Here is a 72,089-nt window from a genome sequence, read left to right as displayed (position 1 = left end):
TTGGGGGAGGCTTAAATCAATGTTATATTCATGCCCCAATCATGAGCTCTCAAGAGAAATTATTATTCAAAATTTTTATGCTCGGCTTTCTGGTAACAATCGCACCATGCTTGATACTTCTTGTGCTGGCTCTTTTATGATGAAGACTATTGAATTCAAATGGGATTTATTCGAAAGAATTAAACGCAACTCTGAAGATTGGGACCTCAACAATGGTAAGGAGTCAGGTATGACACCTAGTTTTGATTGTGTTAAATCTTTTATGGATACCGATATTTTTCGTAAATTTAGCACTAAATATGGACTTGACTCTAAGATAGTAACTTCTTTCTGTGAATCTTTTGCTGCTTATGTTGATCTCCCCAAGGAGAAGTGGTTTAAATATCATCCTCCCATAGAAGTAAAAGTAGTTGCACCTATTAAAGTTGAAGAAAAGACTACCACTTATAATGATCCTATTGTTCCTACTTCTTATTAAAGGATCATGCTAAAGCTTCAACTGCGGTTCATAAAAGTAATATTAAAACATATACACCTCCTGAGCAAGTTAAAGTTGAACCTAATATTGCTATTGTTAAAGATCTCTTGTCTGATAATATTGCTATTTCTGTAATGAAACTGCTAGAATTACTAAACCCCGTGAAAAAGATAAACCTAGACCTGTGGTAGGCATGCCTGTTATTTCTGTTAAATAGGAGATCATTGTTATCATGACTTATGTGATATGGGTGCTAGTGCTAGTGCAATACCTTATTCCTTATACAAAGAAGTTATGCATGATATTGCACCTGCTGAGATGGAAGATATTGATGTCACAATTAAAATTGTCAATAGAGATACTATTTCACCAATGGGAATTGTTAGAGATGTTGAAGTCTTGTGTGGGAAAACTAAATATCCTGCTGATTTTCTTGTTCTTGGTTCTCCACAAGATAGCTTTTGTCCCATTATATTTGGTAGACCCTTCTTAAATACTGTTAATGCTGCCATAGATTGCAAAAGAGATGTTGTTACTATCGGTTTAGATGATATGACTCATGAATTTATTTTTTTCTAAATTTAGTAGACAACACCGTGAAGAAGAATTACCTAGTAAGGATGAAATTATTGGTCTTGCTTCTATTGTCGTACCTCCTAGTGATCCTTTAGAACAATATTTGCTAGACCATGAAAATGGCATGTTTATGAATGAAAGAAGGGAATTAGATGAAGTATTCTTTAAACATGAACCTATTCTGAAAAACAATTTACCTGTTGAAATCCTAGGGGATCCTCCTCCACCCAAGGGTGATCCCGTGTTTGAGCTTAAACTGTTACCTGATACTCTTAAGTATGCTTATCTTGATGAGAAAAATATATATCCTGTTATTATTAGTGCTAACCTTTCAGAGCATGAAGAAGAGAGATTATTGAAAACTCTGAAGAAGCACTGCGCTGCTATTGGGTATACTCTTGATGATCTTAAGGGCATTAGTCCTACTCTATGTCAACATAAAATTAATTTGGAAGAAGATGCTAAACCAGTTCGTGATCATCAACACCGGCTGAATCCTAAAATGAAAGAAGTGGTAAGAAAGGAGATTCTAAAGCTCCTTGAGGCAGGTATAATTTATCACCTTGCTGATAGTCAGTGGGTAAGCCCTGTCCATTGTGTCCCTAAGAAGGGAGGTATTACTGTTGTTCCTAATGATAAAGATGAATTGATCCCTCAAAGAATTATTACAGGTTATAGGATGGTAATTGATTTCCGCAAATTAAATATGGCTACTAAAAAAGATCATTACCCCTTACCTTTTATCGATCAAATGCTAGAAAGATTATCCAAACATACACATTTTTGCTTTCTAGATGGTTATTCTGGTTTCTCTCAAATACCTGTATCAGCCAAGGATCAATCAAAGACTACTTTTACTTGCCCTTTTGGTACTTTTGCTTATAGACGTATGCCTTTTGGTTTATGTAATGCACCTACTACCTTTCAAAGATGCATGATGTCTATATTCTCTGACTTTTGTGAAAAGATTTTTGAGGTTTTCATGGACGATTTCTCCGTCTATGGATCTTCTTTTGATGATTGCTTGAGCAACCTTGATCGAGTTTTGCAGAGATGTGAAGAAACTAATCTTGTCTTGAATTGGGAAAAGTGCCACTTTATGGTTAATGAAGGTATTGTCTTGGGGCATAAAGTTTCTGAAAGAGGTATTGAAGTTGATAAAGCCAAGGTTGATGCTATTGAAAAGATGCCATGTCCCAAGGACATCAAAGGTATAAGAAGTTTCCTTGGTCATGCCAGTTTTATTAAGGACTTCTAAAAAATTTCTCGGTCTCTGACTAATTAATTACAAAAAGATATACCATTTGTCTTTCATGATGATTGTGTAGAAGCATTTGAAATACTTAAGAAAGCATTGATCTCTGCACCTATTGTTCAGCCACCTGATTGGAATTTACCCTTTGAAATTATGTGTGATGCTAATGATTATGTTGTAGGTGCTGTTCTAGGACAAAGAGTTGATAAGAAACTATATGTTATTCAATATGCTAGTAAAACTCTAGTCAATGCTCAAAGAAATTATGCTACTACTGAAAAAGAATTCTTAGCAGTTGTATTTGCTTGTGATAAGTTTAGACCTTATATTGTTGATTCTAAAGTAACTATTCACACTGATCATGCTGCTATTAAATATCTTATGGAAAAGAAAGATGCTAAACCTAGACTTATTAGATGGGTTCTCTTGCTACAAGAATTTGATTTGCATATTGTTGATAGAAAAGGAGCTGAGAACCCCATTGCAGACAACTTGTCTAGGTTAGAAAATGTGCTTGATGACCCACTACCTATTGATGATAGCTTTCCTGGTGAGCAATTAAATGTCATAAATGCTTCTCATACTGCTCCATGGTATGCCGATTATGCTAATTACATTGTTGCTAAGTTTATACCACCTAGTTTCACATACCAGCAAAAGAAAAAGTTCTTCTATGATTTGAGGCATTACTTTTGGGATGACCCACATCTTTATAAAGAAGGAGTAGATGGTGTTATTAGACGTTGTGTACCTGAGCATGAACAGGAACAGATCCTACGCAAGTGTCACTCTGAAGCTTATGGAGGACACCATGCTGGAGATAGAACTGCACATAAGGTATTGCAATCTGGTTTTTATTGGCCTACTCTCTTCAAGGATGCCCGTAAGTTTGTCTTATCTTGTGATGAATGTCAAAGAATTGGTAATATTAGTAGACGTCAAGAAATGCCTATGAATTATTCACTTGTTATTGAACCATTTGATGTTTGGGGTTTTGACTATATGGGACCTTTTCCTTCCTCTAATGGTTATACACATATTTTAGTTGTTGTTGATTACGTTACTAAGTGGGTAGAAGCTATTCCAACTAGTAGTGCTGATCATAAAACTTCTATTAAAATGCTTAAAGTAGTTATTTTTCCAAGATTTGGAGTCCCTAGATATTTAATGACTGATGGTGGTTCACATTTTATTCATGGTGCTTTCCGTAAAATGCTTGCTAAATATGATGTTAATCATAGAGTTGCATCTCCTTATCACCCTCGGTCTAGTGGTCAAGTAGAATTGAGTAATAGAGAACTCAAATTAATTTTGCAAAAGACTGTTAATAGGTCTAGAAAGAATTGGTCCACGAAACTTGATGATGCATTATGGGCCTCTAGAACTGCATATAAAAATCCTATGGGTATGTCTCCGTATAAAATGGTCTATGGAAAAGCATGTCACGTACCTCTCGAACTAGAACACAAGGCTTATTGGGCTATTAAAGAACTTAATTATGATTTTAAACTTGCCGGTGAGAAGAGGTTATTTGATATTAGCTCACTTGATGAATGGAGAACCCAAGCCTACGAAAATGCCAAGTTGTTTAAAGAAAAAGTTAAAAGATGGCATGACAAAAGGATACAAAAGCGTGAGTTTAATGTAGGTGACCATGTATTGCTATACAACTCTCGTTTAAGATTTTTTGCAGGAAAACTTCTCTCTAAATGGGAAGGTCCTTACGTTATCGAGGAGGTCTACCATTCCGGTGCCATAAAAATCAACAACTTCAAAGACACAAGGTGGTGAACGGTCAAAGAATCAAACATTATATCTCAGGTAATCCCATAAATGTTGAAACCAATGTTATTGAAACCGTAACCCTGGAGGAATACATAAGGGACACTTTCCGGAATGTTTCAGACTCCGAAAAGGAATAGGTATGTGGTGCGGTAAGTCAACCGACTCCAAATCAGTTTTTAAGGCAATATTTCTCCATTTTGGAATATTTAGAAAAATAGAAAAATAAGCAGCAGTCCGGGAAGGACACGAGGGCTCCACGAGGGTGGAGGGCGCGCCCCCCTACCTCGTGGGCACCTCATGTGCTCTCCGGACTCCGTTTTCGTACACGACACGTATTTTGGTCAGTAAAAATTTATTATATAATTTCCCGAGGGTTTTGACTCCCGTATCACGCAAAAATCTCTTGTCTTTGTTTTGAGCTATCCTGCTGCAGACAGAGCAACATGTCGTCCCAGGATTCGGAAGGAGAAAGCTACGTGGCTGATTACCTTGCAGGTCCTAAGGTCTATGGGGATGTGGAGCATTGCGGTTGGACTACGTAAGAAGAAGAGGACTATGAACCCAAGGGAAAGGAGGATACTAGCTCAGATGAAGATGAAGTCCCACTACCTCAACCTGGGGACATGCATGTGGAGCTAAAAAGTCAAGCCTCCCAGATAGGGTAAAGAAACCTAAGATCGAGTTTATCCATTTTCGCCTCTTGCAGGAGAACAAGCAGGAACTATGCAAAAAGATACTGAGCTTGGAGCAGGAGATCGAGGACCTAAGGGACCAAAATTTTGTCCTCAAGCGCAAATTAAGGAAGAAGCCTACGTCATCAACAAAATCACCACCGTCTCCACCAACAAAGAAGAATTGAGTATCTGGTATGGGCACTCCACTTGGCAACTGCCAAGCTTGGGGGAGTGCCCCAGTATCGTATCACCATCACTTTTATCTTTACCGCTTTTCTTAGTTCGATCCTTTTGGTAATATCTTGATCTAGTAGAATAAAAGTTCTTAGTATGATCTAGTCGTGAGTTTTGCTTTATTATCCTTCTATGTAATCGAGTCTGTGAGCTATATAATAAAGATTAGTGTTCAGTCAAGGGCTTGATTATTTTTCCATGATCATAAAGAAATAAAAGAAAAGAGAAAGAAATAAAAAGAAACAAAGAGATCATGTGACTCTTATGGAGAGTAATGAGCTCACATAGAAAGAGTATGATGAATAAAAGTTGTTGAGGGTTGACAAACACAGTTTTGGTCATCGTTGCAATTAATAGGAAGTAATAAAGAAAGAGAGGTCTTCACATATAAATATACTATCTTGGACATATTTTATGATTGTGAGCACTCATTAAAATATGACATGCTAAAGGGTTGACATTGTACAAGGAAGACAACGTAATGGGTTATGTTTTCTTACATCTGAGATAAATTATATTGTCTTGGATCCTCCAACATGTTGAGCTTGCCTTTCCCCCTCATGCTAGCCAAATTCATTGCACCAAGTAGAGATACTACTTGTGCTTCCAAATACCCTTAAACCAGTTTTGCCATGAGAGTCCACCATACCTACCTACGGGTTGAGTAAGATCCATCAAGTAAGCTGTCATCGGTGCAAGCAATAAAAATTGCTCTCTAAATATGTATGATTGATTGGTGTGGAGGAAATAAGATTTATACGATCGTGTGATATGGAAGTAATAAAAGTGACAGACTGCATAATAAAGGTCCATATCACAAGTGGCAATATAAAGTGACGTTCTTTCGCATTAAGATTTTTTGCATCCAACCATAAAAGCGCATGACAACCTCTACTTCCCTCTGCGAAGGGCCTATCTTTTACTTTTATCTCCTACATTGCATAAGAGTCATGGTGATCTTCACCCTTCCTTTTTACATTTTATCCTTTGGCAAGCACAATATGTTGGAAAGATCCTGGTATATATGGCTAATTGGATGTGAGTTTTCATGAACTATTACTGTTGACATTACCCTTGAGGTAAAACGTTGGGAGGCAAAACTATAAGCCCCTATCTTTCTCTGTGTCCGATTAAAACTCCATACCCATAAGTATTGCGTGAGTGTCAGCAATTGTGAAAAATTATATGATAGTTGAGTATGTGGACTTGCTGAAAAGCTCTCATACATTGACTCTTTCCTATGTTATGATAAATTGCAATTGCTTCAATGACTGAGATTGTAGTTTGTTAGTTTTCAATGAAGTTTACGATTCATACTTGATATTGTGATTGAATTATTACTCTAGCATTAGATATTATATGACAAAGAATTATATGAGTTGCTGTTCTAAGAATGATCATGATGCCCTCATGTTCGTATATTATTTTTATCGACACCTCTATCTCTAAACATGTGGACATATTTTTCGATTTCGGCTTTTCGCTTGAGGACAAGCGAGTTCTAAGCTTGGGGGAGTTGATACGTCTGATGAAGCTATGTACCTAGGGTAGGGTCATGGACCTGTCCTAACTTCCCTACCCAAGGACATCTCTAGAAGAAATCACCTTTCAATCGACTTGGAGGTGTTCCACTCGACAGACTCAAAGACACTCGACCAAGAAGCAATCACTCGACCAAGATCCAACCACTCGACGGCCAGGAGGCCTAAAGTCACTCCGCACGCTAACGGTCGGTCATTAAGTAGCTTTTATGGTCATCATAGCACTTTATTAGGGGCGTTACCAGTAATGGCCGACCTTAATGTATTTGAAACCCTGCATAACTGAGGGCCGGAGGGGTCTGGCGAACTCTATATAAGCCACCCCCTACTTAGTGTAAAGGGTTCGCACCCCTGTAATTCATACACACATAATCCAGTCGACCGCCTCCGGGCTCCGAGACGTAGGGCTATTACTTCCTCCGAGAAGGGCCTGAACTCGTAAACCTCGTGTGCTTACAACTACTCCATAGCTAAGATCTTGCCTCTCCATACCTACCCCCCCTACATTACTGTCAGACTTAGAACCATGACAGTTGGCACCCACTGTGGGGCCGGTGTCTTAGCGATCTGTTGGAGGAGTTGCGATCTTTTCCCATCCAAATCATCATGGTTTCTGGCGGAGTTTTGGTGGAGGGCCGCGAGATCCGTCTCAGCGCGCTCACGTTCATCGCCGACGACTCCGCTTGGCTTCAGGAGGCTCCACTCGACGTAGACGCACTCCCTGTCCGCGGGGCAACACACTTTCGCGCATGCGTTCGCGGCGTCCTCTTGCGGCAACCATCGACCCATTATTAGTCGGCTCCTGTGTTGTCCTCCCTCCCTGTTTCCCGCCGGCGCAAGCTCTCCGTCGGTCGAGACTTCAGCGGTGGGTGAGACACGCGGTGGCACGCCAGTCGGCCACCCCTCAAGCCGCGGTGATCGAGCCCGACGAATCCCTCTACGGCCTGTTCGACCTGTCGACTGGCTCCGCAGAGACCGCATCCGAGTGCGACAGCAGTGATCCGGCGGCGGAGGTTCTGATGGTCGATGGACCGCGCAGTCCTCCCGGTTTTCCCCGCACCAACGGAGGCGCAGGTGGAGGCGAACCGTCGCATCCCCATGAGGAATATCTCCCCGAGCCTCTCACGTCGCTGCAGAGAGAAGAACTTCGTCGCCGGAACATGGATGCACTGCACACTCCTATCGTTGGAGAAACCCCCGAGGCTCGTGCCTTGGAGGACGCGCGCCTGGCAAACTTGGCTGAGCGCACTTGACTGGAGAACCTCCAGCGAGCACTCGACGAGCGTGCGCGGCAACGGGTTCCAAAATCCAGTCGACGTCAGCTCTTTCCGCCCCCACGGGTATATCGAACTCCGATTCAGAATTTAGCAGTGCAGCCCGTATAGCAGAGTCGATCCAGCCTTCCCAATCAGAGGCTGGCAGAGGCTTGCTGCAGATCAGAGCGTTACTCCGGGCAGCAGGAGACCAGAATTCCGCTGTTTCTCAGTCGCGGAACAGGATTCATAGCAGATCCATTGCTGTAGACACAGTCCAGTCGGCTCATAGTCCAAGATCGCCCCTGAGGCGTGAGGGACGTGGGGACCGACGTGATCAGTACAGAAACCGTGAGCAGTATGATCACCGATTCGATCGTGACGATCGACGTCGAGTGCCCACCCCTCCCCCGAGGAGTGGATCGTATGTGCCTCGACAGCAGGATGACAGGTGCCCTCATAGTGTTGGGCGAAGGATTCCAGTCGACCCCAGGGAACCAGGCTTTGATGCGAGATCCATTCTCGTTCAAGATTTGGTCGACAGGAACAGAGCTCACCGAGAAGGTCACGACAGAGATGCACCTACCAGCAGCAGAGTACATGTTTCAGGGCCAGAGTGGTTTAGTAGAGCCATCAGGGCCGCTGTGATTCCTCCCAACTTCAGGTTGGCGACTGGAGTCAGTAAGTTCACTGGTGAGTCCAAGCCCGATACTTGGCTTGAAGACTACCGAGTGGCTGTCCAGATTGGCGGTGGCAATGATGAAGTGGCCATGAAGCACCTGCCTCTCATGTTGGAGGGCTCGGCCAGAGCGTGGCTGAATCAGTTAGCACCCAGCAGCATTTACACTTGGGAAGATCTCGCCCGAATGTTTGTCACTACATTTGAAGGAACATGCAAGCGACCGGCAGGACTAACGAAACTGTGGTCTTGCGTGCAGAAGCCGAATGAAACCTTAAGGGATTACATCCAGAGATGGATCACGTTACATCACACGGTAGAGAATGTGCCTGATCACCAAGCAGTCTGTGCCTTCAAAGAAGGCGTCAAGTACAGAGAACTGAATCTGAAATTCGGTCGAACCGGAGACATGCCTCTGAATCGGATGATGGAGATTGCCACCAAGTACGCTAATGGTGAAGATGAGGATCGACTCCGGAGTGGCAAGCACAAGTCAGTCGCCCAAGAAACCGGAGGAGGAAATTCCAATTGGAAACAGAAGCGGAAAGCCGAGCCAGCTGCTCCTGGGGAAGCCTTGGCTGTAACTCAAGGAAAGTTTAAGGGGAAACCCAAAGGGCCTTGGAACCCCGAGAAAGTTAAAGATCAAGACGGAAATGATGTGTTGGATTTGCCATGTCACATCCACACCAAGAAAGATGAAGAGGGTAAGCTCATTTACCCGAAACATACCACTCGACAGTGTCGGCTCTTGGTCCAGCAGTTCCAGGGCAAACAACCCAAAGATAAGGAAAAGGAGTCGGACAAAGTTGAGGACAAGGAAGACAGTGATGATGGATACCCCCAGGTCAATTCCACCTTGATGATTTTTGCTGATGTTGAAAGCAAAAGTCGACTGAAAGTTATCAACCGTGAGGTGAATATGGTTGCTCCGGCGACACCCAGTTATCTGAAGTGGTCTCAGACTGCCATCACATTCGACCAGTCCGATCATCCAACGCACATTGCCACCCCTGGGAGGCAAGCTTTGGTGGTCGACCCAGTTGTTGAAGGCACTCGACTGACCAAAGTCTTGATGGATGGTGGCAGTGGTTTGAACATACTGTATGCTGAGACGTTGAAAGGGATGGGCATTCCAATGTCCAAACTCAGTACCAGCAAGATGAGTTTCCATGGAGTCATTCCTGGGAAGAAGGCTGAGTCACAAGGCCAAATTGCTCTTGATGTGGTTTTCGGTGATTCCAAGAATCACCGCAAAGAAAAGTTGACGTTTGAAGTTGTGGATTTCCAGAGTGCTTATCACACTATTTTGGGCAGGCCAGCTTACGCACGCTTCATGGCTCGACCATGTTATGTGTATCTCAAATTGAAGATGCCTGGTCCCAAAGGTGTGATCACTATTACGGGCAATCGGAAGAAAGCAGAAGAGTGTTTTCAGAAAGGCTCAAAGATCGCTGATGCTCAGATGGCAGTGGTGGAGCTGTAGGAGTACCAGAAGACTGCAGACTCGAGTGATTTGTTGTGAGCCAAGAAGCCCGCTACAGAATCAGCTTTTCAGTCGTCTGGTGAAACGAAGCTGGTTCACATTCACCCGACCGATCCCAGTGCTGCTCCGACTCATATCTCAACAACACTCGACTCCAAATAGGAAGAAGCGCTCATCCAGTTCCTCCATGAGAACTGGGACATCTTCGCATGGAAGCCTTCTGACATGCCGGGTGTTCCCAGGGGGCTGGCTGAGCACCGCCTACGAGTCGACTCGAAAGTGAAACCCGTCAAAGAACATCCCCGACGGTCCGCCGTCCAGAAGAGAAAGGCTATTGGTGAGGAGGTGGCTCGGCTCATAGCAGCGGAATTCATCCGAGAGATTTACCACTCCGAGTGGCTCGCCAACGTTGTCATGGTCCCCAAGGACAAGTCACTTCGCATGTGCATTGACTTTAAACATATCAATCGGGCCTGCCCGGAAGATCATTTTCCTCTCCCCCGCATCGACCAGATAGTCGACTCGACTGCGGGATGTGAGCGACTGTCTTTTTTAGACGCCTATTCCGGGTACCATCAGATCCGTCTATATGGACCTGATGAGATCAAAACAGCTTTCATCACTCCATTCGGGTGCTTCTGTTACGTTACCATGCCATTCGGCCTCAAGAATGCCGGAGCCACATTCATGAGGATGATTTAGAAGTGTTTGCTCACTCAAATCAGTCGGAATGTGGAAGTATACATGGATGATATTGTGGTCAAGTCACGGAAGGGTTCCGACCTGCTGACTGACCTTGCTGAAACCTTTGCCAACTTCAGAAGGTATGATATCAAGCTTAATCCATCAAAGTGCACATTCGGAGTTTCTGGCAGAAAGTTACTCGGTTTTCTCGTTTCCGAACGGGGAATCGACGCCAATCCAGAAAAAGTTGGTACTATACTCCGGATGAAACGTCCCGTGCGAGTGCACGACGTCCAGAAGCTTACTGGTTGCTTGGCCGCTTTAAGTCGATTCATCTCTCGTCTCGGTGAAAATGCATTGCCACTTTACCGATTGATGAAGAAGTCAGACAAGTTTGAGTGGACTTCTGAAGCTGATGCAGCGTTTGCAGAGCTCAAAGCTCTGCTCTCCACCCAGCCGGTGTTTGCTGCTCCAATCAACAAAGAGCCTTTGCTGCTTTACATCGCAGCCACGGAACAAGTCGTCAGTACGGTACTTACGGTCGAGCGGGAAGAAGAAGGAAAAGCCTTCAAAGTTCAGCGCCCAGTATATTATGTTTCTGAAGTTTTGACCCCGTCGAAGCAAAGATATCCTCATTATCAGAAGCTTGTATATGGTATTTATATGACCACAAAGAAGGTTGCTCACTACTCCTCTGATCATTCCATTACGGTCGTCAGTGATGCTCCATTGTCAGAGATCCTGCACAACAGAGATGCAACCGGTCGAGTGGCAAAATGAGTGATTGAACTCCTTCCTCTAGATATCAAGTTTGAGGCAAAGAAAGCTATCAAGTCCCAAGCAATAGCAGATTTCGTCGCCGAGTGGATTGAACAACAACTGCCGACTCAGGTTCACTCGGAGCATTGGACCATGTTCTTCGACGGTTCCAAAATGCTGAATGGTTCCGGTGCTGGAGTAGTATTGGTCTCCCCCGAGGAGATAAGCTCAGATATGTTCTTCAAATCCACTTTAATTCCTCCAATAACGAAGCAGAATACGAAGCACTTTTATATGGGTTGCGCATGGCCATTTCACTCGGCGTCCGTCGCCTCATGGTCTATGGAGACTCAGATTTGGTGGTTAATCAAGTGATGAAAGAGTGGGACGTCAGAAGTCCGGCCATGACTGGTTATTGCAATGCAGTGAGAAAGCTAGAGAAGAAATTCGAGGGATTAGAACTTCATCACATACCCCGACTGAAAAATCAAGCAGCTGATGATTTGGCGAAAATAGGTTCCAAAAGAGAAGCCATTCCCAGCAATGTGTTTTTGGCACACATCCACACACCATCAGTTCAGGAGGATCCCTTCACTGAAGAAGCCCCGCAGCCAAAAAGTGCCACGGATCCGATTGAAGTTGAAGTTCCAGATGTGGTCGACCTGATCATGGAAGTTTTGGTCATCACTCCCGACTGGACGGTACCGTACATCGCGTACATCCTAAGGAAAGAACTCCCAGAGGACGAAGAAGAGGCTCGACAGATCGTCCGTCGATCCAAGGCCTTTACAGTCATAAAGGGACAGTTGTATAGAGAAAGCGCGACTGGAGTCAGTCAGAAGTGTATAACACCAGAAGAAGGTCAGATAATCCTTGATGATATCCACTCGGGGACCTGTGGTCATCATGCGTCCTCTCGGACCATTGTGGCTAAAGCATACCGAGCGGGATTCTACTGGCCGAGAGCGAATGAAATGGCGAAAGAGATAGTCGACAAATGTGAAGGATATCAGTTTTACTCCAATATGTCGCACAAACCCGCGTCAGCCCTGAAAACCATTCCACTCGTCTGGCCCTTCGCTGTTTGGGGACTGGACATGGTTGGACCACTGAGAACGGGCAGGAGCGGCTTCACTCATGTGCTAGTAGCAGTCGACAAGTTCACCAAATGGATTGAAGCTAAGCCTATCAAGAATCTTGATGCTTGCACTGCTATCAGTTTCATCAGAGAGTTGATATTCAGATATGGAGTTCCGCACAACATCATCACTGACAATGGGTCAAACTTCGATTCTGACAAATTCAGAGCCTTTTGCGCCTCTCAAGGCACAGGAGTCGACTACGCTTCAGTCACTCACCCCAGTCGAATGGACAAGGGGAAAGAGCAAACGGCTTAATTCTCAAAGGACTGAAACCCCGACTGATGCGCGATCTCAAGCACGCAGCAGGTGCATGGGTCGACGAGCTTCCATCAGTTCTTTGGGGATTGAGGACAACCCCGAACCGATCGACTGGAAGAACCCCATTCTTTCTGGTCTACGGAGCCGAAGCAGTTTTGCCGAGTGACCTGCTTCACAACGCACCCCGAGTCGAGCTCTACTCTGAAGATGAAACAGAACAAGCCCGGCAGGACGCAGTCGACCTCCTGGAAGAAGAAAGAGAAATGGCCATGATCCGATCGACCATCTATCAGCAAGACTTGTGTCGATTCCACGCCAGAAATGTGAAGAGTCGAGCCTTCCAAGAAGGAGACTTGGTCCTCCGAGTGGATCAAAAGAAACCACACAAACTCGCTCCTACTTGGGAAGGTCCCTTCATAGTCACCAGAGTCCTCCACAATGGAGCGTACCACCTTTATAATGTCGATCGCCAGATTGATGAGCCACGAACCTGGAATGCGGAGCTGCTCCGCCCCTTTTATACTTGAATTCTCACTCGGATGAGATGTAATAAGAAAAACTTCTGTAGTTTATTTATCAAAGACAAGAGCGTTATAATTTTCCCAGTGATTGTTATTGTTTTTGTTTGCGTGAGAAATCCCCCAGTGGGTGGCTTAGCTGCGAATCCGTTTCGTCTAAGTTTGTAAAAATAATTTCCTACCGAGTGGTGAGCCAGCCTTCCACTCGGGGGCTTAGCTGCGAACCCGTTTCGCCTAAGTGTTTGAAAATCCTACCGAGTGGAGAGCCAGCCTCCCACTCGGGGGCTTAGCTGCAGTCCAGTACTCGCCTAAGTGTTTGAAAATCCTACCGAGTGGAGAGCCAGCCTCCCACTCGGGGGCTTAGCTGCAGTCCAGTACTTGCCTAAGTATTTGAAAATCCTACCGAGTGGGGAGCCAGCCTCCCACTCGGGGGCTTAGCTGCAGTCCAGTACTCGCCTAAGTATTTGAAAATCCTACCGAGTGGTGAGCCATCCTCCCACTCAGGGGCTTAGCTGCAGTCCAGTACTCGCCTAAGTATTTGAAAATCCTACCGAATGGTGAGCCAGCCTCCCACTCGGGGGCTTAGCTGCAGTCCAGTACTCGCCTAAGTATTTGAAAATCCTACCGAGTGGTGAGCCAGCCTCCCACTCGGGGGCTTAGCTACAGTCCAGTACTCGCCTAAGTATTTGAAAATCCTACCGAGTGGTGAGCCAGCCTCCCACTCAGGGGCTTAGCTGCAGTCCAGTACTCGCCTAAGTATTTGAAAATCCTACCGAGTGGTGAGCCAGCCTCCCACTCGGGGGCTTAGCTGCAGTCCAGTACTCGCCTAAGTATTTGAAAATCCTACCGAGTGGGGAGCCAGCCTCCCACTCAGGGGCTTAGCTGCAGTCCAGTACTCGCCTAAGTTTGAAAAATCCTACCGAGTGGAGAGCGACCCTCCCACTCGGGGGCTTAGCTGCAGTCCAGTACTCGCCTAAGTTTGAAAAATCCTACCGAGTGGAGAGCGACCCTCCCACTCGGAGGCTTAGCTGCAGTCCAGTACTCGCCTAAGTATGAATCACATCCCAATCCGCAAGGACGACGAGGTGCAGGTCGACTGCCACCTTCTCCTTCGGAGCTTCGCCACAAATACAACATGCGCTCCATCCCAATCCGCAAGGACGACGAGGTGCAGGTCGACTGCCACCTTCTCCTTGGGAACTTCTCCACAAATACAACATGCGCTCCATCCCAATCCGCAAGGACGACGAGGTGCAGGTCGACTGCCACCTTCTCCTTCGGAGCTTCGCCACAAATACAACGTGCGCTCCATCCCGATCCGCAAGGACGACGAGGTGCAGGTCAACTGCCACCTTCTCCTTTGGAGCTTCGCCACAAATACAACGTGCGCTCCATCCCAATCCGCAAGGACGACGAGGTGCAGGTCGACTGCCACCTTCTCCTTGGGAGCTTCGCCACAAACACAACGTGCGCTCCATCCCGACCCGCAAGGACGACGAGGTGCAGGTCGACTGCTACCTTCTCCTTCGGAGCTGCGCCACAAATACAAAAGTTGTCTCGAGTGAAGAACGAGTTCCACTCAACGGAGAATTCGTGAAGATATTCAACGATAAACTAAGTTCAGATAAATCCTAAAGGTTCCAGACCGTAGATCGAAGTGCTCGGGCATTCAGCCCTAAAATTAACGGTTACAAAAACCACTCGGCATTCCGAGGCAAATTTAAGGTGGGGCATAAAAGTTTGTTCACTCCACAGGAGGAGGACTGGCAGGCTCGACGAACTCGTCCAGGTTGACGCCGTCGGCGATCCGAGTGGCTGCAGCAATAAAAGTCTCCATAAAAGATCGGAAGTCATGCCTCTGGGTGTTGGCGACCTTGATTGCTGCCAGCTTATCTTGTCGCACCTCCTTGCAATGGACACGAACCAAAGACAGAGCCACATCAGCACCACACCGGGCAGAAGATTTCTTCCACTCCTGCACTCGACCAGGGATCTCGTTAAGTCGAGTCATCAGAGACTCGAGATCATTCTGGAGCGTGGCCCCTAGCCAAAGTGCTGTGTCGATCCGTGACGTGGCGACCTTCAGTCAAGCCAAGTAGTCCACAACACCGTCGATGCGGGATTCCAGTCGGAGCAGATTCATGGCGGTTTCATCTTTCACGGGAGAGTTGATGGGGTCCAAACCTGGCTCAATCCGCCCAGTCTCCTCCTCGAAGTTCTGGCAAAACTCTGCATTCACGATCCAAGGATAAGTCAATTTTCGTATGCTGAGTCGACAAAAAAAACATCAGTCGGAACAAAATGTATACCTTCAAGCTTGATGAACAACTTCTTGGCAAGGCTCCTCAGGTAACTCTCCAGATCGTCCCTCCTGCGAGCGATGCTTTCCATCTTCTCGTACAGGTTGACATTGTTTTTCTTCAAGCGCATGCACTCCTTGTTGGCTTCGTTCAGGGCAGATTTCATCTTGGCGTTCTCTTCTTCCAATTGGCCGACTGAAGCCAGTTTCTGTTCAGCCAGAGAGGTTCTGTCGTCAGCTTTGTTTTGAGCAGCAGCCAAATCCTGATCCTTCTTCGCCAGAGCTTCGTTCAGTTTTTCTGCAAAGAAATGGTGCTTGATTCAGAAAGAGCAGAAGGGTACTCAAGCCTAAGACAAACCAGTCGACAAGCTCGTCTTACCATTGGCGTCGTCCTTGGCCTTTTGCAGCTCTATCTTGGCCAATTCCAAGTCAAGGTTTAGCTGGATTTGTTGTTTCTCCAAGTCAGCAAAGCGAGCTTCAAGATCGCAAGATTTCTGCAAACAGGGAGGGGAAGTTATTTTACAGCGAAAAACGACAAAGACAATCAATACTAAGACTATGGTCGACTGCCCGCAGTCCACCATAGTCTCGGGAACTACACCCAGTGGGTGCACTTTGCGTGCCCCCACCGGTTCGGTTTACACTCGACACGTCCAGACCAGATCGAGCGAAAGAATCAAAATACAAAGACTACAGTCGACTGCCAGCAGTCCACCATAGTCTCGGGGACTACACCTAGTGGGTGCACTCAGCGTGCCCCCACTAGTCCAAAAATTCAATCGACGCACCCAGTGGGTGTACAAATGCAAAGTTTTTTGGAAAGAGAGTCTCCAGATAGCATATCCTAACAGAACAAGCGGTGACCAGCTAACCTGAACATTGCTTTGGAGAGCCGAGCTGGTGTCATAGGCGGCCTGACTGGCGTCCCGCACCATCTTCACCTTCTCCATCATAATGCCCGCCTGGCGTATGGCTTCCTTGACAGCATTCACTTCGTCCTCTGGGACATGATGGATCGCAAAAATTGAAGGTGGGTCGGCAGGAGCTTGAGCAGTCGACGAAGAAGGCAGGGCACTCGACAATGGTATGGCGAAGGTAACAGAACCCCGATTGGCATCACCAGCGTCCTGAACGACTGGTTCCGCCATCGGCGTCGACTGTGGCACCTTGCTTGCAGGAGCTTTCCTATTTTTCCTCGTCAAAGGCCTCTCAAGCTCTTCATCATCATCATCGGGGAGGTTAATAATGTTAGGAGCTGTTCAAAGATCAATCGCCAAAATCACATCACCCAATGGTACACATTGCAGTTGAGTCGACAAAATAAAGACAGAATGACAGAAATCATACCCAGATTGGAAGTGACTGCATCCTCCATTACCTCATCCTCATCTCTGTAAGCTGAGGTCCCAGAAGTAGCAGCGCTGCCAGTTCCAAAGTTCATCTGGTTAAATCAAGAAAAAATAAACAGCACGGAGCGTCGAGTGAATACAAAGGGAGACACTCACGCAGAAGCGACGGGGATGTCAATCTTAATCTTCGGCAACGCCTTCCGAGGCTTCTGCTCTGCAACTTTGAGATGCTTTGACACTTTTTCAGTTGGGGTTGGTGAAGATGTCCGAGGACGCTTTGAAGACTGACCAGTCTGAGCAATCGCCTTTTCACGGGCGCTCGGTCGTTCTTGGTCAAGCTTGGATCGCCTCTCCCAGCAAGGAGGCGACTCGACTTCTTCTTCGTCACTTGAGTCGTCGCTTTCTTCGTCCTCTTCTCTGTCAGAATGCCATTCGCCACTATCGCCGCCGCTCGCCTCTCCTTCCAGATCTTGCTCTTGCTCTCCGTTGGGCACTGAGTACATTTCGATAAGGGCCTGAAAGAAAGCAGGAAGAATAAAGTCAGTCGACGCAGTATAGACAGCTGCGCGAGTGAATTTAGATTATAATCAAAAGCTCAGAATCGGACCTTCTCTGGTTCGTGGGACTGGTCGAATGGAGGAACTCTCCTAGCTCCCCTGGGGTTGTCCTTGTTTCCGGTGATGCCCGACAGCTACCCCTCCAGTGTGTCGTCATCGACCTCCTCCGGGTGAATCCGAGTGGTGTTGTCAAGACCCGAATACATCCACATCGGATTGTTTCGAACTTGAAGAGGCTGGATGCGCCGCCGAAGGAAAACCTCCAAGAGATCCATACCAGTGACCCCGCCACGGATAAGCTGGACCACTCGTTCGACCAGCACCCTAACTTGCGCCTTCTCCTCCGGGAGCACCTTCAAAGAGGAGGGTTTCCTCACTCGGTCCATGGTAAAAGGAGGGAGGCCAGTCGACTGCCCTGGCATCGGCTGGTCTTTGCAGTAAAACCAGGTTGACTGCCATTCACGGACCAAGTCGGGAAGAATCATGGCCGGAAAGGAACTTTTCTCTCTCATCTGAACACCAAGACCCCCACACATCTGAATCACTTGTGTTCTCTCATCACTCGGATTGGCCTTTTTCACCGTCTGAGAACGACAGGTGAAAATGTGCTTGAAAAGACCCCAGTGAGGCCGACAACCCAAGAAATTCTCGCACAAAGACACGAAAGCAGCGAGATACACGATTGTGTTGGGAGTGGAGTGATGGAGTTGTGCCCCAAAGAAATTCAGAAATCCCCGAAAGAAAGGGTGAGGAGGCAAGGAAAATCCATGGTCGACGTGGGTAGCAAGGAGAACGCGCTCACTCTCCCGAGGTTGCGGCTCGGATTCCTTCCCCGGAAGCCGCGCCGATCCATGGTTGCGGCTCGTAGTGTTAATTACTCATTGTAGTTGATGCTAGTTGGTTTAATTGGTAGAAGATCATATGTTCAGATCCTATATGCATATTAATACCCCTCTGATTATGAACATGTTTATGCTTTGTGAGTAGTTACTTTTGTTCCTAAGGACATGGGAGAAGTCTTTCTATTAGTAGTCATGTGAATTTGGTATTCGTTCGATATTTTGATGAGATGTATGTTGTCTCTCCTCTAGTGGTGTTATGTGAACGTCGACTACATGACAATTCACCATTATTTGGGCCTAGAGGAAGGCATTGGGAAGTAATAAGTAGATGATGGGTTGCTAGATTGACAGAAGCTTAAACCCTAGTTTATGCGTTGCTTCGTAAGGGGCTGATTTGGATCCATATGTTTCATGCTATGGTTAGGTTTACCTTAATATTTTTGTTGTAGTTGCGGATGCTTGCAATAGAGGTTAATCATAAGTGGGATGCTTGTCCAAGTAAGGACATTACCCAAGCACCGATCCACCCACATACCAAATTATCAAAGTACCGAACGCGAATCATATGAACATGATGAAAACTAGCTTGACGATATTCCCATGTGTCTTCGGGAGCGCTTTAGATCATATAAGAGTTTGTCTAGGCTTGTCCTTTGCTACAAAAAGGATTGGGCCACCTTGCTGCACCTTATTTACTTTTGTTACTTGTTGCTCGTTACAAATTATCCTATCACAAAACTATCTGTTACCACTTATTTCAGTACTTGTAGAGAATACCTTGCTGGAAACCGCTTATCATTTCCTTCTGCTCCTCGTTGGGTTCAACACCCTTACTTATTAAAAGGACTACGATAGATCCCCTGTACTTGTGGGTCATCATCTACCGAAGAGAAGAGAAGGAAGAAACAGTAAATACAAAGCAAACAAGTGCATTACTAAGCATGACATGACGATATGCGATGCTAGTGGTGTTCTAACGCAGTGCTACATGGTACCGGGGAAGGGGGGAAATATCCAGAAAAGTTTTCCTGAAGTTTGCGCATTTTCGGATAAACATACCAAAGGGGGAAAGTTGCATGTTCTCTATTATGGCAGATGAACGGTCTGCGTATTCGGATTCGTCTCGTCTTTCTGAGCAACTTTCATATACAAAACATTTTGATCTGAGTTACGATTATTTTTCTATGAATTTTCAAATATTTAGTGAATTTCTGGAAATTTTTTATTTAGTTTAAACTGAATTGACCAAGTCAATTTGACTAGTCAAAAGGGGAGGTGTGAACCATGTGTCATAAACTTAAATATTTTAATCTAATTTATCTTTTTATCTAATAGTAGGGTCTATATGTCATATACACTACACCTAACCACTAATTAGCCTAACTACTACTACCAGTAGAGTGCCCGTGCGTTGCCACGGGCTCTTGAAATAGTTTGCAAGAGTTACATGTTAAATTTCACACGTACAAACAATATAACACAAACACAATTATTGAATAATTGAAGTCCATTTTTGGAATGTAAATTAATAACAAAAAGAAGGATTAACGACATGTCCATGTAACAAACTGAGCCATGTTCGATCTTAACATCTATTACAAAACTGTCAATATCTAGATGATGTGCTTAAAAAATTCTTTCACAATATCAAGAAAGTTACCTTTAGCTTCATTCCCACGTTGTTTTAGAAAGTATAATAAAAATTATTTCCTCAACTCATACCCATCCTACATAAATAATATATGTAGTTAGTATGAAAATTTCACGCCGAAGGTCTTAAATCATGTAACGGACAATACTTACCTCGCAAACCGGCTTGACCAATTCTTGACTGTTCCACCAGAACATAAAATGAAAAACAAAATAGCCCGACACATTCCTGCAGTTTTTAAAATTAATAATATAAAAAATATAGTGATAACAAAAAGAAATGTTTTTATTATGAATTCATTACCCGTCTATACTTGTTGAAATACCAACCAGAAATAAATGTTGTCATTTAGATATATCGGAATTCCAACCAGGCAGCTTTATTTCGAGTGCTTCTTTGAAATCCCTTGCAAAACTTTTAAATTTCAGTGCATGCCTCAAATTTTTATCCTCTAAGATTGTGATGTTTGAATAGGGTCTATAATATATAGACGACGTGCCTCTTTGTCGATGACGTATAAGATGTATCGGCCGATGGATACATAGGGAAGATAAATCTACAAGTGAATCTATTAGAAACAACAAATAAACCATGATAACAATAGACAAAATACTTTACTTATCATGTTACACGATGAGATGTTGTTGTCTATCCCAGGCCAGCTATCAAATAATGTTGCTAACGTCTGGATAGTTTCCTTCTCGCAAAACTTCTTACCTCGTGTTAACTCTAGCATCATGGACTAAGTAAAAAAGGAAATATTGTTTCAACATTTTGATACTAATGCCACATACTAAGTAAAAAAGGAAATATTGTTTCAACATTTTGATACTAATGCCACATAGAATGAAGAGTTACGATAACTTACACAAAATCTTAGATCCATGTAGTGTATAGGAGGGTATGTGAAAAATACTCCCTCGTCACATGCCAATTTTCTAGAAAAAATGTGTTTGAAATTATATAGTAAGAATATGAAGAGAAATGTTACTCGGTTATGCAGTCAACCAAAACAAATTCAAGAATATTAACACCATGCAGAATGTTGAAAGCTTCTGTTGACCACTGACCACCAACATGTTTTCAGAAAAATTGTGCCTCAAACAGTATATGAAAATACAATGGTAGTTTTTCAACCTGCTATGTGCATTATACACAAGTTCATATCATTTTAATAAGTTGACAATGTTCAGCTAATTCAGGCAGAGAACAAGTTTTCCTTTCTTAGTTCACCCGTTTGCTCATAAAAAGGAAGCTTAGAATATTTGATGTGCAGATTAACCAGAGACAATATAAGCTTCAGTATAACCCACAGATAACTTGGTATGGACTGAAACAATAAAGCTCCTTTAAACCATGGACATTTATTTTCATTATAAGCAGTGATCAACATGTACTTACTAATAATTATTATTCAAAACTTGATGTACTACTAATAATTACAAAAAATCCGCAAAGAACTTGAGAGGTAAGCACGGAGTTAATCAATAGTTACTACCAATAATTTTTAAATATAGAGATTCATGAGGGACAAAATAGGTATAGAACAACAAATGCACAATTGGCATTGTGGGATCAAAAGAATCTTCTATACAATATAATGCACCATCAGCTCGTCGCTAACTGCTTGCAAGAGTATTCTTTAACATCAAGCATAAAAAAGTACAATCAGAGTACCATTGCTCTCTTTCCGACGGTAGATATTCACCTAAACAACATGTTTGATAATCTAGTAACATGCAACTTTGTCACAACAATACCCACTCTCCACCCCAGTTAAACTAAAGCAAAAGGCTTCTCTAAAGACATAGACAGAATGTTGCTCATATCTAGCAACAACATAACCATCCCCTATCAGCCAATGCCCTCCATCCCTCCCTCTCTCTCTCTCTCTCACACACACACACACACGCGCGCGCGCACACACACACACACAACAAAGCTAGAACAACAACAGGTAGCACGACGCGGCCACATCCCATCGTCTCATCTCCCAGAGAAGGTGATACTGCTGCATCGCAATGGAGCCGGTAGAAAGGTTTGACCGCACAACACACAAACACCACCAAATTGTGGGGCCATTCGTGATCTACGCTTTCCTGGTTCCCACGGCGTCAAGGTTAATTTCTTTTGTGGGTCAAGATTTTCAAGAGAAGATAACCTCACCTCCGAGCCACCATGTCCATCATACACGCTGAGCATCTCTCCTCCCGTGACTTGGCCTTTTACTATTGTAGTAACAACCATGTCATCCCAGTACTTGTTATTCATGTTATTCTATCGATGGAATAATTTGAGTTTTTCGACCGAACGCTTGTCTGCATTTGAGGACAAATAAATTAGCTGAGACAACCAAGTAAATAAGTTCAAATTAATAGGATAAAATATAAATCGAGCACTGAGGCAAGTAATATCATTACCAATCTTGTATCTTCTTCCGATGTCCAAGCCATACGGTGTGCGATCCTACCGGGCTCTGAATTCGCTTCAAGACGGACGACAAGCCATGACCATCTAGACTCATTTAATCCTTTTGAAATGAGGAGCCTATCTGTTAAGGAACGCTAGGTTCAGACATGACTGATAGACTATTTCAAGAAACAATGGTACAGGCAAAAAAATACAAACAACTGCATGTTAGGATTAGATGGGAACCCGAGAAGCTACTAAACCTACATATCTACAACTAAGCAGGAATATTCATATGATTATACTGCACACAATGATTTGTATCTCAGTAAACTCCTTGCAGTCCAAAAGGAATCTGCACTACTAAGACCTACAAAGTCAGTTACAGAAAGTTGCTTAACTACATTATTATCTCAGAATTTCATTACATACTACAGCAGTAGCAAGAAAGCATCTTGGTTCAGCTTATGCAAGTACTATAATGTGATCTTAAGAAAGAAAAGAGTAAATTGGTCAGCTTACGCAACTACCAAAATTTTACCTTACACAATTTTGTTATAGTTTCACGCAAAAAAAATATGGCACAAGTGCACAACCTTTAGGAGCTGAAAAATACTGGATAACATCTCAATGAAAACATGTTGTAACACAACTGCACAAAAAGTATTATGCCAAGAGCACCAGCCCACCTGCAAAAATTGATGTAGGCCAGCTTTAACATTTTGAGCAACACACACAAAACAAATTAACCCTGAAGTCTTGAATTGACCATTGGGCATGCATTTAGCTTCACTATCATACTTCATATGTATGCTTTACTAAATCAATGATCAAAACATCATTGTCGTATCCAAAAAAACAGAACACGACTTTGACGCTCTTATAGAATATAATACAATGAAAAAGTTTAAGAAATATAAGAGAACACTTTCAGCTTCAGATGTATCAAGTATCTTACTATTACCTATCATTGTATGATGCTTTAGTTCCAAGAACTGACATGAATCAACTAAATGCCTTTCTTGAAAATAAGAAAAATATTGTTCCTTATTTTTGCCATCGGTTCCTCTGCTATTCTTGTTAATATATAACCAGAACACACATAGTGATAAGCTCTTTTGCAGGGACATGAAAAGATACATTAGATCTAGATGGATGGATGGATGAATAGCGTATGCATATACTTTGTGACAATTTAGAAACAGTATATATATATCACAAATGATACACCTTTTTTAGATCATGATACACTAATCTACTACCACTATAAAAGAAAGAGAGGACGGAGAACCAGATCATCCTATCCATCGAAACCTGCAATCTGATGGTCTACATCCCTCCAGCATACTAAACGTGTTTTACGCTTTAATTACCCACCATGCCATCTACTACCCCTATAAAAGAAGAGAGGGGCAGATCCAAACAATCAGGTCCGTACATTTATAACAATCTGATGGTCCATAATCCTTCCCTGTTTGATGCTACAAGCCACGCATTAAGGCCATCGCTAACCCTGCTCCGCGGTTAAAAAATATCTACCCACCACGCACGCACGATCTCTCGCCCCCCGCATCCTCCCGCACGGGCCGTTCCTCCACGCCCGCACGACCTCTCGCCATCTCCTCCTCCCGCACGGGCCATTCGCCGCCCCGCCGTTCCTCCCGCGGCCGTCAGCCGCAGCCAGAGCCACACCTCCCCGCCGCTCAGCTTGGCGGAGCCGCCGGAGCCACCCCCTTCGCCGCCATCCAGTAGCTGGCAACCGGCGCGCTCCCACGTCGCCGCCGGTGGGCCGCCGCAAGACCGTCGTCGGCCGCGTCCGTACACTCATCCATCTGCATAGCCCCGGCTTCGTCTCCTCCGCGCCGAGGCTGTACGCGCCCTTGATTTGGACGGCAGTACCACCGGGGCGCATCACCTTCTTGCGCCTCCCACATCGGCCTCCATCTCCATGGTTGTCCTCCTCTGTACCCAATGACTGTCTATAAGCTTCATGTGCATCAGTAGTTTTGAGCCACCAATCTGGATTGAACAGGTCGCAAGGGCTTGCCGGCAACACCTGATCTTTGATCTGGTTTGTATGCATGCGTGTGTGTGATTAGTTTCAGCGGCCACAGGGTCGTTGTAGTAAGATGATGCATCACGCATTGAATGGAACCATAAGGCTAGGAGCGCGTGCACACACTGGCGTCGGCGGCACGGTGTCAAGCTGCGGAGAAGGCATCCGGCGAGGCGGCCACCAGGTTCTCCATCTCCTCTTGAATTCTGCTAATTATCTTGGCATTTTATTGGCCTGTCAAACAAGAGCGTCCATCACCATCTCCCCATATACACTCGTACTGAACACCATACCCGACTGCTACTTTGGTACAGTACGGTGATTAGTCTTTCCTAATTCTCTTGACCAAAGCATTGCCCTTTGCTATTTCTCAGTTTCTATATCTCCGGATTAATCGATGAGTCAAAAGCTGATGCTTCCGTTTCTAAATCATAGTTTTGTTTTCAAAATCATAGAAAAGTTTGGGACGGCTAGACTATAGCATGCTCTGGACATCCTACTGATGCCGATGATTTTGCTTTGCAGGTGGATAAGTGGATGGCACATGTGTATATTGTTGTTGAGGGATTATATTCGACATTTTATTTTTATCCCAACACTAGATTGAAGTGGTGATTTACAAAGGATTTTTAGTGGGGCACAAGTGTAGATTGATAAAAAAGCATGCTGAATTGTGAAGTAGTACCATGCTAGAATTACTTGGCTACATTTTTTTTGTTTCTTTGATGCAATGTAATCTTTGTTGTTCCTGTTATTAGTGAATTTTCTAGAACATCGGGTAAGCACTATGCTAAAAAAAAGCTATTCTAGAAAAGGATGAGAAGAGCTATTCCAGAAAAGGATGAGAAGAGCCTCAAGGTACATTCTTTTTATTCTTCCAGTGTGTCTTACATATTTTCTAGCTTGCAATGCTTTATAAGATATTTCATATGGAGGTCAACGTTGAAAAAAAAGGAGTAGTCAACTTGTGGAGAACAATGTTAATCAAGCTCTCATGATATTCCCTCTGCTTCAAGATGTTTTCTCAACTATTTGTTAACATGCTTCTGAACTTTGATTTTCTTTACTAAACTAGACCATTGTGCAGGTGTTGGTTCATGATGGGTCGTCCTTAAAAATCTTGACAATTACCCTTGACACAACACATGGGATGTGCTCAATCCTACTTATTTTTGTCTATTATTTTATATATGTTTTTCACCTCAGAGATTTTATTAAATTTCAGTTGGGTTATAACAAGAGATGCAAATGAAGAACTTTATTATGGGTTTTCATAAAACAAATATGTACTTCCAAATACCTTGAAGGTTATTGATTATATGCAGCAAGGCCATTTGATTAAGTTGGCTCTTTTTTGACACCAATTTATATGCAAGCTATTTGAATATATATTTGCGAAAGAAAGTACAGAAGTGTGTTTGGGTGAGGCCAAGATTAAACATCTCACATTTTGTTTCAGAAATCATCTCTACTTTAAGTCCAAGAGGTCATCAGGTGATGAGATGGATGAACTCCCAGTTTGCATTTATTGGGAGCTATGAAACTGGTAAAATGATTATGGTTCCCGCAACTCCTAAGGTCGAGGTTTTCTTCCACATTTCTATAATTTTATTTATCTTTGTACTAATTTATCACCCATTATGCGTTTTTTCTCCTTTAGACTAATTATCAGAATATACTGGCCAAGAGACCGTTCTTACCTTTGGTATTGCATCTTTTTTCTCAACAGCCTATTACATTGGAACTTGGTGAAGAAGACCTATTCCTATTTGAGTATGTTGACATTGACAAAAGGTACATGCTGCATGCTGAGACTTATATACCCTATGTGGAACTTTTCATGAAATCATATCGAGAAGGATGTTACCTCCCACAAAGTCTTTATTTGATGTCTAGGGCTTGCCATTTGTCATGTTTATATGTCCAGTAGAGTAATCATAGCAGCTAGATTGTATCACCACTAAAGTCGAAAGCTTCGGAATGGATATATATTATATCTTATGTTATCTTGGTATCTAAACCGCTCCTATGTGCAGGCAGCAAAGGGAACAAGTATTGAAGGGGGCATAAAGAACTATGGGAGAAGCGTCCATTTGACAAGCTCAAAGTCATTGGTTCGCACTACCGTGGTTATATCAAAGATTCAATGGGAAAGAAAGTTAGCTTGTTCACCATCTTGACTGCATTTTCATTGTTTCTTATTAGGCCTGAGATGTAGATATACTGGTAGGCATTCTTCACCCATTATGACTGAAGCCTGATTATCACATTGTATTGCTATGCGTTACAAACTGTTTTTGAAATGTAACTCCTGCACATCATACGAGAACTTGGTTTAGATTATGATTATTCATTTACATATCATTATTTATACTCTTGTCTTAGAGTAAGAAAACTTGGTTCTTTGAAGTTCAGATTATGAGTTCACAATTAGTTTAATCCTGACCATGTACAGTTTTTTGTATAAAATGGTGCGTATTTTTGTACAGAAAGAAGCGAGAGCACATGGTATTTATAGTTTCTGCTTACCTCTGACCTTGGTTACTTTGAATGATTATATGCTTACTCACCGAGTATAATAGCTCATTTTTTGTTCTTTGAACAATTGAAGGTATTACTATACTCACTGGTATAATAGCTCAATTTTTGTTCTTTCTAACTACTAAGTGATAAAATGTTATGCTGCAATATTTGGTTCCTGTTTTAGTGGAAATTGGAGCTTTTACCTATAGTTTGCGGAAATCTGTGTTTTGAATACTTTCAATGAGGCAGAGGTTAAATGCTCTGTAAATAAAGACAGACAACAAGGATTAGTGAGTTTATGTCTTTGTTTGTACTGTTTTTATACAAGGACAACAATGAACGACATATGTACTTTTCATCCTATTTGTTTCTAGCATGTAAATGTAAGTATTTCTTCATACACGTGAGAAAGAAAATATTAGTTCTTACATGTTTGAGGATATGTATAACCATAATATGTAATGCAATTGTGGTGAGGTAGAACGAGGAGGAGAGGTGTGTGATGCTAGACATATTAGCAAATTTTTTAGTTTAGTTGATTACATTCATGAGTGTTCTTCCGTTGCAACATACGGGCCTTGTTCACTGCATACACAGATATACTACTATCTTATAGAATATGTTGATCAAGGATGAAGAGGTGGATAAGTTTGTGGCTTTAGTTACTGAATGTCCAGATCTGGCTTGCTTCTCAACTAGGGCCTACATTTAGAGAAGACATATTCATATGTACGTGATTTATAAGGTCCTTTTTCTATACATGTTTGCAAAGTTTGTCGGTATATTATGCAGAGACAACTTGCCATGGTCTGCGTAGATGTGTTCTTTATTTCTCAATTTCTTTTGCTTTAAAACGATGTTGATTGGCTGAAAGAACGGTTCTGCATGGTTTGCACTCACACCTACTTGAATTTAGAGTTTTATTAGCAAATCCATTTAGAACAGTGTTACCATTTTACATTTTTCTACAGAAAGTTGTACACTGCAGGGGTCTATACCCACAAACCAATGAAGGCAACTCAGAAGCTTTTCCCTGCCAATAACCAAGATTCACAAGGATAGGAGGGCAGAGATATCATGCTGCCATGGAACTGGTCCATTTGTCATTGCCTTGCTGCTTTCATGTTCCCTGATATTCAGTAGCCATATACTTTTAGGACTTAGGATGTGATTTCACATGCGTCGCTGATCATAGTTGATGCTTTTGTCAGTTCAGGGTGAGCTATTTTGTGTACAATTGCTATTGGTCGTGTAATGACTGGCTATGCATGGCTCTGTTTTATTGAGCTTAGATGAAAATTTGATGGACCACCTAAATTCATACGAAACAAACAAAGGCTAAGTAGAGCCCCAAATTAGAGACACCATGGATGTCCATCCTGATCACTATTAGATTTTGTCATCGAAGAGCTACTAACAGACTTACAATCTCGAACGACTACCTGTATTTTTCAGAAAATTTGTTGACCTGGCCTTATTTGGGCATAGGACATGCCTGTATGTTTTGTGAAAGTTACAGGAGGCACATTCTATTTAAAATGGATAGATTGCAAATTTTGTTATACCTCCATTGGTCAGGACCTGACCATGGAAGAATGAACCCTAAATGATGTCAAATTATTGGTCAGGATCTCCACATAATATTTCACCAGCTTAGGCATCTGCATTGTCTGTTAGACAGGTTTGGTTTTTGGTTATGTATGGGTCCTTGCTTAGTATGGCCTGGGAAACCTGACTGGTTATGTATGGGTCGTCGCTTAGTATGGCCCGGGAAGGGCTGGCCACTGAACCACATTAGTTGTAGGTAATGAGTAGCCTTATTTTGGTGATAAAGATGTGATATCAATGCAACATGCTGGTTTGCTACTGCGAGCGGACCGACACCGTTCTGCGAGGGAGGCGAGAAGCACTGGCGAGCCGGCGACAACTGTTCTGTGTCGAGTGAGGCGGTGCTGCAAACACCGTGTTTCATTGATGCGAGTGGTGACGCGGGGCGGCCAGCGTCGACTACGGTGGAGCTGTGGAGTGGGGCACTGCAAGCAGTGGTGCGGGAGACCGACGTCTGTTGGGAAGTGGCGCAACAAGTGGTGCTGAGGGGGCATGGGAGCTAGGGTAGTGGGGCAAATCCAACGACGCACATGACCTGATCGTACAACTCAGGAGGGGGGCGGTCGCCGAATGTGATCGCCCAGCTGACGCCTGATGTTTCCCTATTTGGGTATGGGGAACGTTGGTTCATGAAACAATCGACACGTCTTTATGACTTGGGAATTCTATCCACCTTGCATCAAATTTAAAATCCTCTAAGAGAATTATTCTATGTTATGATAGAAATATTTATGTTCCATAGTATAACATGCTTTCAGTCGAGACGTGCATTGCACGTGCATGCTTACTAGTATTTTAAGCAACTGATTTTATGATGAAAGTAGTATTTTCTTACTTTGTGCTCAACCTTCCTAAACAGATATAGCATAGCCGGCCATATCCAACCATAGGGCAGACAACATAGCAGCCAAAATGTTTTATATTGCAATTAATTATAACAAACCGGACAAGAGTAATCTTCCATGGGATGTATTACTACAAATTGATAAATCATATTTATAAGAAGAGCTTGATAATAATATACGTCAAGAAAAAAGTACCAATCTTACCATGTATAATTTGGCACATGTCATCAACTTATCTGACTAAAAGATAGCATGGTATTTCATCTCATGGGTATCTGTAAACTGGAAAAAATGTGAACTGAAGCAATTACCATGATACATTAGAGTTAGAAGGATGTGCACTAACTTCTCTTCTCAAGCTAGCTCCTAATCATGCTCAAACATAAGGCATATGAAAGAAGTGATACCTGATGATTCACCATATGTTGCAACCGCTGCTTCATTCTTCTTGCAGTTTGCATGGTTGTTCCGCTGCTCCCCACTGCCTCGCCTTACTGCTGCTACTTGCTAACGCCGCCCCGTAGTGCAGCTGCTGCTGGTCGCTGCCTCATCTTGCTACTGCCGCCCGCCGCCCTGTAGTGCAGCTACTGCAGCTGGTGGCCGCCGCAACTTAGTGTGTCTACCAACATCCGGATGCCCTCAGGCGCCACAGGTCACCACGCACCTCACCACAGATCCACAAGAGAGATTGAAATAGTTAGTAAATTATAGGCCTAAAATATACATACTTATTTAACTTTGTAAATATACATACTTATTATGCAAGTAAAGTAATACCATACGAGGCTTACCAATCAATGCTGCTCTTCAACTATGTCCCCTAAGAAACTGGTCCTCACCGCAGGTCACGTGCGAAGATCTGTAAAGCCAGAATCAAGTAGGCAACACATGTCATACATTATTTCCCCCATAGGGATTTGTGAAAGGGCGACAAAGACGGTGATAACCATGAGTGAGCTAGAGGAGGGACGCCATGACACACTGGACGTTGTAGATTCCGGTCATTGTGAGTTTCATCCAGTGGTGAGGTGTCCTGTTGCAGCGTATCATTGGTCAGGTGATGATTAGCAAGGAGTAGACCCATTCCAATAGTCTCGGGCTTAGGAGAGGAAAATAAGACTTCAATGCACATAGTTGATCAAGTGATGCTCAAGGTTAACAATTTAGTAGCGACTCAAATAAATATAAACAAAATGCCGATGCATTCTTAAACTGGAAACATTGGACTTATAAAAGTTTCCATTTGTAGTGCTATGGCAGAGATGTGGATGAAACTACAATGTTGTCATATGATCATGTACAATAATAAGAACTCAAGGTGAAAGAATATATTTGCACAGAAACAATCATGTGTTGTCACCAACTACATCATGCTCTATATACCCCATCACCAACTACGTATAACATGTGAAAATTTTCACAAGTGTCAGATTTGAACTAAGTTGCATCTATATTGTCTTGAAAAAAAACTATAGCATGCTTCAGCATCTTGATGTCACTGTTTCGTAATGCCAAATAAAAAGGATGCTGGCATTGCAGTACGACTGAAACACTAAAAACTAAGTGCGAGCAGCTCAATGAAACTGAGATCTACCTCTTGGCTAGTTAACAAGAGGGAGAACTAACAACATCAAGGTAACCATTCTTAAAAGTTATAATTAACCGCTGAATAACTGTAGTTTCCAGACTAAGAGTTCATAAGTTATTATTATTATTATTTATTTTTTTTAATTTTTTTTGTCGGGTGCAACCAAGTACCCGTCCCTCCCGAGCCGTCCCCCGCGTGGGCGACCGAGAGGCCCCAGATCTCATTGCCGCCGAACCTCCCCCACTTCTCCTCCTCCTCCTCCCTCGCCGCCGCCCAAGGGCGCGGCCAGGCGAAGCCTAGCCGTCGCCGGCGGCGGCGGGGACTCGGGCCCTCTCACTCGGGTGGGGCTGGTGCGGGACAGCGCCGCCGGGCCGGAGCGTGGCGGCGGGCCGGTCGCCACGGCGGGTGGCGGTGGCGCCTCGGCGACGTCGATTCCTCGCGGCAGGAGGCCTTGCGATCTGGCGCGTCGCGGCCACCAGGGACGGCGGCGGCGTGTCCGGATCGGTTCGCGGCGGCGTGGCCGGATTGCTGGTCGTCCGTCGGCACGGTGGTGGGTGCGACTCGTCGGCAGCTGGGCAGATCCGCGGGATTCTACCCTTGTCTGGCCCTTGACAGCGCGGGCAACTACGGGGGAAACCCTAGATCTCCTTGGGATCGAGCGATGGCGGCGCTTTTGCGTCGTAGTCCCTCTTTAGGGCATTATTCTGGAGTTTGCTGCGGTTGAAGGGACCAGCGACGTCGGCGGCGCACGTCTGGTGGAGCAACTGCCGATGAAAATCGCGCCAACTACGGTCATGGCGGACGATGGCGGCGTCTTAGATGTCATTCCCTTGTCGAGGCATCGTCGTTGCAGTCTGCGTCATCAGGCTCGGGATGCTCCGGGGGAAACCCTAGATCTGGGTCTTCCGGATCGGACGATGATTATTTCCCTCCTAGGGCCATCGTTTTGGAGTAAGTGCTGGCTAGGCGGATGGTGGAGCGGTACTTCATCTCACACATCGATGGCGGCGGATATCGGCGGCATGGCGCTGTGGAGGCTCGGCGTCCGATGCACGGAGATGGACTCGCGCAGGAGGAGGTTGTTGTCTGGCGTCATGGTGACGTCAATGGCAGAGTGGCCAGACAAGGTAGAAGCCTCAATATGTTCTGAAGACGGACCTGTGGAAGATGGTGGCTACGACACACGAGTGCGTCTGACCGGATTGTGCCCCAGACCCGGTATGTGGCTCGGCTGGGGCTTCCGGCTTTTGATGTTAGGCTTAGGTGAGTGGTTTGGGTAGTGGTCCAGCTAGCACCCCTTCATCTTTTTGGATTGGAGTAGCGGCATGTGTTGCTAAGATGGTGGATTCAGGCACATTATTGTAATACTTTGTAAGGTCCTCGAGAATAATCAATAAAGTGGCCGTATGCATCTCCCAGATGCAGAGGCCGGGGGTCATCCTTCTTTTCTAAAAAATAAGTTAGGGGCCACATTAAAATCAAAGCATCGCTAGTTGATAAGCAAAGCAGAACAATCAAGCATATCAACTACCACAGGTCCACAATCGGCTCAAAGTACTAATCACTTCCTCTACGTCAGTCCTGAAATCTGAAAATAAACATAAGCAGAATCTCATGAAGCAAGAACTACTTCTGGAATGCAAATATCATCACAAAAGGGAAAATCATGCTTGTCTATCTCACCCTAAGTGCCCAGAATTTTTGTCGCTGCTGCTGGCCACGGAAGAAAGTGGACGCGCTAGGAGAGCTCTGGCAGAATATTTTCTCTCACATGCCCGTGCGTTGTAACGGGAGTAACAAATTCTTGAACTCTCGTAACAACTCATTTGTGTTGCCACTTCTCCCTTACATCACTGTCGTAGAGCATAGCCACATTCCTATTCACAGCGAACTTCATCAGTTTGTTTTATTGCAGTCTAGAAATCCTAAATTAAGTAAAAGATTGCATCATCCCAGCATGAATTTTTTCAGTGAACAACTAATAGGGTACTACTTATGCTACCTGACATCCTAGATTGTAGGACCATTGGGCGTTGAGGCATGGGATTGCAGTAAGGATCTCCTCGGTGACCTCATATATCCCTTGCATAGAACAGTTACCAGAAACAATTGTGTGTGTGCCCAATTCGATGTACAAAATGCTAAACATGTATATACTTGGCACGCAATAATTTCCTTTTGTATCATGTAAAACTACACTTATGTTTGTCCTAGCTGAAAATTTCTCCTTATATTTTGAAAGGAAATATCATACGCTTTTTGTTAGAAATGAAGATTAGTTACACGGTAACAGTTACATGAAAATTTTCATACGGTTTTCTTTAAATATAAAAATCGCTAGTCTGGAGTACTTCATACATGCTTAATTATTTTGGTCGGAAAGATTTTCTTAATTCTGATTAAGAAACGATTATACATTCAACAATAATAGAATAATCTAGGAAGATGGTAAATACTAAACTGTCCAACATATAATAATATATTCTGAACCTAGGCTTATGCCTTCGCCTAATGCAGAGGGCAGAAGGATTAGCTATACAATGAAGATAATCCGATATTTAGCATGTGTTATGAAGAAACAACAGACAACACACTATGTGTACCATCTTTGTGAGAAACATCATCTGATTTCATTGGCAAACAAAAAAATTCACTATTGCCTATTGTCTAAGGTTTGACTCTGAATGCAGTCCTAATCACCTTCCCTTCTTTTTGCTCATAATCCAGTTAAGAATATTATTCTTGATATAGAAACATAAATAATTGTTTTCTTGGAGAATGGATTTAATGAACTGTAAAACAATCCAGGGAATTTAAGGGTAAGAGATTACTTGCCTGCATATCGGGTGCAAGAGTTTGGTTCATCCCGTCCGCAGCCTCACTTAAAATTATTGCCCTCCCTGAAAATTAGGACCAATGAATCTGCTTCAAATTACTTCTCTGAACTCTTCTTGTCATCTACATCCATATCACAGCGAGTCTCCTGATGCTCATAAACGAAACAACAATGGAGGCGAGGCAATATATGTTTCCTGTCAAAGCAACCATCTAACACGTACCATGACTCCATATGAGTAGAGATATTGTTTCTACTCTCCTACCCAGAATTATTTAAAGAAAGATCAAAGCTGTAGCAAAATCCTCAATAGGCTAATAGCAATTATAGCACACTCATCCAAAAAATAGATAAAAATAGTTTTGTCTGCATACGGGAACAGGCTGATCGTTGTCTCAGCTAATAAGCTCCACATCCATCCATACAAACGAACTGCTGCTTTTAATAAACACATCGATCTCCAAAGAAGAGGAACGCTTGTACAGGCGGCCGCACGGGGAGAAGACGATGATGAATACGCGGTAAAAATAATTATCTAAGGTATGTTACTTGCATTTCCTTAAAAAGAAGGTGGAGCTTCACTATTCCAGCAAGAGCTACTGCTATTCATAGCTCATCCATTGATCATGTAGTATAGTATATGGTAATTGTGGAATGCAGTAGGGACGGAGAATAGTTGGATAAGTTGACCTTTGTTAGCTGCAGCATACATGTTGATGATACCATGGATCATTGTCTTTGTCTTCTTCGTCCATGATTAGGACGTAGGTGTCAGACCACTTGTACAGACAAACACATTACACTGATGCTGTTCTGAATCGAGTAGAAGAATTCCATGGTCCGAACTGCTCTACATCACATACGTAGCACTACTGCCAGCTGCGGAAAACTTCCTTGAACACCATCAGGGGTCTGGATGTGTGCAATTATATGCGTCAGTCAAATACAATAGTTGATCGGCTAGAACAAGCATGGGGATAATGAATGGCTGGACATAGTCCATCTATCGATGACTCATCCCTTGGTCTAATTACCTTCTGACGTTGAAGGGCCTGATGATGCCGGGAGCGCCGGCTCCACGGAGGACGCAGCTACTGACGCACTTGGAGGTGCACCGAGCCGCCTCAGGTGACCCCGGGTGCTTGATCTGCTCCACTTTTCAGTTGCCTTCTGCTGCTTCTGGCTGGGATGGGCGTCCTCCGGCCACCGCCAGACCGCCACGCAAGCGCACCAACGCCCGCGTCGTCAGGCCTCCATCCCCCTGGGGTCTTGCCGCTTGAGGAAGAGGGTGAGAGGGGCAGGCTTGGGAAGAGAGAGGGGCTCTACCAGATTCGCCGCCGACGCCAACAATGTCTTCGCCCGTCGTCTCCATCCTTCTCCTCCGCCCCAACACGGCACCACCGTTGCCCCTACTTCACCACCCAAGCGGTGACGACCCAGCCGGTCCAACCCCTCAGCGACGCGGCTGCCCCGCTCCCATCCTCAGTGTCCCCAACACGAGTTGGCGGCTGGGGTTAGCCGCAGGGGCGCGCGCAGGGAGGGAACGACAAGGAGGTGTTGTGCATCAATTGGGGAGACAAGGGATGAGCCGGTTTGAATCAACGTGAGTTTAACAACAATAATCATGGTAACGTGGCATCATTAGTAGAGGATTACTGTAGCTTAATTATTCGGGTGGCACAAACATGGTAAAGAAAGAGAATCATGGGTTTAGAAATCCATACTCTTTCCACCCAAACCATCTAAGAAAAAAGATGAGAAAGAATTTAAACGCTTTGTTGAAATGCTTATGTCAGTATTTTTGTGAACTCATTTGGATGATATTTTAAAGGTGTCCCTTTATGCTAAATATCTGAGAAATATTGTCACTAATAAAATGAAAATACATGAAGCTGAAATCTCCACTATGCTTGTTAATTATTCTTTTAAGGATGGAGTACCTAAGAAATTAGGAGATCTAGGAATACCAACTATACCATGTTCCATCAAAAGAAGTTATGTCAAAACTGTTTTGTGTGATTTAGGAGCGGTGTTAGTGTTATGCCTTTCTCTTTATACAAAAGACTTGATTTGAATAAACTCACACTCACTGAAATATCATTGCAAATAGCTGACAAGTCAACTACCATATATATCGATGTTTGTGAGGATGTGCCTGTTGTGGTTGCAAATGTTACTATCTTGACAGACTTTGTTACACTTGATATGCCCGAGGACGACAACATGTCGATTATCCTTTGTAGACTCCTTTTGAACACTGTAGGGGCTATTATTGATTGCAACAAAAGCAATGTCGCTTTTCATATCAATGGTAATGAGCATACGGCGCACTTCCCGAAGAAACAATTTCAAGTGAATGGTATCAATGTTATTGAAAAAAATTCGACAATTACTGTTGGAAGTTTTAAACTCCCTCTACCTACTGTCAAAAAGAAATATGAAACACTTACTGTTGAGGAGATGCTTATCCCTATTTAGGTAACTTAGTGTTTTACGAAAGTTCTTCGGGTTCATGCTAATTGAAAATGGTTGTTAATAAGACTTGACCAACCTTATTAATGGGTTGTTTTCGACAGGCACGTGGTCGATGAATTTAGTAGGCACAACCTTCTATACCCACCTTTTATTTTCTATTATTTTTAGTTAAATACAATAAAATGCCATGTTTATCCCGTTTTCTGAATTTTCCGTGCAATAAAAAGTGCCCGAAAATGAAAGTGCTCAGAATGACGTGAAATTTTGACACGAATTTTTTCTGAATATTTAAGAATTTTTTGGTACAAAAAACACCACAGGGGGTGTTCAGGTGGCCACTAGGCACCAGGGCACGCCACACCCACCTGGTGCGCCCTGGTGGGTAGTGGGCCCCATAAGGCCCGCCTCACTTATCCCTTTAGCTCACTTCGTGACCTAGCTCTCTCTCTCTCTCGTGTTTTTCCTCTCAAACCCATGAATTTTGATCTCCTTGCTCGAAGCTCCGTTCCCGAAACTGTTTTGGGGGATTGCTAGTTCGTATAGGACTCCTCCATTGCTCCAATTAGTTATTGTTCTAGTGGTTTATATTTTGAGTAATTAGCTACTCTTGGTGCTGCTATAAATGACCTTGCATGTTGAATTCCTTGAGTTCCAAGTAGTTTGAATGCTTGATATGGCCTCTAGGAATCCATGTGAGTAGTTACTATCAATCTTGTGAAGTTTTGTTGACATCATTTTGTGGCTCAAAAATTTCAACTTGTTCTTAGGAAGATGGACCTTTTTCGAAGGATTTCATCTAAGAAGAATTCCGAGGGAGTCATCGGTGAATCATCAGCTGATGACATCAACACTCCACGATGGATGGAGGTCCGGCCGTGCGAATGGCCGCACATTGCCTTCATGGAAGAAGTCGGATTCCACCAAGAGTTCAAGCAGTTCATTGCAAATGCTGGACTTACCAACTTCCTGCCAGATGAGTGTGACCAACACCAAACCCTCACGAACTCCTTTGTGCAAAAAATTTATTTTCTAAATAGGCATGAACCTCCTGCAGTGCGGTTTAATTTATATTATAAAACCCATCAGATACCGCTCACTGAATTTTGTGAGATATGTTTAATTCCCTCTGATGGGGAATTAAGAGTGCCTAGACCGACAGAGTTTGAGGTCTTCCTCCTCACTTTGAAAGTGGGTGGGGGAAGGGGCATGTCGAAAGCCACAACCACTATTCTGCAGTTTCCTTCTGTGCATTACATTGCCTTATTTGTCACGAAGTGTCTGACTGCTAGAGAGAAGGGCGGTATACTTAGTGCCCCTGGCCTCGCCATTCTAGTCATGCACTCCACAATGACCACACCTACAACTTAGGGGCTATCATTGAAGGAAATATGCCCTAGAGGCAATAATAAAGTTATTATTTATTTCCTTATATCATGATAAATGTTTATTATTCATGCTAGAATTGTATTAACCGGAAACATAATACGTGTGTGAATACATAGACAAACAGAGTGTCACTAGTATGCCTCTACTTGACTAGCTCGTTAATCAAAGATGGTTATGTTTCCTAACCATAGACAAAAGAGTTGTTATTTGATTAACGGGATCACATCATTAGTTGAATGATCTGATTGACATGACCCATTCCATTAGCTTAGCACCCAATCGTTTAGTATGTTGCTATTGCTTTCTTCATGACTTATACATGTTCCTATGACTATGAGATTATGTAACTCCCGTGTGCCGGAGGAACACTTTGTGTGCTACCAAACGTCACAACGTAACTGGGGTGATTATAAAGGTGCTCTACAGGTGTCTCCAAAGGTACATGTTGGGTTGACGTATTTCGAGATTAGGATTTGTCACTCCGATCGTCGGAGAGGTATCTCTAGGCCCTCTCGGTAATGCACATCACATAAGCCTTGCAAGCATTGCAACCAATGAGTTAGTTGCGAGATGATGTATTACGGAACGAGTAAAGAGACTTGCCGGTAACGAGATTGAACTAGGTATTGGATACCGACGATCGAATCTCGGGCAAGTAACATACCGATGACAAAGGGAACAACGTATGTTGTTATGCAGTCTGACCGATAAAGATCTTCGTAGAATATGTAGGAGCCAATATGGGCATCCAGGTACCGCTATTGGTTATTGACCAGAGACGTGTCTCGGTCATGTCTACATTGTTCTCGAACCCGTAGGGTCCGCACGCTTAAACGTTACGATGACAGTTATTATGAGTTTATGCATTTTGATGTACCGAAGGTTGTTCGGAGTCCCGGATGTGATCAGGACATGACGAGGAGTCTCGAAATGGTCGAGACATAAAGATTGATATATTGGAAGCCTACATTTGGCATCGGAAGTGTTCCGGGTGAAATCGGGATTTTACCGAGAGTACCGGGGGGTTGCCGGACCCCCCCCGCGGGTTAATGGGCCTACATGGGCCATAAGGGAGAAGAGAGGGGCCGGCCAGGGAAGGCCACGCGCCCCCTCCCCCCCTACTCTGAATAGGACAAGGAAGGGGGGGGGCGGCGCCCCCCTTTCCTCTTCTCCCTCCCCCTTTCCTTCTCCAACAAGGCAAGAGAGGGGGGAGTCCTACTCCCGGTGGGAGTAGGACTCCTCCAGGCGCACCCCTTGGGGCCGGCCGCACCTCCCCCTCCCTCCTTTATATACGGGGGCAAGGGGGCACCCTAGGACACACAAGTTGATCCTCGTGATCGTTCCTTAGCCGTGTGCGGTGCCCCCTTCCACCATATTCCACCTCGATCATATCATTGCAGTGCTTAGGCGAAGCCCTGCGTCGGTAGAACATCATCATCGTCACCACGCCGTCGTGCTGACGGAACTCATCCCCGAAGCTTTGCTGGATCGGAGCCCGGGGAGCGTCATCGAGTTGTACGTGTGCTAAGAACTCAGAGGTGCCGGAGTAACGGTACTTGGATCGGTCGGATCGGGAAGACGTACGACTACTTCCTCTACGTTGCATCAACGCTTCCGCTTCGGTCTACGAGGGTACGTAGACAACACTCTCCCCTCTCGTTGCTATGCATCACCATGATCTTGCGTGTGCGTAGGAAATTTTTTGAAATTACTACGTTCCCCAACAATCATTGCATCGTCTGCACATTAACAGAACTAAGGGTAAAATCCATGGTGGTATTTATGCCACTCGCTTAGCGAGATGTTTTAGTGTTCAGATACGCCATCATGATTTTCCGTTGCCCAGAGCTTATCTAGATCACCATGCGATGAAGAACCACCACTTTATTTATGCTTCTGATTCTTTTAACCATATTTGTTATAACTTGGTATTTGGTGAGAATACCCGTGATATTATCCCGTTGCCTGCACCTACTTTGTTTGATTCTATTGCTAGGAACGGATAAACCATCCTACCAGCGGATATTGTTGCCTAACAGAACAACCATGCAGCGGTAGAGGAGCAGCCCAGTAGTGGGACGCTCAGATGCCGCCGCCTCAGCACTTTCACATGGGACTGGATGGCTATTATGGGTGGCGATTACCAAGCTAGGTCAAATGCCTAAGCTTGGGGGAATACGTATTTCCACTGACATTATATTCATGTTCACACACTTCATTGCAGTTTTTTGGTGTTAATACTTTTTCATTGTATTATCCATGTTAGTTTTATTTTCTCACTTTCTTCTTATGTGTTTGAAAAACTTTGAGAGGACCCAAAAATATTTCTTGCTTCTTTTCATTTTTTTCTCTAGTTTAATTTAGTTGCAGTATTAAAAGAAAACCCAAAAAGATTTCCCGTTTCTTCTTTTGCTTGTTGGAAGCTTTCCCGTGTAAATGGTTTTTCTCGTTTCATTTTCTTTCCTTAATTTGCTTTCTTTATGAAAAATCAAAAACTCCAAAAATATTTCAGTGTGTTTCTCTAAAATTCTTTTTTTATTGAGTTGTATTAAGGAGAAGACCACGATGAAAATGACGAGTGGCTCTCATATGCATTATTGTTGATCTAACGAAGAGCCCATATTATTGTCTTCTCCTCTGAATAAAATATTGCAGATTCCAACTTAGTCCACGACACTTTTGCACTATTATTATTTTCACATCATTCGGTTGTGGAAGTGAAAGGCAATAATGACGATATTTGATGAAGTGATTGTGGCAGGGAAAAGCGGGTATGAACTCAACTTGTTTTTGTTTTTGTAACTATGTTTAACTTAGTATCCATGATTTAGCATATTATGATTGAACATGTTTGCAATGACAATTAGAAATTACTAGGAAAATCGCTCGTGCTTTGCACCGGGAGATAGGCTTTAAACATGTGTTATGTGACCCACAAGAGCATCTTCACTGCCTAACAAGGATATAAGTCCCCATCCTGAAGAAAACCAAAACTATGAATGTAAGAATGTCATAATATAAAATTACTTAGAAAATTGTAAAAACGGGCCAGCCGATCAGCAATAGGAACAAAACAAAACTCATGAGAGGAATACAACAACAATAGTTTTCAGCGAGTGAAACTTGCTTCTAACCATCAGGATTTGATAAGTTGCTACTAACTGGTGGCACAATGAGTATTCTTTTCTAGATGCAGTAAGTTCGGTTTCCAACATAACAGTAGCTACCTTGCATGCATGTTATGTTTCACCGGAAAAAAATTGATAGCAGATCTCGTACTGAGAACACAAACAACTCACACTTTAAATTGAGATGGCTCTTCTTCACAAAATAAAAATAAGATGTAGATTTTCTTCGTACTGAAAACACAAACCACTCAAACAACTGTGGCAGCTTTAAGCACTCTCATCAATGTGCCTATGTCAAACCGATGTAGATTTTCCAACATGGATTTAGTGACAGCAATAAATGATTCACATCCAGTAAAAATGAAGAAGGGAAATAGAGGATAACTGGAAACTCAAAAAGGAAGCAAGCAAAAATGTTTTGGGTGCTTACAGTCCGATCCAAATACCTTGTTTCATTCGAGGCAAAAGTTGAAGTGCCTTCTACAATAATATTAGTCATGTCCACCTTGGCAAGCCTAGGCAACGCAAAATAGAAATTCATACAAAAAAATCAAACATTATTCATTCGCAGGAAATTAACATGAATTTTTTAGCGATTCTGCAAAGAGCAGTTGACATATTTACATTGTATGATAATTTTGTAAACGAAAAAAGGATCCTCGAGCTTATCCTACACGTGGTGGTAAGAGTCTCTGATGTAATGGACGCGTACATAAGAACACAACAACCTGTGGTGATTGGAGAGGTGGAGAGGTGAAGCTAGGACAGTGTTAGTCAGGCCTAGGGTGGTGCAGGGGGGGGGGAGGGTAGACTAACAAGGATTACCCATTGTATGTTTGGGTAGACTAACAAGGGGAGGTGAAGCTGAGGGTAGACTAAATGGGCAACCAACTCAGCTGGTCCATTGTATGTTTGGAAAAACAAGGATTACCCATTTAGTCTACCACGCAAGGAGGATTTTCGGTCGCCTCATTATTTTGGCCCACCCTGCCGAGGGAAGCCACACAACCGAATAGGCAAAGCTGGCCCAAAGCCTGGTGCAGAAAAGTATGCGATGGTGGGCTGAATCGAACTCTAAACCCTTTTAAATAGTCCCATACCGCTACCTTAAACTCAATCTTTGTAATTTATATACATCTTCGAGTTTCCTCGGTATCAAGGAGCCATCTCGGGAACCAGTAAAGAAGGAAATAGGTCCTTCCATAATAAAGAAGGAAAGAGAGAAAAAATAAATAAAGAAAGAGGGAGGGATTTCATGTCTCTTAACAGAATAAGGAAGATAAGAAAGAAAAAATAAAGAAGGAAAGAGGAGGGCGATTTCATGAGTTTCCTCGGTATTAAGGAGCCATCTCGGAAACCAATAAAGAAGGAAATAAGTCCTTCATAATAAAGAAGGAAAGAGAGAAAAATAAAGAAGGAAAGAGGAGGGATTTCATGACTCTTGACATATAAGGAAGAAAAGAAAGAAAAATAAAGAAGGAAAGAGGGATCGGATTTCATGTGGAAAGAGGAGGGGGGATTTCATGTCGTATGGCAGAATAAGGAAGGAAAGAAAGAGGGCGGTCTCCAAAAACAAAAATAAACGTTTGTTCTTATTTTTCTGCTCGACCCACTAGCGCTCGTCACAAACTCTTACAATGTTGGTCACCAAAGCACAAGTAGGTGGACTCCCTGTTGTGTGCGACACAAACTCCGCACTTTACTTTGTCATATTAGCCACTGATGGAGGATATTTGTACAATGCTCCTAATATAATTGCCCCGCAAAAAATGCTTCTAATAACATTACCCCGCAAAAAATGCTTCTAATATCGTTCAACACAAATAGTGCTATGCTACCCATTCCCTAAACCTATCCAACACTGATTCATGGAAATATTTGTTGCCCCATAGTGAAGCAAGAACGTTGTACTAAGACTTTACTATTTTCATTATAGTGCGCTATTTTTGGGGCATCACTAAGCAACGTCAATAAATATGTGAAAAGATACTCGCGACCAGATGGATTTAAATTGCACACACCTACAGTACACTTACAAATTCCTTTCACGGTTATGTTTTTGCACAACACATCTTTCCATGTTGTTTCTCATGCGGCAATGTGGAAGATTTCAAAGAGTTTACTAATGTTACCATGTCTGACAGTCGGTCATGGGAGAAGGAGGAGGGGGAAGGGTCTTGAGCTATTGGGTTCCGAAAGTATGTTTATTTTTTCTTCTTCTCCCGTTGCAACGCACGGGCATTTGTGCTAGTTTTTTTATTTTTCTATCCCTAATAATAAAGTACGGATTGACTCCATGAATACACCGTCATAATACGCTTTCTTCTCATATCATAATACGCTTTTATGATCCGTATATAGACAAAATCGTAATATAAACAAGGTGATACTAATAGTCGTAAAGTCCCTCTCCGTTTAGGCTGTGTTCGGTTGGGAGGGATTTGGAGGGGGTTTGGCAGGGATTGAAATAGATTTAATCCCCTACAAGTCAAAACCTCTTCAAATCCCCTTTAATCCTTTTGTGAAGGGGTGTAACCGAACAAGGCTTTAGATATTCCACTCGCAGTCTTCATAGTAAGTCAGCCGAACCGGTACGGGAGAGAAAAAAATTGCCCAGCCACGCACGTCCCGGCCTCCCAATCTCATCTCCACCGGCAGCGCAACACCACCTCCTACCCTGCCCTCACCGCGCGCCGCCGGACACACCCCGCCGTCGAGCGTCACCACCGCCTACCCTCCTCCCATCGGGATCCCCCCGATCCAAAAATCCATCCACCCAGTCCTCTCCTTGATTTCCAAATCGAGCCTACCGGCAGCCTCCCTGCGCAGCTGTGCCCCCGCGCCTCTGCCTCACCGAGCGCCCGACCAGGCCGTCGTTTGTCGCCAGCACCCGCGGATCTGGCCGCCCCTCACCTTTCCCATGGGCTGCACCTCACAGCGCCGCCGCCCCTGCCAAGCTCCGCCGCTGGAGGATGAAATTCTGTCAATGCCCACTGTCTTCAAGTAATACTGTAAGTTCTGTCAATGTATACTCTGTCTTCAAGTAATCGATGTTGCTAGAATACTTACTGTCGTGTGCACACCTTGAGATCATGGCCAGCACACAACTCAGGTCATGGCTTGTTGCCTCATATAAACCTGCATAAATATGCAAAATTGTACTGCAAGTTGCATGGGTAGCAGTGGAGAATCCAGACGCTTGCTGTTGTCCCTTGCAGAGGTCCAGGAAAAAAAGTGTAGTGGTTCAGGAAAAACAGAGAGGAGCTGCTCTGTTATTCCTTTAGTCAATCTTTTGGCCTATCTCCTTCTGTATTATGATTTCCATCTTGAGAGAAAAAAGGAAAAACATGTAAAGTTGTATGTTTTTTTATGTTTGCAATTTTTTGTTTTGTGGAGAATTAAAGGATCGTGTATGCTTGTCGTTGAATCCAACTGTTTTTAGTTTTTTAGTGTCCAGGAAAAAATCTTGGGAACATTTGTCATGCTAGCCACCTGACGCTCGGCATATCCTCTCCTTCGTGGCATCCAGCTTTGCTGCAGGGACCAAAAGGTGCTCCATCACCGGATTCATCATATTGGAATCCTCTCTTCTTGTGTGGTTTAGTCAACTTTGTTTTCCTGTATCGTACAGTTGGGGTCAAGATCGAAGTCGGCTGAGCTATTGGGTGGCTCTGAAGATGTGTTTGTGTTAGAGATTAGTTTACGTGCAAAGTAAGTTCTGTAAGAAAAGTATTACTGCGCACCACTCCAATTTGTTCCTTGAACTGATAAGATCTGGTCCAGTAGTACTCCTGCAAATCTGAGGTAAGACGTTCTGCATGTTTCTATTATCCTGCACAATAAGCAATATGTGTGTCCTCACCATAGTGGTGGAGCACATACACTTCAAATCATCCGTTCTCTTGTTCCCCAAAATAAATTCATTCGTTCTAACCATTAGCCATATAATTGTACAGATAGACCATATAAATGGGATTCTTTCTGTAAATAGAAATCAACCTGATTTGATTATGTTTCATGTCCATAATAGTTTTCTCTTGGTAGAAAAAACATAAACATGTACATACAGATTATATTTCTGCTCATTGCAAGAGGATATGAGGATTTCTACTATTATACTGACAGAATGATAGCATCACCTCAAGCATGTAACCGTGGGAGTTAGTCTTTGTTACCTGACCTGAATGTTGTTGTAAACACAAATATGTCCTAAGAATTAGGGTAAGAATGAAGCCAATAACTGTTGAATGTCAACAGATGTAGCTCTTTTAATCCCACAAAAGTTAGTCATAAAGGTGGCCACATTGCTGCATTTGATTGTTCCCTACAAGAATGAGATTGAGTATTCTGTGCTTGCCACATGCCATCAACGTACTATTCTCATTCTAATTAATTTTTGATGTTCCTAAACTTGATTTTGTTCTTGCCTTTATAGACAAGCCTCAGCATATTTGAGATGATGGCTGTTGCTGCACGTGAAGAGTTGGTTAATATGAAGAAGTTCCTAATTAACTGACTTGAGCCATTTGCACAGTAAGTTATTTGCTTTTATCATTGAGTAGTGGAAGGATAGTTTATTTGCTTTTTTTGTCCTATGACACAGTTTCTCAACTCGACCAACCGTGCTTCACAGGAACCGGTGCTCTCCCGTTGCAACATACGGGCATTTGATGAGAGAACGGACGTAAGCACATTGACATAAATATATGCAGGAAGGAATTAAAGGAGAGACTACACAACTCGGGTGACAAAGAGTTGTGCCTATGGCCGATTAAATAGAACTAAAAAAAGTCTGCGTCTATAGTGAGACACCTCGAGGAAAAAAGATCGGATGATGAGAAAGGAAAAAGGAGAGATTGGATCGGGACAACGTACAACCTGGATTCAGGTTTTAGCACACGATGGACGAGCTGCAGGCCATGGCGGACGCTGGAGGCACAGGCCCATCGCAGACAGGGGTAGGCCTGGGTGAAGTCGGCAAGGTGTGTGTGTGTTGCAGATAGATGGAGGCACTGGGACGGGGCGGCAAGGTGTGTTTGTTGCAGATAGATGGAGGCACTGGGACGGGGCGGCAAGGTCCAAGACGACGGGTCACGAGAGCAGGTTGTGGTTGCCTGCATATATATGTATTCCCCTCCGTTAACAACGGTTGGATGAAGCTTTGGAGTACTATAAACTTCCAGGGAAGGTAAAACCCATCTTTGGCATATTTGTTTTCAGAGTATTGATGTTGGAGATGACCTTAAGATGAGAAAGACTAAAGATTTGGTAAGCTGTCCATACTGCCTCAAGGGGGGAAGTTTTTATCACTGCTTTTTGGTTGTATTTATATAAGAAGCATGGAGGGAGCTGGAACTAATTTGTGATTTCTCCTGGCCATTTTTTTCTTCTAAAAAGAGTAAGTTTCCCGGTGTTCAAACATTGTAGATCAGAAATGTTCTTCATCGATGCCCATCCCAATTGCTAACAATTCTTTTGCACACTCAGGTTTGTGCTTTTCTGTGGTAATTTACTAAACATACTTTGGGTTATGATCCTTTGACATACACTTATGCCCTCCCCTACACATTATTTTTAGGTTGCCAAATATAGTACGAAGGAACTATAGCAAGCGAATTGTTGAGTTTGCCAAGCATAATGGCAGAAGAAGCACACCTAATTTTGGCAGATCATATAAAGAGAATATCGAGCAAAGATGCTTTGAGATTTACCCATGACTATATGCGGTTCCTATAAAGTCCTGTTGCATGTTTAATGATTGCCACAATAGTTTCTTTTCATGCACCAGAGAATTATATTTTTTGTATCAGGTAAATAATTCTTTTCTCACTGTTATTTTTCTAGATCAAGATCGAGAGATAGACAAGGGGTAATGGTAGCTCGTGCAGTGATAGAGTGCTGGGGAGGCTGCCGGTGTCATTGCCGAGTGCTGGGGAGGCTGCTGAACAAGTTTATTTATTTGTCGTGTGAATTGTTCCACACTTCTGATCATCATATTGTATGATGAGCAGTTGGCCATCTCTTATTCTGTGGGGATATGGTCCGTTTGTATTCTTCTAATTGATTCGGTTCACAATTCTAGCCGATGAAATTTGGTCTACATTTATGTGTACGTATGCTATACTATATACTGGAACTTGTGCTTGCCCGTTATATGATTATACTACAAGTAGACAAATGTAAATGTCCATAGTAATAAACTTGTGGTCATAGGACTACTAGCTTAAAGTTTGTTAGATTATGTAAATGGGCATTTTTGTTGTCTGCTCTTTAGGTTTCCATAGCATGAGGTGGTGCTCTTGCTTTTAAAAACACATATAAACTGCCATCTATACTGAACAATGGGGCTTCCTGTCTAAACTGGAGTAGAAATTTGAGGCTGAAAGGACCAACATTAGCAGCAATAATATTAATATCCATTAGAAGAGTTTTCTACACTGAGCCCGTGGGTCTCACAAAGATATAAGATATATAGAATGTTGTAAAGATCAGCTTACCTTCTCATGCAATGGAACAATTGTGTGTCTTGATCTTTTCCGTTTTCTTTGGTTTTGCAGCCTAGAATTTTTAGGCACGCGCATATAGATTGGAGCATCTAATAGTAGTTGAAAGTGTTTTTGAGTAAAAATGCAACTAATACTCAATTTTCTAGGACTTGATACATCATGGTCTTCTTGTGCCTTGTTGTTTGGTTGGTGTAGAATCCCTCAGCTCTTACCAAGAGGCTCTAGCTTCGAACCTGACTCTTTTAGTAGTTGGAGTGTTGCACACATGGAATTGATCGCAGGTACTTCATCTAAAGATCCCAAGATCAGAATTTTATTACCCTATGTCGAGACCTGCATTTTTGCTATGGTGCACTCTAAGCTTTCTAAATTTTGTTACGAGGTTTAGAGAGGAAGCGAAGCAGCAACAGTTTGGGTTCAGAGAAGATTAGGAGCAGCAGTTCATTGGAGAAGGAGAGGTACAGCAACCGAGGGCAGCAGCAGAGAGCAGAATCAGCAGGTCAGGGGCGGCAGCAGAGGATCAGAAGCAGAGATGAGTTCGATTCAATTGCCATTGATAATGATTCAGACTTGAGTTTGCACCACCCTTGTTTTACTAAATAGTTTGTCCTTTTTCACTTGTGATTATGCACTAGAGATTTGCAAGGATGCATTGGATTCTTTTTATACTGATTTGATGCACTCTGACTTTCGAATGCGAACAAATGTGATCTTCAATTGGCATTGATGATTCAGACTTTAGTTTGCTAATACTGTAGTTGACATAACCTTGAGTGTTACTCCGCTATACTAAGTGGATTGAGCTTTTTGTTATCTCGGTGTCTTGAAAGCAAACTCTGTTCAAGGTTCCTTCTTTATCTTAGGCTCAGTACAGTGCTCATAATCTCAACTGAGTAGCAAGCTTATAGCTGGAGTGTATTTCAGTTGACCAACATGGCCGGAGGTGTGAACCAAACTGACAACAGAGATATCCAGTCTCTCATGCTTTATTCTTCATGTAGTACAATGAAGTTTGTTTGTAGCTAACTTAGTCCTCTCGGACACTCTTGCTTGATACAAGGGTATGAACATGTCGTACACTGACCGTGGAAAACGTTTGGACCTCATTTATAAAGATACATGTCACTGTGGTAGCTGAAAAATAATTTGATGGCCAAGAACCATCGAACCTATGGTGCACTTCTGAACTGTTATTGCTCATCTAAAAAAGAAGAGAAAGCAACACACCTTTATCACAAGATGGACGAGCTTGGCATCAATCAACAATCTGATATCCCTTTATATGAAGTAAGGCCAGCATCAAAAGAAACTTAAGGGCCATGATTTAGAAGGTCACATAAATATCTAGATTGATCCTTAGTAGTCAGGGCTGTTTGGTAGATTCACTTCATAATACTCAATTTTCTCCTGCTTGTATCATCATCACTGTGTAATGTAGCGTAGTACTCCCTCTGTAAAGAAATATAAGAGCATTTAGATCACTACTTTTAAAAACCTAAGCGTTTCTATATTTATTTTTTACGGAGGGAGTACTATGCACAAAGATCAGCACCTAAATTACTTGAATGTTGGATCAGGTTTTTTTACTTAAAAAAGGTGATTTTGTTTCTCCTGGTGCATTGTTATTTGTAGGCATCATTATTCTATAATTTCTGACGTTCTGCAGGTTAACAGAAATGTCACATATAATTGGTATTGAACTACAAAATATTTATGTCTCCGTTGCAATGAGTCTATCGGGTTCACCGCCGTGGCATTTTTGCAAGAGGCCCCTAACTTTTTATTTAATCAACCCACAGACCCTTTTTATAAGTGGCTAAACCAAAAAACGATTCGTTCTTCAACCCGCAATCCTTATTGCTGCGCTCGTCACATCTGGCGGCGGCAGCGATGCGGTGGCAGCGAGGCGGGAGGCATGCGCGGAGATGGAGGAGACATGGAGAGTCGTCCGGGGGCGAGGAGTTCGCCGGCGTCGACGCCATGGACCATGGCGACGCAGGCTTGCAGGGGATAGCAAGAAGACGAGCAGAGGGGAGCATCGTGGATGGGAGATGCTGGCAACGGGTTAACCGGGAACGCATCGGCGAGGGCAACCGACAGCAGCGGCGCGAACCGAAAGGAGGCGGCCATGGCTTCCTTCAGCGCTAGCAGGGAAGAGAAAGAGGGTGAGAGTGGGGCGATGGGGCACAGAGGGAGGAGGAGAACGCGCGAGAGACGCGGGTGGCGGCGGTGGAGGACCTCGCCGGCGGCAGCGGCCGATCGGTGCAGGGGATCGGGCGCGCGCTGCTCCTCTCCTCCTGGCGGCGCGAGGTGAGGTCGAGGAGATCGAGAGGAGGCAGACGAGTGAGAATCGGGCTAGGGTTCTCTAAGTGGTGGGGATAAGTGGAGGCCTGGCTGGGGTGTGCTGGAATGGGCCGGCCTGTTTTTAAAGAAAAGAAGGGATTTCCCTCTATTGGGAGGGTAGAAATCATTTTGCTCAAAAAAAAAGGGTAGAAATCATGCGAGAGTTGCGTTCTTTTGTTCTACGTGGTGTGGGGACTGCATTTATGGCTGAGAAAAAGGGTGTGGGAAATCTCCATGTAGTTTTTCTTAACGTGGATGGGTCATAGGTCTTAATTGGCCGGCTTTAATTACTGTATTTCAGTTAATTTAGGAATTCGGTTAGCAAATTCCAATGACCGAGCTCAACTCAATAATTCCAGTTTTTTATCATTCGCTAACCGATTGAACAATCGAAGTTTCAATCCTTGGTTTTTTTCACTTTGGTTCCTGTTTTTTCGTCTTTGGTTCTCAGTTTTTATACTCATCCTTAGGCACAAGGGAAGGAGGAGGGGATCGAGCTGCGCTAGGGTTTGTTAGGCGTGGGCCGGCTAAAAAAGATGGTCAAGTAGGCCGGTGTTGAGGCAAGGCAGGCAAATTGTTGTAGGCCAGCTTTCGATTCTATCAAAAATGTTATTTTATTAACTAATAGTACTATTTCGATAATTCATACAAGATCTCATAAATTTATATATATTCCCAAATATACATTCAACAAGCCTCTCTGGAAATAAACAAAACATAAAGTGAGGTGTGGCTATAATTTTACAATGACAGACCCAGTAAAGAAGGAATGCAAGTTGTGTACGGGGTTGAGATGTGTGTGGCTATAACGTGGCAATAAGAGAGTGACCCGGTAAAAAAAGAATGAACATTACGTGGGTTGAGGTATGTAGCTATAACATGACAATAAAAAGAGGACTGTATGGCCATATAAAGTGACATACAAGAGAGACCTCATAAAGAAGGAATGAACAATATTGATGTTTCCTCTCTCATTGATATACAATGCTACTCAAGATGAACAAGTCGATAATGTTGTAACTGAAAACCGTAGTTTGCCGAATCTAAAAGACCGACTGTACCATGTCTGTTTTTTCCCGTTGCAATGCACGGGCCCTTTTACTAGTATATCTTTCACTAATAATAAAGCACGGATTGACTCCGTGGGTTCACCGTCACAATATGCTTTTCCCCGTGAATTTACGCTTTCAGTTAAAAAAAACTCATATTCAAGATGGTACTAATTTTTTTGCTTAGGTAATTTTCGGTTTCATCGGCTCCTACATCACGTTTCCCATCGGTCACGCTTCCCTATCTCAGCCCATACGTCACCTGCATGGGCTTCAGCCCACCGAATCAAATCCAGTAGCCAGACAAGCCGATAGAAGAGACAGAAAGAAAATACATGTGTCCATACACGGAGCACGGGCTCTCGCCTCCTCTCTCGCTCGCCGCCGCCACCACCTGTTGGGGAACGTAGCAGAAATTTAAAATTTTCTACGCATCACCAAGATCAATGTATGGAGTCATCTAGCAACGAGGGAGAGAGAGTGCATCTACATACCCTTGTAGATCGCTAAGCAGAAACGTTCAAGTGAACGGGGTTGATGGAGCCGTACTCGTCGTGATCCAAATCACCGATGATCCTAGTGCCGAACGGACGGCACCTCCGCGTTCAACACACGTATAGCCCGGTGACGTCTCCTACGCCTTGATCCAGCAAGGGGAGAAGGAGAGGTTGGGGAAGACTCCATCCAGCAGCAGCACGACGGCGTGGTGGTGATGGAGGAGCGCGGGACTCCAGCAGGACTTCGCCAAGCACTACGAGAGACAAGGAGGGAGAGGGGTAGGGCTGCGCCAACAGGGGAGGAACTTCATGTGTTGTGCTGCCCCTTTGCCTCCACTATATATAGGGGGATTGGGAGGGATGCGCCCCCACCTAGGGTTTCCTCCCTAGGGGTGGCGGCAACCCTAGATCCCATCTAGGGTGGCGGCCACAAGGGGGAGAGGGGGAGGCGCACCTGAGGTGGGCCTTAGGGCCCATCTGCCCTAGGGTTTGCCCCCCTCCCCTCTTGGAGGCGCCTTGAGCCTTGGTGGGAGGCGCCCCAGCCCACCTAGGGGCTGGTCCCTTCCCACTATTGGCCCATGTAGGCCTCCAGGGCTGGTGGCCCCACCCGGTGGACCCCCGGACCCCTCCGGTGGTCCTGGTACACTACCGGTGATGCCCGGAACACTTCCGGTGGCCAAAACCATACTTCCTATATATTAATCTTTACCTCCGAACCATTCCGGAACTCCTCGTGACGTCCGGGATCTCATCCGGGACTCCGAACAACATTCGGTAACCGCGTACATACTTTCCCTATAACCCTAGCGTCATCGAACCTTAAGTGTGTAGACCCTACGGGTTCGGGAGTCATGCAGACATGACCGAGACAACTCTCCGGTCAATAACCAACAGCGGGATCTGGATACCCATGTTGGCTCCCACATGCTCCATGATGATCTCATCGGATGAACCATGATGTCAAGGACTTAATCAATCCCGTATACAATTCCCTTTGTCTAGCGGTACGATACTTGCCCGAGATTCGATCATCGGTATTCCGATACCTTGTTCAATCTCGTTACCGGCAAGTCTCTTTTACTCGTTCCGTAACACATCATCCCGTGATCAACTCCTTGATCACATTGTGCACATTATGATGATGTCCTACCGAGTGGGCCCAGAGATACCTCTCCGTTTACACGGAGTGACAAATCCCAGTCTCGATTCGTGCCAACCCAACAGACACTTTTGGAGATACCTGTAGTGTACCTTTATAGCCACCCAGTTACGTTGTGACGTTTGGCACACCCAAAGCACTCCTACGGTATCCGGGAGTTGCACAATCTCATGGTCTAAGGAAATGATACTTGACATTAGAAAAGCTTTAGCATACGAACTACACGATCTTTGTGCTAGGCTTAGGATTGGGTCTTGTCCATCACATCATTCTCCTAATGATGTGATCCCGTTATCAACGACATCCAATGTCCATGGTCAGGAAACCGTAACCATCTATTGATCAACGAGCTAGTCAACTAGAGGCTTACTAGGGACATGGTGTTGTCTATGTATCCACACATGTATCTGAGTTTCCTATCAATACAATTCTAGCATGGATAATAAACGATTATCATGAACAAGGAAATATAATAATAACCAATTTATTATTGCCTCTAGGGCATATTTCCAACACCACCCACGTCGGCCGCTTCTCCGGTGACCTCCGGCGCCGTGCAGCACGCCCCCGAGCTCCCCACGGTCCATGCCTCCCTCCCCTCCGGCCAGAGTCTCCGCTCCCGTCCTCTACCGCCCGCTCGCAAGCCCATCCCCCATGGCTAGGGTTTCGGGTAGGGCTTCGCAGCCGCGTCTCCGGCTGCTCCAGGTTCGTTCCTCGTTCGTTCTTGGTCTCCCTTTATCTAACTAATCATGTTTAGGTTTTTTAGGGGATAAATAAGGGGAGGTATAGCAGGGCGTTGGACATTTGCGGGAGTGGGGGAGATCGATGAGGACGAGGACTGTCTGGTGCACTGCTGGTGCGGGGAGGGCAGGGGAGAGGGATGGCTGCTGCGCTGCTGTTAGCTACATATAGTACTGCTCCTTTCCTGTTGTTTGTTGATTGATGCTGCTGCTGCTGCTACTTTGACGCAGTTGCTGCTAATTTGATGTGGAGGACGTGCAGGGATGGACGACGAGCGAGCAGAGGATTTATCCGGGACCTAAATTTGGCAGGTAAAAATTGGTCTATTTGCCGCTAGCTGGCTTCATGTGATGCTATAGTGTGCTATGGAGAGGTACAGAGGCTATTTCACAGGACCATGAAGGTTCATGATTGGCAATTGATCTTGGGCTATTGGCTTATTATGATCAAAACTGAGAGTATATGCGCCACTGTTAGTGGTCTTGCAGAGTTGGAATGTTATGTTTCACTGTAATTTCTTTACTGAATCTACAGACTAAGAAAATTTCTATTTCTTGTGTCAGGCAAATGGATGAGCTCTCACATCCCTCTCGGTCTCCTTTGATTTGTTGCAGATTTCTTCGAAGTCCATGACCTCTCTGTATGTTGATTGCACCCGTGTACTATATACTTCCAATTTCTTCTGTATCGTGTATATACCAATTGTTTTCCTTTACTTTGTGCACAATGATTGTGCTCTAGCACTAATATAAATTTTGGATTCATAATTGCAGCCTATCATTAATTTGCCGCAAAACTACAACCAATGTCAAAATCCTTATTTTAGTCAGGACAAATAACTATTTAAAAACCCAAAACTAGCTGCATTCAATATTTGATAGGTTAATTCCATCATTCAGTATTTGGAGTAGATGCTACAGTTATAATGAAACAGTAGGATTCCTGTAATTGTGCACAGCAGCAGCGAGGCGCTCTAAATTTCTACATGACACCGAACTTCAAACAGAACGCCTCCATGATTGATGATGTGCTCTTAGATTATTAGTTTCTTTGAATTTCTCTGCTTCCATTAGATTAAGGTTATAATGCAAACGTATAGATAGATTTACACAGTTTTCTGTTTCCTAGCCTCCATGTGTATGTAATAATATTATTTTGGAAAAGGATCATTTATTAAGGCAACAAGCCAACACAAATAAGAAAACTTGGCCGCTACATGTTACTAACTCTAAACTGAAAAGGTTCTAAATCAACTGACTTGACCGGAGCTCTATCTTAAAGATTTGATCATAACAGAGTTTGGCAGGTTTCCCCGAAAGAAAAAAGCAGAGTTTGGCAGGTTAGGTGAGACACGTCATTAGATTTGTTATGAGCATTGCGATATCCTAGGTTAGACAGGTACGCAAATTAATCAAAATTTTCATTTAACATGCAGTAGAAACAAATATATGTAATTGTCAATATCAGTGTGCCGGTGAAGAAACTCAGTCACTGCCAAAGTACTGTTCTCCCATGCTAAAGCTGAAAAAAAACTGCATGCACATTTGTTTGTTTCAGCACAAGAAAACATTCAAACTTAATATATCTATCGCATCTCATGGTGTATGATTAACTTGCACTTCATTGTTTCTATTTCCAAAATTTATTATTCATGGTCGGTTATTGCCGTTTTAATACAATCAACCTTTTCAAATATATTTGGATTATATTAGGAAACTGCATCTACGTGTTTCTGAGTTAGGGCTCCTAACGGGCTACTTCTGCTTCCTTAGTTGCTTCCATTTTAACTTTAGATCGTTATTAAGATGGACCTCCGAGCCATATAGTCCATAAGGAAGTGTTCAGATACTTGTAGATCATGCAAGTGAAGAGTGGCTTTAATACTTTTGAGTGGACATAAAGTAATTTTAAGATCAATAGTTGATGTTCTCGCTCTTAAAAAAATACTGACAATTGATGCCAACGACCCGAATGGTCCAACACACAATATTTATTCTTCTTCGTAAAAGAATTATGTTTTCTAATTATTATATAGGAGGGCACATCAAATGTTTTCATTTGGTGCATTAGTTCAAAGCAAGCCAGAAACATTAAGTCTTCTATTTTTGTAGATCAGAATCCTAGACGTGGTCAGTTTATATCATTTTTTCGGTACCTCTGTTGTGCATATATTTCTCAAACGAATTCTGCCATCGATTAGGAGTGAAAACACCATGACATTTACAAGCTTTGTCTTCCATGCTCAGGTCAATGGTACCTGAAATTCTTGGGATTTCTTTCGAATCGAAACATTAGAAGATAACCTTGTGGTGACTTTATGAGGTTTTGGCATTGGACCGTTTGAAACTTTAGATTGGTAGAGAGATAGAGACCCTGGTGCTCTGAAGGATGTTGAATTTGAGATAAAAAATTATTGTTGTTAAATAATCTTTGCTTCTTTCAATTGGAAAATTTAGCGTTGTTGGTTGTTTGATGTTGCAGTGGGCCTTGGCAGTGGCGAGCTAGGTGCCGGCGAGGTAGGCGACATCGTCAACGAGGGCCATCATGGCCTCCACCTGCGCCCTCTTGCAGGTGGACTGCTGGTCATCGGTGCGGCGGGTCGGGCTCTTGCAGCAACATCTACGATATTCTCTGGACGAGCTGCAGGTAGGCCAGTAGATGAGGATTCGACGACCACCACCGAGGTATGCCCTCCTCTCCTTGCCCTTGGGCTGGCATCTCTGATCAGGTTGTAATCTGCTGCTGTAGTGTTGCTCTTTGGGGATTCCTATGGGATCTATTTTTGATTGGTCAAAGCTGGTATGTTGGCCACCGGTTGGTTTAACATGATGCTATAATGCGCTACGGAGAGATATGTTATTCTAGTACAAGTGGCCGGTCAGTTAATTTGAGGATTTTTGCCTTTTGTTCTTCAGGCCTATAGCTTTGTGGTTTCAGTCCGACAGTTAAAAGTTGCATTGGCTTGTAAAAATTCATGTGATTGGACCAGTAGGTGAGGATGATCTCATATGGAAAATACTGCTCCATGGTATTAAAATCTGTTATAGGTGTTGGAAGTCAATGCTAGGAGCTCCTGGGATGTGCTCATGCATGCTTGGTCGGAACTTTTCTTTTGAATCAATTGATGAACCGATGGCATCAGATATGCCGTATGTGTACTCCACTACGTACGACAGGGTGAAAACAAGTTTGATCGATGGAGATGGATTTCTATCCTGTTGGTGCAATTGTATGTTCAGGTGGTTCTTTCATGTCCGTTCTCTCTAGCTTCTTGATGTTTTCTTTCTCAGGTGTAATTTAGTTGCCATTTGTAATAGCCAAATTTTCATGTCAAACATGATTTAAAGATTTTCTATGCCAGTTGACATGTCATTTATTTTCTAAACAGCCTATTGTTGATGGTGTTTGATCTCCTTTCTGACATCTTCCAAGAATAAGTTCTCATGTTCAGTAAATGCAATTTAGTTGATTATTTTGAATTATTGTAGTAGGTTAATAGGATTTAATTGTACTCAAATTTTGTTTTCCATAGGGATACAAACAACAGTGTAACGACTTTAGAAATCTACATCTTAATACTGCCCTATTTTTGGGGATTCGAATCTTCATGGTTATGATAATGGTTCAAAACTCCATTTGACCTTGGAAGGGTTATGTTCTTCATATGTTTTTATAGCCCTTGTATGAACTATTTTAAGACATGTTATTTACATTAAGGTCACCAATGTGCACCTTTCAGTCAAAACATAGTGCAAGGCTCCTTTCTTATGTTGATAACATACTTGGCAAACATTTCAGAAATGACATTTTATAGTTCTGGTTTGACCTACTTGACACAAATTAAATTTTGTTTGTACATTTCCTTTAGTTGTCCACTTTTAGAAATTTTAATGTCAGTTTTTTGTCATTTTTTCACACTGTGAATCCGACAAGAACCTTCAGATAAAATAAATAAGAGGTATTATATGTCTGTTTACTAAAGCCTTGAGAAGCAATGGCAGACTGGCACTAAATAGCCTTATTTACATTCAGTACATCGCTGAATACATGCACAAGTAAACCAAAGTCGCAATCATGCGAAGGTATAAACGAGACCAACACATTCCAATAGAGCTACAAATTTGGTGTGCAATCATTGCATCATGAGGATCAAAGGTAGTAGTTGCTTACAAAATATGCTTGTGAAGAAGATCGTCTAGACTAAACCCAGCATCTTGTGAGATTGCAGAAACCTCTTGTGAGGCTTTGCATACAGACATTGTTGTGAGTTTTACGAGTTTGTATTCCGTTTTCTGCTTTGGAATTGCATCGGGCATCTTGGTGAGTAACTTCAGTGAGTTTGTTTTGCATAAACTTATACAAATAACAAATGTTTGCTTCCATTGAGCATCTTATGTAGAGTTAATTCTACATTTTGAAGGGAGTTTTTTGCTTTTCGGGAAACTAAAGTAGTTTATCTCGATCCAAATCTAATAATAAATTTTGACCAGTTCCTGTATAATCAATGGAAGTGGCATATATTTCTCTGGATTATTGATAAGCTGTTATTTTTATTTTTGCAATATGTATCTGATGAAATAACAAGTAAACTAACTATAACTAATTTTGTAAAACTGTTGCAATGCACGGGCTATAGTTCATGGTTTGGACAACAACCCGTAGCAACGCATGGACATATTTACTAGTCTATCCCTAATAATAAAGCACGGATTGACTCCGTGGGTTCACCGTCACAATACGCTTTCTTCCTGTGAATTTACGCTTTCAGTTTAAATTGAAAACATATATACGAGGTGGTACTAATTCGGGGAACCACGTCGCCAAATTTTCATACGTACATGATCTGTTGTCCGCACTACTACCTGGGCCTTGCCCTAAGATCGTCTCACATGGCTGAAGCGTTGCCACTTGGGCCTCAGCCCGTCCGTCTGGGCAGTGGCCCAAAAATCTGCTAAAAATAATTATTCGTTTTTGCATAAAACCCCTGTCATTCGGAATATTCAACCCGCAGTGCTCCTTCCCCTTATTGTATCTTATCCGCTTCCTTTCCAGAGCGGCGGCGGAGGACAAGAAGGTGAAGGGCGGCGCGGCGCTCTCCGACTTATTCCTCCACACCACCTACGCGTCGTCGTCCGTCTGCGCGGTCGCCGGCGGCTACCGCGCCCTGCGCGAGCGCTCGAACTGCTGGTGGAGGGAGAGCATTCGTGGAGGAGGCATGGTGAGTATGCCGTGCACCAGCGCCGTTGTCGTCCGCAGCACGGTCGCGGATGAAGCTCTGGATGGTGCGCGCCGCCATGACCATGTTGCTCTGGACCTGCGTCATGCAGCTCACCGCCGTCGGTGAGACGTGGGGCCCCCAGGTTCTCAAGGGATGGACGTCCCGCCTCACGGCCCCCGAGGAGGCTGCCGCCGTGCGCCCGGCCGTCATCGAGAGGGCCGCGTTGCCATCGTGCAAAAGTGAGTCTGTTTCTCTACTCGCTTGCTCGCTTTCGTTCGCCCTATTCGATCCGCTCTGTGTTTGAATGCTGATCCTTACAAAATCTCCAGCATAGATTTCATCAACCTGGGAATGGGATGATACAGATTGGTGGTTGGCGTCGATTTTGCTCGCTTCATTGTGTAACATCGAGTCTCCACTGCCAGTCCTCTACGATCTAACCAATCAGGCCTCCATCGACGTAAGCTTCTTAATCTCCGATATCCTGCTCCGTGTCTGATTTGGATTGAATTCGTGACCGTGTCCTACTGTCCTTCTCCAACACAAATCAATGGATTGCCTGACCCGGATTGGACTTCCCTCCTATAAGAAGGAAGGGTCCTCGACCGGAATCTCCATCAGGTTGCGTACTTGGACCGAAAAATCCATCAAATCTCGGAATACTTGGACGAGAAAAGCATCATGTCGCCTTCAACTTCGCCGGAGGTAGAAGAACATCCGTCGAGCCGTCTAATATCGCGGCTACAGCAAAGGTATGTAATGCCTCGCCCCCCTCAAAAACAGCCCTGCTGCTTTGGTTGTGAACTTGTGGTGCCTGTGTTCCTCAAGTAGTAGTTGTTGATGTTACTGTAGTTGGTAGACCACTGTATGATCGGTGAATTCATCTGATTTTCCTTTGTTTGCACTGCTGTATAATGAATGCAGCTGATTTGCCCCCCTCGGATCTACCCCTGTTTCATTTTATTTTTTCTGATTGCTCATAATTTCAGCTTGGCTGATATGCACTAGAGTCTTTAAACCAACTACTTTGTATGTTTTTTTATGTATTTTGCATTATGTTTCAGGTAATCAGCGATACAAGCCCATGTTTCAGTCTATTTTTTTCTGAAAATTTGTTGTTACTAGAAAAGGATTGAACCAGGAAATTTCATGTTGCTGACTACATATACCTGAACATGGTGGCTTGAACTTGGTTACAGTAATTTTTGGACATGATGCTGGAGTAATTCTTGTAGTTTCATATATTCTGCTCTTTCTTCAGTTATCAATTAGCTTAATTACATACAGATGAATAGATATGCTAGCTGCACCTAGCAAAGTAGGATTAGGAGTGAGTAGATGGGTGATGTCGGGGGCGGTGGTGCTGGTTCGAGGAGGTGCCAGTGCAACGTTTGCATGGTCAGGTGCACTTGGCTTCAGGCCCTGGGAGGCGCTATCAAATCCACGGCCGCGCTGCTGTGTTGACCAGGACGGCCTGCTCGTGCAGTGCGCCGTGGCCGGCTACGAAAGCCAGGCAGCGGAGAGGTGCAGGCCGAGGGTGAAGCCGGCAGGGTGCTTTAGATGGGATGCGCTTGGATGGGGCAGAGAGGTAAAGGAGGACGTGGTACATATCAGGAGCAGTTGTGGTGCCTACATATGTGTACCCCGTTGTTTTCTCCAATCCCATAAAATATGTAGCAATTCATATTGGGTCTTCTTTATTCATGATAAGATAGCCGAATATACCTCTGGTCAATTTTATATTGTTCACATGTATTTACTTTATTCAACTGATGATCGGGTCTTCTTTTATTTTTGTTCCTCAATCGTAGACTCGTAGTCTCGGTTGAGGCCATGCATGGAGAAGGTGAGCTTGCATTTCTGAACATGCATTATAAACTGAATCATCAAAAAGTATGGTGATAGCCAGCATTACGGTGCTCTAAAAGTATGCAATGATGATCCCAAAAGAACAATAGCTATGCAACACAGTGGTGGACATTGACATTTTGGGTTTTTGTTGTGAGTTCTGTTGAATATTTCTCTAATTAATCTGCCATCAAAATATCTAATTAAGCTTTCCATATCAGTGTTGTCGGAGGATGATTTGACTATTGGAAATTTGATTGAAGATCTATTATTTGGGATGTTGGTCCTTCTATAAATGTGTTTTACTTCCTACAATTGCTAATGCATTTTTTTGGCCCATCAAATTTTGGTGGTTTCTTTAACCCGTTGCAACGCACGGGCTCTTGTTCACCGTCACAATACGCTTTCTTCCTATGAATTTACGCTTTCAGTTTGAATTTAATACATATACGCGAGGTGGTACTAATGTTGCCATCGTTTTTCTATCCGATGTCAACGGTGAAAAAACGTTTCGTTCGTGGGTTGGGCTGACGCACGGGGGAGCAGATCTTTCTGTAAAAAGAAACCCACTAGCACGGCCTCTCCTCCTCGATGCCTACACACGTACGGCACTGCCGCCGCCATCGCCACCGCACGCGCGGCCGGTCATCTTCCGCGGTCGTCTATCGCCCTATCTCCTTGCCCTCTGCACCTGCTCCCGTCTTCTTCGGCGCCACTCTGAGCCTCCTCGGTCTTCAACCTCCTGCAATCTTCAAGCTCGCGGCACCCAATCCGAGCAACCAGCCGTCAATTCGAGTGACCCCCGTTAGGAATCCATGGAATTTGAGGTGGATTTCCTGGAAGAGGGAGGAGAAAGGATGATAGTGGGGTTCATGGGGAAGAGGAGTCCACTATCCGCGACTCTCTCCCTCAGGGGAACATCGCAGATTTGTCTAGGATCTCTCAAGCACGAGATCCCCTGGGCGTCTCATCTGTCCTTGCAGGCATGTGTTCTTCCTCCTCTTATGAGATCATCATGTGCAAATATGCTAGAGTTGTACTCCCTCTGTAAACTAATTGTGATCTAAAAGATCTTATATTAGTTTACAAATATAGTACATAATATCTTGCAAGGCCTGAGTAATAAGTAGTTGTGGCTTAAGATGCTTCTGGAGACTAATTGGAATGGTGGAATTCAATCGGACTACCATATGAGCATAATAGACTATGAACATAATAGACTATGAGCATCATTCAGATTATAATGAATGAGAAGTGAAGATCCGAATGTCAAACAAAAAATACAGTGCTAAATATTCAGTCAAGGAATAGGAAGAAGTTTATATATCTTCTCATGTATATTACGAAGAAATTCTTCACATGTTTTCCTTTTTCATACTAGGTTCAAGGTGATCAGGTACGGCTCATGGGCTGCTACAACTATTAGTGGGACAAAAGGGTTGTGCATGCACATGCTTATTGATTGAAGGCATAATTATGGGAGATGGTGCATGGTCCAGATGAATAGATGGAACCCGTCGAGAGAAAAGAAAAAGAAGAATAAGGTGCCACCAATTCGCATCTTTACATAATTTATAGAACTGAGATTCAGTTGAACCTCATCTAAGATGTGCGTGCATTGTAATTACAGAAGAAAATTGTTCTTCGTAAACAAGTACTCCCTCCATCCCACTTATGTTGGGACGGAATACATATTACATCATATGTAACTGGAGAATGGCGGCATGTCACGATCAGGCAAGAACTCTGATGCCGGTGTGCACTTGCTGAATATAGATGATTGTGATGGCCTTATTCCTTGGATGTGTAGGGAGCTTCAACCTGGTACGTAGCTTATTACCTCCTACTTTTTGCGCCTACAAAAAAGTATGTACATTGATATATGTGGTTTAATCAGTACCATGCATCATAACCTATCCTTCGTTTTACTGAAGTTTTTAGTTATTTATTTCTTGGCCGAATAAATCCCCTTTCGTATGTAAAATACAATTGATCATCATGACATCCCCACCGAGGCGCCCCGCGTCTGCGCCCCGTAATCCTACACGGATCTCCGCCGAGGCCATGACATCCCCACCCAGGTATAGGAGCATATTGATCTCAAAAAGGCACCAACCCAATTGAACCTCTCCCCTGACCCTTTCTTCTCCATCTTCCAATCTCATCTGTTAAGTTTATATCAGTTTATTAAGATGGTTTCCTATCCGTTATGCAGTTTATGTGTGAATCCTGCAAGTCTTCATGTTCAATTGTGGTTGTCATGTCGAATTCGTATTGATCATACTGAGCGCAAACTGTAGGGTTAGCTGTGTTTGATGTTGAATCCCTGATGATTACATTGTTGGAAAATTATTCCTGGTTTCCTTTCTGTTAGTCAGTTTTAAGTGTGAATGGTACAAGTCATATTATTTGATTGTTCTTCTCTTACCGAATCTGTCCCGAGCATATTGTTCACAAACTATATTTCTATTCAATATGTCAGTCTTATTTCAGTGATTGTTTTGTTAATGTTCAAATCAGCTACATTAAACCTAAAATCATATGGGAATCAGTGCGATTTACATGGACTCTTTGGGGAGATACTTTTCAACTGTGGAACAACAATAAAGCATGTTAGTTACATGGCGGAGATGGGCTACTTAGTTGATCTCAACCATTTTGCAATTCACTTTTAATCTGAAAAACTGTACCTTATAGTGATCATGACTTCTTTAGGTTCTGAGGGCTTAGATTGAAAAAATCAAGACAATTTTTTGTATTGCAGTGGGGTTGGCTGCTGTATTGACGATTTGGAGGTTTATGAATGAGGCCTGTTTTGAGAATAAATGCGGTGTCTGATACTTTTGTTCTGATTCATGTGGTTTGTTATTTGGTTAAACTGATGGTCAATTTTGCAGATTAGTGCTGATTTGGGGAGTAAAGCTCTTCGAGCAAGTGACAAATCATGTCTTTCGAGCATCTCAAAGATGGCGACCTAGAGTCGTTTGACTGGCAGCTTAAAAGCAATTAAAGTGAACAGAGGAATCAAACTTTAAAGCCACTCTTGCCATTTGTGGACTGTTCCTGCTTGTTGGTGACTGCTTTTGCGAGTATGTTCACTCTCATCTAGCGATGAAATATTTTGTTTCTATTGCGCAGCTGCTGAAAGGGCAAACCCCGGATCCTAGATATCTGTGGGTTTTGGGTGCCCTCTGGGGTTACCTGAATGTTCCTATTTCTGTTTTCTTCTTCCCTTTTTAGTTTTCTTCATGCTGTAGATGAACTTTTGGTTTCTGTTAATAGAATTCAGAGAGGAGGTTCTCTTTTAGAAAATCTAATGAGGGGGAGACTGAATGACCGAGTGTAGATGACACTGACCAAGTTTATTAGTATGTGATCCTACATGTTGCTCCATTAATTAGATAATTCCTGTATGCTTAACTGTTTCCTCGCTCAGTCCAATAACGATGACAGATCCGAGGGTATCCTTTGTAGCTGAAGGAAAAGAGGTATGCAAGGGTGTATTCCATATATTGTTCTATCTTTGTGTCATTATAACATATATATTCCCTCCGTGCTTAAAATGTTCTCATGGCCAGTATGTTTACGACGAAGATGGATACTCTCACTGTATTACATAATTGATATTCAGCAAGTGCTATCCGGTGCTTATCACACACGTACATGAGTAGTCAAGTGTACCTTTACGTAGTAGCAAGTATTTTTGGTAATCACTAGGAAACATACCCGTGCGTTGCTACGGGTTGGATGGCCAGTGGTTGGAGAGAGAGGGGTGCACGGAGGACTTCCACCGGGTGCATTTTTCTTGACTTTAAAGCACATTCTTCAAGAGTTCAGTTACTAATTCAAATGATTTTGAAGTAAAAGAACACATGATGTCTTTCATCTGACTTCAATATGACGTTTTCTCACAAGTAAATGAAGCATCGTACTGATAATAAAAAAATCATACACACGACAATTATGTTGAGTTACTGATATCATATAGTAAAAATGGCGTATACTTCGCTTAACGTCCAAGCATGTTGTGTATGTGCATGCTAATCGTGAAGTCCTCATTCATGTACTATTCTGTTCTGTGGTTTATATGCAGATTCTCCATCACACTTGAATTTTTGTTTAGTGTGTTGCGTCTCAATTCACGGTTAGCTGTAATTTGTTCTATTCTAGCTTTCTTTTTTTATTCTGGTTGCATATTTGTCTATTTCTGCCTTTCCCGTGCGCACCTTTTTATCTTCTGTGTTGGCTTCATGTTTGAATATTTCTTCGTCCCTTGTGTGTATTTTTTGCAACTGGGGCCAATATTTAATTCTTTTTTGAAATGATAGGCTTTACGACGGTTTTTCAGTTTTTCCTATTTATCTTCATTGGTCATCTGTGCATACTGCTCTCTATCTCTTTTCCTTTTTTGTTTCTTAGCATCCATGACTCGAGATTGCCATCAAAATTGCTTGCCTGCATGTATACTGTATGAATCTGGTGTTGATTAAAAGCTAATATAAATTTTGGATCATAAATAGAGCATATGTAGCGAATTATAAATAAATTTAATTACGCTAGACATAAGTATAATAATATATGTGTTGTTTGCGTGCTAGAGTATCATGTTTTTTGAAGTAATTTAGAAAGCGGAAAAATGATATTAAAGTAAGAGCATTGCTATATACACCATGTTTTTTGTCCGACAAATTTCAGTACGATGTTGTAGATCAGTCTGTTAATGCCTAGTGACAAAGCATATACCACACCAGCAGATTAAGTATTGTATTGACATTAGACAGTAAAAATATCATATATATACAACACTTTCAAAATAATTTTATCTGGATGCAATTGTTCTTTTTTCTCCATAGCATCAATTTTGGGTCAAAAGGATGTTTAAGGTGGTTGCCATGTTCCTCCATACCACACCTTCAACGTGACCATCTTCAGGGACATCAAACATTGCATCTTCTTTCTGATTCGGAACAACAACTTTAGCTTTATTGAGAATAACTAAACACTCCGTGGCCATAACATGTAAATGTCTATGTTTTGACATTGATGATTTATTATGCACTCGTATAAATCGAGATCAGCCGTGGCCATAACACGTAAATGCCTATGTTTTGACATCGAGATCAGCAGCTCCTGAAGATAATTTATGTATTTATTTCATTGGACGTCTAGACATATATGTTTGTGCCGTATGTGTCGTGACCTGTGTAGTTAGTATGAGTACATAAAAAAAGTATGAGTACATAAAAAACACAAACATATGCAAATCCAACTTAAAAAAGAATGTCGTACCAAACCCGGCAATTATGTAAAAATGCATGCACGACGATTTGATTTAGTTGAAAGTTTACACGAGGTTACCTAGTTATATAGGAGTATTACCAAATCTAGCTAAATCTAATCCTATCCTACGGGAATTGCTTGTTTTCAAGCGCCGTACACTTTTTTTGCGAGAAAAGCGGCCATAGGCTTGTCCCACCAGTAGTCTCGCGCGGGTGACGCGTGTCGTCTGGCGCACGGACCGCTGTCCCTCGTTGACCTTATCTTCATAGCCGTCCCTTCTTGTCCCCGTCATCCCCAATTTCCTTCCTCCCTTCTCTCCCCTTATCTCTGGAACCCCACTGATGCGCAAGCAAGAGCCACCGCCAAGGCTTGTGCAAGCTCACGCCATATCCAGCAACAACCATGCTCTCTCTGCAAGCACAAATCCAGCCATGGTGTGTTTGACGGAAATTAGCTGACGGCGGCGAGAAGTTGCAGCAGCGGCAAGCGTTCTCGCGCGACTCTCTCGTATGGGGGTAGCAACAATGGGGCGGCTGCAAAAGCAAGGCTGGTCACCGGCGGGAGCGCCAGCCACGCGGGGTTGCTCGCCGGAAGCATCCGATGCAAGGCCGCTCACCGGAAGCATCTGATGCTATTGACGGTGACCGGCGGGCGGGGTGACGGCGGATGCTGGTGTTGCGAGGATGACGAATACCCTAGCTAGGTCGTTTGCATCAGCTTTTCATCTCAAAGATGTATCTCATGTTGATCCATGTACGCTCGAGGCTTCTTACGAATTTTAATTCAATGACGTATATAAATTGGTATGATGGGACATAACAAAGCGAGGTGGTACTTTTGATAGCAGTTCAAATCAGTTTTCTTTACACAATAATGGGCTAGCTCTGTTCGATGCCATCGAGGACCTAACAGAAGTAGGGAGTACGATCAGCGGAAGTTTTTGCCTCCTCTCTTGATTGACTGGGCCGGCTCCCATCGTGTCTCGTCTGGATTCTACGGGCTGTGGCCTAGGTGGGCGACGGGTGACCCAACGCCTACCAAAGAGAAAAGAAGGGGAAAACGGATGGACGAACCAAGCGATTTTTTAGTACCACCTCATGTATATATTTAAATTCAAAGTGAAAGCGTAAATTCACGAGAAGAAGCGTATTGTGACGGTGAACCCACGGAGTCAATCCATGCTTTATTATTAGGGAAAGACTAGCACAAATGCCCGTGCGTTGCAACGGGAGAAAACATTGATCATGAGAAACTGTGTCGTGGGACAATGGACGCTCATGTGAAAAAAGATGGATCATTTGAGAATTGCGCATGAGCTCATGACATGGGGCCGGTATTACTCCGAGTAAATTTATGTTTCTGAACCAGAAAAATTAGCAATATCAATAATCTTAAGTAATAGTAGCAGCAAACAAACCAACCTAGAATAACAATTGCAGCAGCAAGCAATTCCAAACATCATTTTGGTCCATTTAGCAGACGATGAGAGCGTTGTGGGTGGAGAGGGATGAATGTCCTGAGGAATTCGATCGGTGCCTTCCACTTTGCAGCATATTCTTTGAGAGTTTAATAACTGCTACTTCTAAATGGTGCATCATTGTAACCTTTACAAAATTATTACATGTCACTAAGGTGATGGACGAAAGGTTTATACATGTGCACTTTGTGAACCTCCACTCATTTAATCAGATTGGTAAATTCACGTGTAGTCGATGTACAGAGTTTATCCCAATCACTACAAATAACCACCATCCGTCCCAAAGCAGAGGAATATTCTAAATCTGAAGGTACCGGTAGTTAAGTTCTATTTTTTTGGTAGAAAGCTAAAACTCAAATTGTTGACCGTACTGGTTTACAGCCAACGAAACCTCGGATACATGTCTAAAGTTCATTAGGGCTGCCAGCCAACACACGAAAACTCCTTTTTTTGAACATCACACATGTCATGTTCACTTGTTTAGAGGAAATGTAAGTTTTCTCCATCAAGTAAATCAACCTTCACAAAAGAATAAAGTTACCAGATGTCCTTACATGATCATTTTGCACAAACATACGCCACCTATACTGGAGAACAAAGTTGTCCGGCAACCCACAAAATGTTCAGATTACTGTATAAAGACTGTCAGTTTTTATTATGATGAAACCTTTAAAATTGTGTACCAAAGGTTCGGATCAAAGGAAATGTAGGATCCTCATTCATACAATAGAATTTTCCAAGAGGTGCCACATCTGGAGTCTGTGTGAACCATACACGATACTCTCTCTGATAAAACCACCCTAAATATGGGTCATTTGACATATATCAGTTTTACTTTGGGTTTTCTAGATATGACTTACTAATTGCAGGACACCAGCATGCATGTTGTCTTAATTTTCTTTTGCAATCTCAGGAAGAAAGCTGCAGATGTTCAGTTTTTTTTTCTAATGTGAGTTGTAATTTGGGTAACATAATCTTCAAAATGACTGTACAGATGACTCTTCCATGATCTACTTTTCTGAGTAAGATATTTACATATAAAGTATGCAATCCTTTGATGTTTAAGTACTTCTCAGGAGCTGAATATACGTCCTATGGAAATTTCTTACCAGATTCTGGAAGAATTTTCATATCAGCAGAGGCCGCTCAGCTGTCATACTCAACGACCCAATGTACAGACTCTACTAAAATTGACAAGTGGTGCCTGCTTAGTGTGATATGAACAATGGTTACAATTTGCAGAGAAAAATAAAAATCAGAGCCTTTCTGTGTGTGGCAATGGAGATGAGTTGAATGAATCTGCAACTGAATTCAACTGAAAAAATCATGGAAACCTGAACAAAAGGGAGGATCGTATACAGCTACATAATTTTAATCTGAGTGGAGTTGGTCATGCCGCATGCAGACCGTGGCGTTGTGCTGCTGTGTGCAAACCATGGAGTTTCGAGTTGCTGCCTCTATGCCCATAGCTCTACGGGTGCCTGCAGCAGCGCAGCCATCTCCTCATCGGTGATGGCGCCCAGCCGCACGAGCTCCACGTCAAACACCTCAGCCATCCACTCCTCGCGCACCACCGACTATACCAACGACGTACGGCAGGTCGAGCGCGCCGCCGACATCGTCCTGCATGGATGCGTGTGTCGGGGACTTGCAGGTAAGGAGCTCCAGTAGGAGCACTCCCAGGGAGTAGACGTCCGCCTTCAGCGTGGGCTGCCATGTGTCCAGCACCTCCGGGGCGCGGTAGCCGCCGGCGCCTGCGATGGCGAACGTGCGCGCAGATGGGGTGAGTCGGGGAGCGCGTGCATGCTCCCCCGTCTCCGCCGATCTCGGCCGCGCCTGTTGCTGTTGCTGCTGCTGGCGGCGGCAGCGGTTGCTGCTACATAATGGGATTGTCTTCGAGCCCGGTGATGGATCGCGATGAAGACAGGGAGGAAGGCCGGCGAGGTCGGGATGGCGCGGATCCGGCTGCAGGAGGTCGATTCCGGCCTGATCCGGGCGAGGCGGCGTTAGTCATTGGCCATGGCTGCTCCTGTAGAAGAAGTGAGAGGCAGTCCTTGTGTGTGAGAGAGAAACAGAGGGGAAGGAAACGGAGAAGAGGGAGAGCAGGGAGAGGGGTGCGAGGCGTGGAGGTCCGGCGGCGCGGCAGCCGGTGGCGAGGCCGAGCGCGAAGGCGGCGGGGCAAGGGGCTCCCGAATCGGCGGGGGAAAACTACAACGCAGCCGGGATATATACAGATAGATTAGTTCCACTTTGGATATGGTAAATAAATATAGATGTGTTACAGAAAAAAAACTGAAAGCGTAAATTCATGAAAAGAAAGCGTATTGTGGCAGTGAACCCACGGAGTCAATCCGTGCTTTATTATTAGGGATAGACTAGTAAGCGTGCACGTGCAACGCACGTATAATAATAAAAGCAAATTTTCCCGGTCATTCTAATTAGGACACAATTATTTCAATAAAATGAACAAATGCAACAATGTAGCTCAAATCTAAATTTGAACTATATATAGCTTTGCAGATATTCTTTCCATATGCTACCATATCTCGTATCGAACATGCACACACAATGGACTTCTCAGCCATTATATACAACAACCTACAGATTGACAGTCAAATAACACACATAAACAATAACTTGGTCATCAACTATGGATCCATACACAACAAAATGTGAAAGTTAGACATTAAACATAACTCCATCCTTCACGGAAGCGAAAAACCATGTGTAATTAAATTTCATATATAATGGTTATTTCTCCTTATATCTTAAGCCTAATCATATCTTTGCTGATGGTATGCACCTTCAGCGTAAGCCACTAAATCAGAAACTGTCAAAGCATCAATAAATTGGGTTCACAATTAATCTCACAAAGATGCATCACCATGTATCTCAAGATATACATACAACTTGTGCTGCCAAGACTTTGTGTAACCAAACAATAAGAAGTAACCATAACAATGTTTTGATACATTCAGTATAGAGCTAACATAATTGTGAAGCTCCCCATGCCCTACAACCAACAAATCACCTCAAGTCCTTGTATGGTAGAAAAATGCATGAACAAAAATAAGATGAAAATGAAAAAAGAAGAGCTGGAAGTAGCCTTGAACATGTTGAGACCTTGCACCTGCTGCACAAAGAAGAGAGGTAAATCTGAAAGAAAAAGTGTCAAACACATTAGACGATAAGAAAACAAGGAATAAATGTTTGTATATTTCACATATACTATAGTAGCCACAAACATTTTTATCGATCAGAAATTTAGTAGAATATTAAAGCCCAACAGAAAAAGAAGTATTGAAGCACATACGTCCCAAGCTAATGCAGTTGTGCACTGTACTACTCATCTAGATGCTAGCAGCGGCAAAAAGCACACACGCCGTCAACATCCCAACCAGCAGAAGTGGCATCCCAGCGATTCATTCACACTCGACCATATGAAACAACTCACACGACTTTACAGGATAAAATCTATGAGATAGTCTGGAAGGCCCTATGTATAGTGCTGTTGGAGAAATCCTGCACCTCAAAAATGCCGTGTATTAAAAGTAAAAGGCATACGCTTGACACATGACCAGCGTAGCGGCAAGATCATCATCCCAAAGCTCCGACACAGGGTCCACGGCTAACTTTGTAACACAAAATATTTCGCTCTCGGACACCAACGAAATAATCCTTCCAGCTTCATTTGCATTTCTAGGCTCTCATGATCTCCCACACCAGGAGGACCTCCGTGAAGCTCTCATTCGGGAAGGTGAAGAGATACATTGCCAATTTATCCCCGTGGTTTATCATCAGAAAGAAAAACGTCGGTAAGAACAGTACTGAATAATATATGCATCATGCATCTTTGCTAGCTACCTCGGCATCAACCTGACAGACATACACAATTGCAAATGAGGCTACCGAAGCTAATATTCCGATTACCGAAATGATGGTTTTTTCTATGCACATGCCGTCATGTTGTGGTGTGAATTACAGAAAATGCTTGCTCCCAAGAAAATAAAGAATCTTAGTCAAAACAGGAAACTATTGCTGACATTTTTTAAAATTCAGAGGCACTCATGTAACCCTTAAGTAAATTGTTTTGTTTTCCCATTCTCTTTTTCAAATGCATCAAGACATTAAGCTTCAATGTTTTCTCAAGAGGAAAAAAGGAAGACTGCCCCAACCCATAACTAATAAAATGCTATATAGTTTGAGAAACCCAGTGAACAGATCCTGTGATGAGATTGGGATATACTAATATCCTGATCAGTAACACAACACGACTTTTTTGAACAAACACAACCATATATCAGCAACATCCTGCGATCCAACACAAAAATATTCAGAAACAAAATCTCTAGGCAGTCGACAAGCAAGCATCTACAGTTCTTCACAAAGGATCTCAAATTCTCAATTGACCTTTGCACTGCAAGCAAACCTGATTTCATAGCGAGGCATGATAAAAATCTATCATGTTACTAAATCTGAGTTCTTGAATCTGTAGGAACAATAGCATTACAGATTTTCATGGTCAGATATAAAATACTCTTGCTAATAGGAAAGTCCGAGCTTTTCAATCAGGTTCCATCTCCAAAGTGGTCTCAAAAGATGATTAGAATGCCCGTCAAACACTACTAAATAAGTGAGAAAATCAAGAACAACAGTACAGCACCCATTCTATCATTTAATCCAAAACAAGCACATCCAAACAAGTGTAATTATATTGCCAGCAGAAAAACTATCTGCCAGGTTTTTAACAGAATAATTTCTTCATCAGATCAGTCCCAACTGCAAGTAACTGCACTGCAACACACTATTTTTTCACTTGATTTAACTTCAGGGATATAATTTTGGTGAGAAGTTCAACTTTTACAGATCATTTTACAATTTTTTTTATATAATTACAAATGAAGCTTCTTAATTATGCTCGATCGAACATGCTGAACTATCCAAAGTCCTCAAGTAATGAAACGATATTGTTTCAGAAGCATTTCAAAATTTCTTCCTTAATCCAGTAAGTATCCCAAGTGAACATGATGTCCCGTAAGAACGTTCCCTATTCAGAATGGCTGACACATGCCAAGTAATTCAGGAGACCGTAAGAAAGCA

General features: G+C 43.3%; 5 long non-coding RNA genes across 26 annotated transcripts; 3 read left to right on the top strand and 2 right to left on the bottom strand.

Moving 5' to 3' along the window:
• Nucleotides 1-19,930: 19,930 nt before the first annotated feature.
• Nucleotides 19,931-20,746, bottom strand: LOC125553835. The gene is made up of 3 exons (XR_007304227.1): nucleotides 20,321-20,746; nucleotides 20,170-20,245; nucleotides 19,931-20,093 (listed from the first exon to the last, which is right to left on the bottom strand). It is a non-coding gene; the product is annotated as an uncharacterized LOC125553835 (long non-coding RNA).
• Nucleotides 20,747-21,543: 797 nt separating this feature from the next.
• Nucleotides 21,544-35,445, bottom strand: LOC125551618. Of its 3 annotated transcripts, XR_007302940.1 has the most exons (12): nucleotides 34,917-35,445; nucleotides 34,573-34,794; nucleotides 33,049-33,946; nucleotides 32,730-32,923; nucleotides 30,406-30,491; nucleotides 30,250-30,317; nucleotides 29,866-30,122; nucleotides 29,663-29,740; nucleotides 23,391-23,541; nucleotides 23,023-23,115; nucleotides 22,438-22,568; nucleotides 21,544-22,335 (listed from the first exon to the last, which is right to left on the bottom strand). It is a non-coding gene; the product is annotated as an uncharacterized LOC125551618 (long non-coding RNA). The 3 variants fall into 3 exon arrangements; XR_007302938.1 differs by having other exon boundaries at nucleotides 30,250-30,491; XR_007302939.1 differs by lacking the exon at nucleotides 23,391-23,541 and having other exon boundaries at nucleotides 30,250-30,491; nucleotides 34,917-35,444.
• On the top strand, nucleotides 23,947-26,853 carry LOC125551617. Of its 2 annotated transcripts, XR_007302937.1 has the most exons (6): nucleotides 23,948-24,377; nucleotides 24,459-24,666; nucleotides 25,008-25,340; nucleotides 25,570-26,060; nucleotides 26,212-26,276; nucleotides 26,519-26,853. It is a non-coding gene; the product is annotated as an uncharacterized LOC125551617 (long non-coding RNA). The 2 variants fall into 2 exon arrangements; XR_007302936.1 differs by having other exon boundaries at nucleotides 23,947-24,377; nucleotides 25,008-26,060.
• Nucleotides 35,446-43,430: 7,985 nt separating the features above from the next.
• Nucleotides 43,431-48,118, top strand: LOC125551616. 14 transcript variants are annotated; one of them, XR_007302931.1, is made up of 7 exons: nucleotides 43,435-43,882; nucleotides 44,322-44,421; nucleotides 44,503-44,582; nucleotides 45,307-45,404; nucleotides 45,505-46,358; nucleotides 46,450-47,658; nucleotides 47,766-48,118. It is a non-coding gene; the product is annotated as an uncharacterized LOC125551616 (long non-coding RNA). The 14 variants fall into 14 exon arrangements; XR_007302924.1 differs by having other exon boundaries at nucleotides 44,503-44,675; XR_007302932.1 differs by having other exon boundaries at nucleotides 44,503-45,404; nucleotides 46,450-46,911; nucleotides 47,573-47,658.
• Nucleotides 48,119-58,177: 10,059 nt separating this feature from the next.
• On the top strand, nucleotides 58,178-63,775 carry LOC125551615. Of its 6 annotated transcripts, none has more exons than XR_007302921.1 (5): nucleotides 58,178-58,623; nucleotides 58,714-58,844; nucleotides 58,977-59,136; nucleotides 61,614-61,776; nucleotides 61,863-63,775. It is a non-coding gene; the product is annotated as an uncharacterized LOC125551615 (long non-coding RNA). The 6 variants fall into 6 exon arrangements; XR_007302919.1 differs by having other exon boundaries at nucleotides 58,974-59,136; XR_007302917.1 differs by having other exon boundaries at nucleotides 58,714-59,136; nucleotides 61,863-62,056; nucleotides 63,130-63,775.
• The last annotated feature ends 8,314 nt before the right edge of the window (nucleotides 63,776-72,089 follow it).

This window comes from Triticum urartu, chromosome 4 (genome assembly GCF_003073215.2).
Source record: "Triticum urartu cultivar G1812 chromosome 4, Tu2.1, whole genome shotgun sequence".
NCBI classification, from domain to species: Eukaryota; Viridiplantae; Streptophyta; class Magnoliopsida; order Poales; family Poaceae; genus Triticum; species Triticum urartu.
The sequence above is the reverse complement of the archived record's forward strand: the minus strand, read 5'-3'. Positions and strand labels throughout refer to the sequence as shown.